The sequence below is a fragment of the Hibiscus syriacus genome, unplaced genomic scaffold, assembly GCF_006381635.1.
Source record: "Hibiscus syriacus cultivar Baekdansim isolate YM2019G1 unplaced genomic scaffold, ASM638163v2 tig00112305_pilon, whole genome shotgun sequence".
NCBI classification, from domain to species: domain Eukaryota; kingdom Viridiplantae; phylum Streptophyta; class Magnoliopsida; order Malvales; family Malvaceae; genus Hibiscus; species Hibiscus syriacus.
Genome location: NW_024063299.1, coordinates 929,865 through 1,001,953, shown reverse-complemented (window position 1 = coordinate 1,001,953; position 72,089 = coordinate 929,865). Strand labels below are relative to the sequence as shown.

The following is a 72,089-nucleotide window of genomic DNA, read 5'->3' as shown; positions in this document are numbered from 1 at the left end:
CCCATATGTTTGGAAGAAATCAATGAATGTCAGGATGAGGTAGAATGTGATGTTCCTAACGAACTATTAAGACTGGTAGAAAAGGAGGACAAACAGATCTTACCTCACCAGGAAGAAACTGAGGTTATAAACTTGGGAACTGATGATGACAAGAGAGAAGTTAAAATCGGCAGCACACTTTCTGTCGAGATAAGGCAAGAATTGATAGATCTGCTCCGAGAATTCAAGGATATCTTTGCATGGTCTTATCAAGATATGCCAGGACTGAGTACAGACATAGTGGTGCACAAGCTTCCGATAAAGCCTGAGTGTAAGCCAGTTCAGCAAAAGCTCAGAAGAATGAAGCCAGAAATGTTATTGAAAATTAAAGAGGAAGTGATGAAACAGATTGATGCAGGGTTTCTTCAAGCGGCAAAGTATCCAGAATGGGTTGCCAACATAGTCCCTGTGCCAAAGAAAAATGGTAAAGTTCGCATGTGTGTGGATTACAGAGATCTTAATAAAGCAAGCCCGAAGGACAATTTTCCATTGCCTCATATAGATACTTTAGTGGATAACACTGCTGGTCATTCGTGGTTTTCTTTTATGGATGGCTTCTCGGGGTATAACCAAATAAAAATGAACATTGAAGACATGGAAAAAACCACATTTGTGACTATGTGGGGCATATTTTGCTATAAAGTGATGCCATTTGGTTTGAAAAATGCTGGGGCAACTTACCAAAGAGCTATGGTGACTCTTTTCCATGACATGATGCACAAAGAAATTGAAGTGTATGTGGATGACATGATTGCCAAGTCCAGGACTGAAGGTGAACACATTCAAAACTTGAGGAAGCTTTTCCAAAGGTTGAGGAAATATCAATTGAAACTCAATCCAACTAAATGCACATTCGGGGTAACGTCAGGGAAACTCTTGGGTTTCGTGGTTAGTAAAAAAGGAATTGAGATTGATCCAGATAAAGTAAAGGCCATTCAAGATCTTCCGCCGCCTCGTACACAGAAAGAAGTTCGAGGATTCTTAGGAAGGTTAAATTATATATCTCGATTCATTTCACAATTAACTGAAAAATGTGACCCAGTTTTCAAATTGCTTCGAAAGAACAACCCCGAAGTTTGGAACAACGAGTGCCAAAAGGCTTTGGAGATAATCAAGGGATATTTGTCTAATACTCCAATTCTGGTATCACCAGTCCCTGGTAAACCATTGATCCTTTATCTAACGGTATTTGAAAATTCGATGGGATGTGTATTGGGGCAACATGACGAATCTGGAAAGAAAGAGAGAGCTATCTATTATCTAAGCAAAAAGTTCACTGATTGTGAGAGTCGATACCCGCCAATTCAAAAGCTATGTTGTGCTTTGGTATGGACTACTCGAAGGCTCAGACAATACATGTTATACCATACTACTTGGTTGATATCTAAGCTTGACCCTTTGAAATTTTTAATGGAATCACCAGCTTTAGCTGGTAGATTGGCTAGATGGCAGATGTTGTTATCAGAATTTGACATTGTATATGTGAACCAAAAAGCAATCAAAGGGAGTGCCATAGCAGATTTCCTTGCAAGTCGTGCCTCAAATGATTATGAGTCCTTAAATTTTAATTTTCCAGACGAGGATCTGATGTGCATCACAACCAAGGAGGAAACAAATTCAGATGATAAATCTTGGAGGTTGTATTTTGATGGAGCATCTAATGCTTTAGGACAAGGAATTGGAGCAGTACTGATTTCCCCAGAAAATGTCTATTATCCTTTTACAAGCAGATTGGAGTTCTTTTGCACCAATAATATGGCAGAGTATGAGGCTTGTGTCATGGGGTTAAGAGCAGCTATAGAAAGAAAAATCAAAGTGCTCCAAGTATATGGAGACTCCTCACTAGTGGTGTATCAATTGCGAGGAGAATGGGAGACGAAGGATCTAAAGTTAGTGGAATACCGAAGATTGATCCTTGAATTGGTAAAAGAATTTGAAGATGTCACTTTCAATTATCTCCCTAGAGAAGATAATCAAATGGCTGATGCTTTGGCCACACTTGCTGCAATGTTCCAAGCAAATAGAAGAGTTGACATGATGCCAATTAATATGCAAATGTATAATACCCCGGCACACTGTTATGATATCGAAGAAGAGGTAGATGGTCGTCCATGGTATTATGATATTTTGCAATATATCAAGCATCAAACTTACCCACAATGTGCGTCTGAGATCGATAAAAAGACAATAAGGAGAATGGCTGTCGGATATGTATTAGATGGGGAAGTTCTGTACAAAAAAGGTAGTGATCAAGTTTTGATGAGATGTGTGGATGCCCGAGAAGCAAAAGGTATACTTGAAGAAGTGCATGAAGGGATATGTGGAACACATGCAAATGGGCTTTCTATGGCCAGGAAGATCATGAGATATGGATACTATTGGGCCACTATGCATTCAGACTGTGTTGATTATGCAAGAAAATGTCACAAATGTCAAATCTATGGGGATAAGATCCATACATCTCCGTCACCTTTGCAAGTGATGACCACACCATGGCCGTTTTCTATGTGGGGCATGGATGTCATTGGGACAATTACACCAAAGGCTTCGAATGGACATCGTTTCATATTTGTGGCAATTGATTACTTTACTAAGTGGGTTGAGGCTGCCTCGTATGCAAATATCACGAGATCTACAGTTTGCAAATTCATAAAGAAAGAGATAATTTGTCGGTATGGATTGCCAGAAAGAATTGTCACAGATAATGCCACTAATTTGAATAACAAGATGATGGTAGAACTTTGTACTCAGTTCAAGATAAAACATTCTAATTCAGTGACCTATCGTCCAATGATGAATGGAGCAGTGGAAGCAGCAAATAAAAATATTAAAAGGATTATCACAAAGACCACTGATACTTACAGAGATTGGCATGATAAATTACCTTTTGCCTTGTATGCATATCGAACTACAGTGCGGACTTCGACAGGGGCAACACCTTTCTCTTTAGTATATGGGATGGAAGCAGTCTTGCCAGTGGAAGTAGAAATCCCATCACTTCGAATTTTGAAAGAGGTGAAATTGGATGAAGCTGAATGGGTTCAGGCTCGGTTTGACCAATTGAATCTCATTGAAGAAAAGAGATTAAAAGCTATTTGCCATGGTCAGATGTATCAGAAACGGATGATGAGAGCTCATGATAAGAAAGTTCATCCAAGAGAATTTCGAGAGGGTGATCTAGTGCTAAAAAAGATCCTGCCAATTCATAAAGATTTCCGAGGGAAATGGATGCCTAATTGGGAAGGTCCATATGTTGTCAATAAGGCCTTCTCTGGGGGAGCGTTGATCTTGGCAGAGATGGATGGAGAAAAATTGAGAAATCCAGTAAACTCAGACTCTGTCAAGAAGTACTATGCTTGAAGAAAAAAAAAGAACAGATAAAAAGATGAAAAATGAAAAAATGAAAAAGAAAAAAAATGAAAAATGAAAAAAAGAAATGAAAAAATAAAAAGAGAAAAAGGAGGGTTTGAGATGAAAATCCGCAAAGGACATTTTGAAACCAAAGGAAGACTTTGAGTTGAAAACCTGAAAAGGCGGCTCAAAAGCATTTTGAGATTAGGCATCAGACAACTAAATCTTCTTGAGGGTCTGATATTTTGAGAGAAGCTTCACATCTATAGACATTTTGGGAATTCTCGAAGTCCTCCAGACAGAAGCTCAACTCAATAGTTATATCAAGTGGATTGATTCAGGAACATTCGTGCTAATGATCCATAAGGACATTTGACTTATGGTTTTAAATTTCCATTATTCATGTGATTGCCATAACTTTGTAAATTCAATTTCTTGTCAGTAAATTCGAAGTTTGTTATTTTAAGTTCCAATTTTATTCATTCTTCTTATAAGTAGATTGACATGTCATTAAAAAAATAAAAGATTTTTGGTATTACTCTGAATTAATACTTCCATAGCAGAGATTCTAACCCTAATGATCGAAAAGATTAGGGTAAGACATGGCCAAAGAAAATGCATATGAGTTGAGAAAAGAAAGCACATTGAAAATACTGATATTTTGGTACGCTGATAAAGATGAGCAGTTAAAAAAGAAACATAAAAGGATTTGCATGGGAACAAGAGAAATGAGAATTTGCATAAAATAGCCCAAGCAAAATGTGGAGTGCAAACGAAAGGACAAATGACACATTTAAAATGAAGATTTGCAGGACCACAAAGTTCATAATATTAAAATGACATCATGCATACATCAGTAAGCATCTATGAATAGGAGCATGCTCATTCATTCATATTCATTGAAATGCTTTGAATGTTTTGACAGAAATTCAGAGAAAGTCAATAACAATTAAGATTCATCGCAGAAGGAGGTGAACCAGCATTTCCAATTGAGAGTTCATAATGAGAAGAACTCATCCGACAGAGGGAGAAGAAGTTCATAATGAGAAGAGCTTGTTCGACCTATCACTAGATTCATGACATTTTGAATCAGTGACACCTTGCTTGAAGGATCAGTATTTCCAATGGAGAGTTCATAATGAGAAGAACTCATCCGACAGAGGGAGAAGAAGTTCATAATGAGAAGAGCTTGTTCGACCTATCACTCGATTCATAACATTTCGAATCAGTGACACCTCGCTTGAGGGATCAACATTTCCAGTGAAGAGTTCATAATGAGAAGAACTCATCAAACGAAGAAGAAGAAGTTCATAATGAGAAGAACTTGTTCAACTTTGCATCAACATTTTCAATGGAGAGCTCATAATGAGAAGAACTCATCCTAAAGGATAAAGTTCATAATGAGAAGAACTTGTTCCTTTCAAATCCATCACAGAAAGAGATGGATCAACATTTTCAGTGAAGATTTCATAATGAGAAGAACTCATCCAAAGAGGAAGAAGAAGTTCATAATGAGAAGAACTTGTTCAACCTTGGTTCGATTTCATCACAGAAAGAGGTGGATCAACATTTTCAGTGAAGAGTTCATAATGAGAAGAACTCATCCAACAAGAGAGAAGAAGTTCATAATGAGAAGAACTTGTTCAATCCAACGCTTTACAACGAAGGATATCAAAATCAAACGCTAAATAAAAAAAAGAAGATCGGACAAAAACTGGTTGTCTTTTTCATCTTTGCCCTATTCTTGTTAACACAAGAATGTGCAAAGAGGGGCAGCTGTAGACACCCATTTTTTACCTGGCTTAAAAAAATATTATAAATATTATTATTATTATTATTATTATTATTATTATTATTATTATTATTAATTAATATTTTGATGCATGCCACATACAGACCCGAGACATCTCCCCAGCAGTTTCACGACATGTTCACCAACAAGCCGTATCACGTGCACCATACTAGTAGTGACAAGATTCAATGATATGGGCACCATCCTCAATTGGATTTATCTGCATGATGGAAGGCTAAAAAATTTGTTAGTGGAAGTTATAGACCCACGCAACTACATTCTACCTAAACTATCACCAAAGTCAGCAAATCCAACAAATCTCACCTAACCCATCAACATCTTACCAAAATGTAAGAAAAAAAAGGAAAGGAACAAGGGGATTCGGTGAGGATGGAAACCATAAAAGGGAGGAGGAGAGAACGGATTCAAAGGAGAGGGGGAAAATACGAACAGAAGGGGGGATTAGCAAGCAAGAAAGGAAAAACAATTGTAACAAAAGGGGTTTTTTTTTCTTCAACAAACAAAAGATGCCAAACAAATTGTAACGGGTGGAGAAATAATTTGTAGAGGAGAAATTTTCTGCTACCTTATTCAAAACAAGAAAACAGTGTACAAAGGAGGTTTTTTTCCTCTCATTCGAAGATCAATGAAAACACAGTAGCTCTCTCTTTTCAACGAGCCAAAGCAATACAAAGCCAAATCATTCATACAAGGTTTTCTCTTCATTAATATTTACAGTAGCATTTTGTTTATTCGTTTTAATGATTTTCAAATTAGATGCCAAATACAAGATAAAAATAAAGAATAAAAAGGGTTTAGAAATCTACATGGGTCGTGCGAAATCATATGGGGTCTTGTTAACTCTGTTTGGTCGTCTTTCGGATTCCATGTTTAAAAAAAGAATTTAGGTTGGCCAGTAAATAAAAATCTGAATCAAATCAGAAAAGGAAATCAAATTTACCTGCTATAAGATTTCACACCGTGTATAAAGCAAAGTCGGGGTCGCGTTCTTAGGTTTCCAAAAGCGTTTCATATTGTTCTCTTGTTTCGGTTTGGATCTAGGAGAGTAGATTCTTACCCATAGACCTTCTTCATCAGTGTTAGGATCAAAGCGACGAGAGTTTTAGGAAGACTAGGTTCTTAGTTTATTGATTCTAGGTCTCAATTTAGTGATTAGAGAGCAAAACGGAGAGAAAAATGAGATAGGGTTTGGGATCTCAGTCGATTGAGGAACAAAAAAAAAAATTAAAGAGAGCGGCGCTGATGTTTTTAGCCAAGGGTTGTATGCTATAAGTCAAATTTAACTTAATTTAGGCTTTAAGTTGGTTGGGTAAAATGGCAGTGTTTAGCCTTGGATGAATACACGTGGGGTGAGTGGAATGATTACATGTGAATCCATTAAATTAGGTTACTGGAAGTAGGTTTAGTTTTGTTTTTTTAAGTAATAAATTTTATATTATTTTAATATATGATGCATTTTTTTACATGTACATAATTTTCTATATTAAAAATTCATAATTGTCGTATAATTTTGTATATTATTTGTTAATTCGATGATTATTTTTATTTATTAATTTTGTATGTTATTCTTGTTTGCATAACTCGACATTATTACATAATTGAATTAAAGGTAATATTCTTTTAATTTAAAATCGTTTTAAGTGGGTTGTCTTAACTTATTCGAGATCCGCTTTTAACGAATTTAAAATAAAAGTGTATCACATTAGTGGTATCTAAAATATTAATTCATCACTTTAAAATTTGGTAATGTAAGAAAAAATGTTGGGCTATTTAAATTTATCAAGAAAAGGTTGTTATAACTATTTAAGATATGGTCTCGATATTTTTAAATAATCAAATATTTTTTATCTTTCTAAAGGCTGGATAATTTTAACTTAATCGATCTGTTTTTTTATGGTGAAATTTGTATGTTGTTATTTTGTTGGGGATCAAAAATTAAATTAAATTTGAATTTATAAATTTCATTGCAAAGACATTAATTAAGCGACACAGTACCAATTTTGGGCGTTGTGGGGGTGCTAATCCTTCCCCACGCGTAACCGACTCCCGAACTCGTTTTAAACGAATCTTTGGTAAACGCAGGCCAGCTTTTGTCTTAAAAAATGATTTTTCTTAAAATTGTTTTTAAAAGACATTTTTAGGTATTCGACCTACCTAACCCAAAGGTTGATGGCGACTCTTTTTAATTCTTTTTAATTTATTTCAAATTACTCCAAAATCACCCATTTTCCAAAATTAAAAGTCGTAACTATTTTTAAAACAATCAAACGATTGTTCTGAACCCGGAAAACGGTTACGACAAGCATGACATTAAAAATTTACTTTTGATATACTTTAATCACTTATTTTTACATTAATCTACATATCCAGTGTCTACTTCCGAAATTAAATCTGTTGCTAAGTGGGGAAAAAAGTTTCCTAAGGTGATAGCCATAGGAGGAGCTAAGCAAGATGATTGAAGTTACATTGGCAACCGGGGTTTTCCCCACTCCTTATCTACCCCCAAATCTGTTTCGTTCAATTTCAAGTGGAAAACCCAGAAACATGATGTCGCAATCGTTTTTCGGTTGGGCCCCGGAATTGGGTGTCGACTTGAAAAATGTGGATTGGAGTCGTCACCGACCATTTATTTTAAAAAATAAATAGGTTGATCGGATACCTTTATTTCTTACCTGATCTGCGGTTTTACCAGAAATATGTCGGGTTCGGGAGTCGGTTACGGTCAAGGAAGGATTAGCACCCTTGAACCTCCCTTTCCGTACCAATTAATTTGTCGGATGCCTTTAATTGCGAAAATTGAAATTGAAATTTAAAAAAACCTAATTCAAATTATTTACCTTCGATTGAAAAAAAATCCCCTAAAAATTCAACAATATTATTAGATTGTAAAATAAAAATAAATGAAAATAAATAATAAAAAATATTAATATAATGATAATAAAAAAATAAATAAAATTGAGTAAAAAACTAAAAAATAATAAAATATAATAAAAACGAAATAAAAAAATGTTAAAATGAAAATCGAACACAACCAACGAAAGAACGAAAAAAATAAAAAAAATAAAAATAAAAGGGACCAAAATGAATGATGTTCAAAATGGAATATCATAACAAGAATTAATCCTGAAAATTCAAAAGCATGTTAGTTGCACATTACCATATATAAACGTGATCCCCACATGAATATAATTTAAAGGGTTTTTTACCCAAAGCATTATAGGCACGTGAAGTCCATTTGGAACCCCACCAAATATGCTTGTATTTTAACACCTTCAAGACTTTGCTTCAGTCTTTGCAGATCTCATTAAGGCTTTGTCGCCGCCTTTGCCTTGGTAATTCTCTTGAGCCTCCTTTCGCCTGGTATGTAATTCGAGACCAAGAATTGATGTTTTCCCACGCGTATCTTCTTGGGTGAAAACCCTTTACTCCGACGAAGCAAGCAGTGGTCGAGCCTCCTCCAAAGGTCAGTTTTATTCTTCCTTTCGAACAGATTTCTTTCTGGGTTCGAATATGGTTGGAGATTTTTCTCTCTGGTTTTTTTTTCACACTGAATGGTTTGCCTTTCAAATGGGTTCGAATACCCTATTTTTATTTTTTCCTCTTGTTTCTTGTTCGAGAACCCCTAAAAATGATTCACTCCTCCGTATATTTCTTCCCCCGTATTTTTCAGTGTGATTTTTCGTGTGCCCCCTGTGTGTAATATGCGTGATCTCCCCCTGCTCTCGTGATTACATCGAATATTTATAGCCTATGATTTTAGTGTTTGATTCCTATTAGAACTCTAACTCCTTGCTTGTTGGTGGTTATCTTGCACCGGGGAATACATGGTTGTTGGAGGTGAGAAGCCCCATTGACGCATGATTCATTTGTTGAACCAAGATAATCGGTTGCGTGGAGCGTGAGACATGGCGACCGAGCGGCTGGGGTCTCCACATGGCGCTGAATGAGATACGAAAGTTAGGGTTTCCAGTTCAGGTGTTCTGTTGATTTGGGTGCGTGTGTTGGGTCAGTAGAGTGTGGGCCGTTTTTCTAGGCCATCTGGTCTTGGTCCTTCATTTGCATTCGGGCCCTGTCACAAATGTAAACAAATGGATATGTAAATATGTGTGCAATATGTGTAATAAAATATATAATATAAACTATAATGTAAAAATATTATATAATTTTAAAGGACGAAATTTAGTGTCTACAGCTGCCCCTCTTTGCTCATTATCGTGTAACGAAAATAGAGCAAAGATTAAAAGACACAAATTTCGTCTATATCGAATGTCCTCTGTTTGTCAAATTGAACTGAAATATGAAATGACTCCCTCGTCGTGAGGTCGAGTCAAAACTGGAAAATTCTGAGCACGAAATCCTTCGTCATGAAGTTGAAATCGAACTCAAAGCTTTGGCCAGTAGCTCCTAGATCGTCTTCTGGTTCAAGATACTTTGTCGTGAAGGTGAAACTTGTCTTGAAGACTTTGGTGGTGTTACAGATGACCCCTTCATCGTGAAGTTGTATATATATGTGGCTCTTTCGTCGTGAAGTTGAGCTTGAAAATTGGATATCCTTCGTCGGGAAGTTGAAATCCAATGTAAGTTACGCTGTTTCGAGGCCAATATCCTTCGCCGTGAAGTTGAAATTGACTCTGAAACTGGAAAATTTATTGACAGACACTCATTCTTCGAGTTGAATATCCTTCGTCGTGAAGTTGAAATCCAATCTAAAGATGGATGCTGCTTGTGTGCACGATTCCCTTCGTCGTGAAGTTGAAACCGCGGGTAGCCCCTTCGTCGTGAAGTTGAGCCTGGAATTGGATATCCTTCGTCGTGAAGTTGAAATCCAAGTAAGTTGTACTGTTCCGAGTCCAATATCCTCCGTCGTGAAGTTGAAATTGGTTCTGGAACTGAGAAATTGTTTGTTGACAACCAGCGGCCCCTTCGTTGTGAAGTTGAAATTGTGTTGTCTGGAGTCCAATATCCTTCGCTGTGAAGTTGAAATTGGCTCTGAAATTGGGAAATTATTTATTGACAACCAGCGGTCCCTTCGTCGTGAAGTTGAACTTGTGTTGTCTGGAGTCCAATATCCTTCGTTGTGAAGTTGAAATTGGCTCTGAAATTGAGAAGTTGTTTGTTGACAGTCAACCGCCCCTTCGCTGTGAAGTTGAGCTTGTGCTGTCTTGAGTCCAATATCCTTCGCTGTGAAGTTGAAATTGGCTCTGAAATTGGGAAGTTGTTTGTTGACAACCAGCGGTCCCTTCGTCGTGAAGTTGAACTTGCGTTGTCTAGAGTCCAATATCCTTCGTTGTGAAGTTGAAATTGACTCTGAAATTGAGAAGTTGTTTGTTGACAACCAACGGTCCCTTCGTCGTGAAGTTGAACTTGCGTTGTCTGGAGTCCAATATCCTTCGCTGTGAAGTTGAAATTGGCTCTGAAATTGAGAAGTTATTTGTTGACAACCAGCGGTCCCTTCGTCGTGAAGTTGAACTTGCGTTGTCTGGAGTCCAATATCCTTCGTTGTGAAGTTGAAATTGGCTCTGAAATTGAGAAGTTATTTGTTGACAACCAGCCATCCCTTCGTTGTGAAGTTGAACTTGTGTTTTATCTAGTGGCACGATATCCTCCGTCGTGGAGTTGAAATCGCGGATGGCCCCTTCGTTGTGAAGTTGAGCCTTGACTTGAATATCCTTCGTCGTGAAGTTGAAATCCAAGTATTGTATATTGCGGGTGGACACAATTCCCTTCGCCGTGAAGTTGAAACCGTGGAGACCCTTTATTGTGAAGTTTGGCTTCGAGCTAGATATCCTTCGTCGTGAAGTTGAAATCCACTCTCGAGCAAAATTATGTTGTTTCGAGAGAAACTTTCAATCTGTCAAGTTGGTCGAAGTGTAGCTTCTTGCTGCTGAGTTAAGCAACCAACATGAATCTTTAAAGGTGCTTTTGAATCGAGTATCTTTCGTCTTGAAGTCAAAACTTGACTCTAAAAGCTGCAAAAATTATGTATGTGGAAAATGATAAATATGATGCTCTAAAATGTATGCATAAGATGCATGTAATATGAATTGGTTCTGTTTTATCTCTTGAAAAAGGTTTGATAATTTGCATTAGGATGTTGAATCCCCAAAGATGCCCCAACATAAAAAAATGCCCCAATATTTGATGTTGAATCTTCAAAGATGCCCCAAATGTTCCTCATTTCTTGCTTCATCATTGATTCTGAGCATGAGTTTTGTGTCTAAGAGTCACATGTCATTTACCAAGATCCACTCTAGAGAGACTGTCTTGTTTGAAAAAATGTTTTTCTTCTCTTTTATTTTCAAAGCTATGAAATATCAATTAAAAGAGTTTTGAAAAATGTTTGATCCAAAGTTTTGAAAATATTGTCACTTTCACGGTTTTACAATTGAGACGAATCATAAAACTAGAGTTCATTGGATATCAAATGTTTAATTACAATGTTAATCCTTCAATAAATTATAGCTATTTGACACGTGCCAAGATCAAAGCTATCTTTGGGAAATGGTTAAGTAAGGAAAGGATAAAAAGTCTCAGGTTATTGTGTTTGGTCAAAGGTTGGCATTTGATGCTCAAAGGTTTGGTATTTGATGCTCAAAGGATTGATGAGGTAGCTTGCATGCTCCTCTGCTAGAAGTGTTCTCTGACTCCCAACCTTCGTTGTCACACTCGGATTGTGCGATGCCTTATCAAGGAATTTGCGTGATCGCCTCAGTTTGCACAATTTTATATTCGAGCCACCTTTTTAGGTTTTCAACTCGAACCTTCCTTTGGTTTCAAGACGTTATTTAGGATTTACGTCTTGAACCCCCTTTATTATTTTTCTCTACCATGCATTAATTACATTGTTTTTTGCAAACAAAGATTAATCCTGATGGGCGGGATGAAATCTGAAGATAGTCTCTTCTGTTTAGAAATCCATGTATGATTAGAAGGGACTTTTAAGGCACGTAATGTAGGCCAGGGTTCATGGTTATGAAAGAAAAGGATAAATAGGCCCAAACAAGTGTTTCAGGGTGTTGAACCAAGGATCAATTCATTCTGATGCCTTCAATCATGTCCTGCTCAAAATGTCTCTCTCTGCTCTATAATCTTCTTCAGTGATTCGGGAATGTTTGTGCTTGATCAATCTCATAATTTGAAGCTTGATGCGCCATTTGTCTTCAGGGAATCTTTGCATGTGTTTTTTTGTCCCTTTTTCTTTTTGATTTTTGTTCTTTCTTTTTTCTTTTTTTCTTCTTTTTTTTTTTGCTTCTTTTCTTTTCTTTTTTTCTTTTTGTTTTGATTGAATCTTCGTACTTGGCATTTGATTCACCTTTCGGTATCTCATCTGAATCAATGCATTCACTCATGCGAGCAGATTTGCTCCACCTTGCCCCCTAGTGTGGAGGGTGATCCTTGGTTAGGGTTGAATCAGAAGAAAAACACTATAGGCTCAAAAGGGGACACAAGGGATATATTTTTTTCTTCTGTTGTGAAGGGATAAAGAAAGAAAGCCGTTCATCATTTCATACATGGAAGTCCTCACAGAAGAGGTATCCCCAGGGGGGATAGATTTGCAGGATTAATTCTATTCACATGAAAACAATGTAATTAATGCATGATAGGATTATTTCGAATGAATTGTTTTTTGTTGCTCCTTGCTCCCAACATGTCTCAATGTTCAGTCCTAAATGCTGGTAAGGTTCCAAATGGTTGGAAGAGACTGATAAACCGACACATGCAAGTAGATCTAATTTTTTCAAATGGTTAAGTCCTAAATGCTGGTAAGGTTCCAATATTTACATGATTATATAGAAGACTAACCTGGAAATTAAATGATTTGGTGTATGCTGTACTGTGCACGTTCAAGGCAGTTTCTAATCTTCAATAATGCTTTTGGTGTCTTCAGAACTAGATCTCTAACCAAGCCATGCTCAAATAGTAAGAAACTCAAGTTTGAATTTGATTTGAAACTCATGGCTCGAAATTCAACTCAAGCTTGACCGGACACTATTATTTAAGCTTGAGCTCAGCTCGCTCGAAAAACATCGAACTTTGTTTTTTGAGCTTGGCTCGAATAATTTCATATACACTTTACATGAGCTCGAGTTTAGTTCATATACAATTTATATATATATATATATATATAATGATGTAATAATAAAAGATTTACAACGGAAGTAACTAAAGGAAGAAGAGGTGATTTTGGGGAGAGATGCGAGGGAGCTGAGAAGAAGAAATTAGAAAGAAATGAATTAGAGTTTGGGTTTAAGTTCATAATATATTAAGGTAAAGTAGTAATTTTATATTTAATTATATATTACAAACAAAAAGTTTGATTAGGCTGGGAAGTTGTTCGAATCGAGTATTAAGATAATTGAACTTGGCTTGCTTGATAGCTCGACCATGGCCTGGTAAGGCAAATCAAATTCAAGATTTTTCCGAGTTGAACTCAAATAGCATTTGAGCCCAAGTATCTGGTTACACCCCTATTCAGAATCATGAATTAATGATTCAATTTATTTACTTTTGAAATGCTTTGTTGTCTCTTAAAACCAACTGTTGATGATTGCTTCCTGTATCTGATGAGCCATATAGATTGAGACCAGAAAAAATACGTGCACAATTTTTTCTGCTCTTGTTTAGGGCCTGGGGTAGTTGCAGACTCCTTAAATACTTCAAAATTTCACTACTTCTACCAGACGATTACTAAAGATTGAGGCTAAAAAATTTAAACCAAACTGAAATTTGAAATTTAGATTGTTATCTGTTGCCCCTAGATCAGGAATAAGTAGCTTGAAGAAGCACGATTTTGGTGCTGTAAATTGAAACAACAGCTCAAGGCCACTGATACTTCCATCAGAGAGTTGGAGAAGCATTGTGTTTGAACTGAGAGGTGGCATTTGAGGCATGAATGCTCATCCTTTTATGATTTTGAAACACAAGTAGGACTCGTCAGTTTCTGCTATTGTAGATAAGGAAATTAACTCAAAAATCATTTTAAAAACTACCTTTGAATGATTATTTTATATTATTTAGTTTATGATTTAAATTTTATATATTAAAAATATACATTTAAATAAAATTTAATTGTTTTAATATTATAATATACCAATTTAAATTATGATAAAAATATATAAAAATATCTTTATTAAAAATAAATAAATTTATAATGACTATACATGTTTTATGAAGATATATAAAACTTCAAATTATTTTGTCAAAAAATTGTCATAATGAGATGAAATTTTCAAGTCTAAAAATTTTTTAATCATATAATTATGTATTGTTAAAAATTATGTGTTTATAAACTGTAAAATAAACAACCTTACCCGCTCTCCCTCCTTTAGAGTTTATACCTTTTTTATAGATCAAATTAAATTTTTTTTTGTTTAGCTGATGAGAACATTGATTTTGATATTAGTTTTCGATCGTCGATTCTCTTATCTTTTTGTTTCTTTTTTAATTTTTTAATAAGAATAATTATACTTTTGTGACACGTTTTTCTATGTCTTTGTGACACTTTTTTTGTTTTCTTTCTTGGTCGTTTGGTCATTCTTTTTTTTATGTTTCTCAGGGTCGGATTTAATAACGGTACGACTGATCAAGATGACGCTTATTTATAATCATGTTGATTTTCCTTGTTATGGACCATCAGACTGAATTTAGATACACAATTTTGTATTTGCGGATAGTTTCTCACGACGCTCAGCTTTGATTTGTTGTTCTCGGTGATATTTTAATAGCTTAATTATCTTTTGTGGTTCGTTTATGATGTAGTCATATTTGTTCGTATTTATTTTTTGTTCGAGTCTTTTGGTTGGTTTTCAATCTTTTCCATGTTTGACCCTTATATGATCTAAAGTGACTAGTTTCAATGTTAAAAAAAAATATCCAAATTATGTATTTAGTTTACGATGATAGTTGTAATCCTTATTATAATTTTGGATATTTTTATTTTTTGTTAAGACTAGCGACTTTTATTAAAAAAAATAAACTGTAAAATAAACACGATACAAGATAATAAAATAAAGGTTAAAATTGTAATTTTAGTTCTAAGAACAATTTTAAAATTTTAGTTTTTTAGTTTTTAACTTAAGTGTGTTTACCGAACACATTTTTTTAAAAAAATTGTTCAACATCAATTTTGTCTCTAAAAGTTTTTTTTTTGACTATCAAAACATTTTCTAAAAGCAATATTAAACGGAACCTAAATCATTTATGTAGAGAATGAGGTTTGTTCATCATAAAAAATTGGATAAATTATGGATTAAAAATTAAAAGGATATACTAATAACTAGTTGATCTAATAGGATAATACAATAACTCTCTAAAGTAAAGTCAGGAGTTCAAATTACGTTTGCGAATGGAATAATTTAGGTTGGGAAGGTCGCCTTTACCTCTATAATACCTGATTTGGATTAATCGATTAATAGATCGAATAGGTGGTTATAAAGAAAAAAAATTAGAAGGGTATGAAAAGTTCGGTGTTATCATAAAAATGTAAGAACTAAGAAATTATATGAATGAGATAGAAAAAAGAAAAGCAGTGGCATCATACACATTGCCATGCAGATGCAGCAAGCAAGCACCTATCTTGCCACCCTAAAGAAAGAGCCTTGGCTTCATCTCTTTCAAAAACTCTAAACCCACCATTAATCTCCTTTTCACACTGAAGTGGGCAATAGTGGATGGTGATTTTCAGCAGAAGTTTGGCCTGTATCAAACACTTTGAACTCAATTTCATCCCTTCAAATCCATGCCTCTCCATCCTGCTTTTCCATGTCTCCATCTTCTCATATCTCCGACACCATTAACTGTTTTCCTCATCCTCGTCGCAGTTGATCATACTTTTGATCTCTTTCCCTAGATGCTTTCTCTCCATGCTCAATCTCTCAGCGCTTTCCACCGGGAGACAATCATCCAGTGAATCAAACATGGCTGCAAAATAATGCAAAGACCCCATGAATCTCGATAGGAGGCTTCTTGGGCTTCGTCTACCTTCTTGTTCGACTAACACAACAATGGAAGGCCTAAGTGAATGCACTGATTCATCGTGTCTGACGCTTCCTCAAGTTATTCAATGTATTCAAATGGACACCAGATTCACAGCAACCGTTTCGTTTTTCTTTTACCAAGGTTAATCAGCTTGGATCCTCTTAGCAAGCCTTGAAACTCAAACACCAGATTGCGAAACCCTTTGGCAAAGCTCACTAATCTACTCTCGGTTTCTTGCAGTTGCGCTAAGCTTGTTGCGAAGCTGGTTAAACGGAACGATACACGGTTGCCATCGGTGGCCTTTTCGGAAAGGGATTGATGAGAGAAGGCCATTGAAAGCCATAAGAGACATCGAAGTCGATAACATGCAATGCTCGGTTTTGAGGTCTTCTTTCTCAAACGCTTCGATTATAGCTTGGTTAGCGGTGAAATGAGCGAATTGGTAATATGGTGACACCTTGTAAAGACAAGTGAAAGGTAGAATCTCTTCTTCAATGGTAGGCTCCTTCATGATCATCTCGTAGAAAGGCTATTTCCGAGTGAGAAGCCTCGCGAGTAAGCCGTCGGCGAAATAAGCGACGACCCTTTGAACCGAGCCCCGTTAACGACACCGTCCGGTAAAGTCGCGTGAGATTGTCCAAGGCAGAATTCACACTGTTCTCATCAACCGATGTCGCGGTGATGAGCAACAAATGGATCAAATGAAGGCCTTTACCGTCTTCGAGTACCGCTACTTTTCGCTTGTGGTGATCAAGCTTTAACATCTCCTCTCTCACTTGAAGAAGCTTGAATATCTTCCCTTCACAACATTCGTATGACGACGATGGGTCGGTTTTTAATGGCGGCTTGCAAGCAAGAAACTTTCTCTTCCTCTTCTTACCCTCAAAGTTTTCATCGCCGGGATCCGCCATAATTGTCAGGCTGAGATTCAATGTCTCCTCATGAATCTTCTTCCATGATCATGTTTCGACAGAAAGAGTTAATGATGGAAAAACATAGATCCGAGAGAAAAATCTGAACAAGTACTACACAAAATTTTATGACATGAACAAGGCTTAGTATTTAATGGGCAAGAATAGCATGAGAATAACCCCTGAAAATTCCCTTGTGTCGTTACATGTGAAAGGAACCAAAAGATTAAATATAAGAAGAAAGAGCGGTTGAAGATTTTTTTCCGCGGTTAAATTATGGTTTTGGTCCCTCAATCATGCTCAAATCCAAACTTTTTTCTTATATTTTGGTTAAACATAATTTGATTCTCTATTTTTATACTATTATTAGTTAGTCCTAATAGTAACACCTTATGAAAACACCCCTTCTAACAGAAAAATAATTATGCCAACATAATTAACTGATCTTCGTGCCATTATTTTAACCAAAATACTTAACAATTCATACTAATTAGTAATATTATAGAAGCAGATGATCAAATAATATACCAAATGAAAGTATGGAGGCTAAATCTCAAATTAAACAGGGTAGAAGGATTTTTACTTGTTTTCCTTAAATTTGTTTTTCAATTGAATTTTAGATAGAGATAAAAGAAGGAAATTCTTGTATTCTAATGAATCAATGTGTTAGGTGAAGATATCATTTAGATTTTTTCGGGAAAGCTACCTGAAATTTCAATCAAACGCATACATAATAAATAATCAAAATAAAATAAATTTTTGATATTTTTTTTACATTTTATTTTATATACATCATATTATTTTATAATAAGTATTAAAAATATGAAACTATTAAAAAAGAAATAAAATAGGTTTATACTCATATAATTATATATAAAATAAATGATCATTTTGAAATAACTATATTATTTTAGAGGTATTAGGGAAGGGAATTGTCTAATACTTGAAAAAGGAAGGGGATGACATTCTCGGGAAATGGCCCAAAAATTACTATAGTAGGGAATACTCCATTATCCCGAGAGGAAATACTCTTAAACCAAACATGAGTATATAAATTCTGAAAAAGATTATTCCCTCTAATAATGATATTTTTCGTGAATCAAACACCACCTTAGATTTTTTTCCTCAAATGAATTATGGTTTTGGAAAAGCTACGTGAAATGCAATTTCGGAGTTGGGGAAGGTAACATTAAAGATGTCAAATTGAAGTGGGAAAAACCAACCACCCTACCAACAAACTTGTCCTGTAACACCCCCAACCTGTATTTGACCCGGATACGAATCTGATGTCACATTGACTTTTCAAAGTATTTACTTTTAAAAACTAATCGAAATTTTAAACATTTATTTGTATCAAAATGGTGGAACCCTTAAATATAAGTAATTATAGAAAAACTCAACTCAAATTGAAAATAAATACTCAATATTCATAAATACAGTAAAGTAAGTTTACAAAATCTGATCAGAGCATATGCGATTTAAACATGAATTTACATGTCAACACATTAAGTACAACAAAATGACATATTGTGTAAATCGTTTCTGATATGATCATCTTGCAGAGATATGTTGTCTTAACTTATCCTAGCTCTGATCTTCCGTCTTCTTTGAACCTACGTGTGAAAACACTCATACACTAAGTCTTTGGCTTAGTGAGGCATATAATGCATAAATAAACATTTAAACTTACTCCTAGCTTTTATAATTAAAATCATAGAATAAAGAAACTATAGCCTAATTCATCAACAAAGACATATATTATCATACACTGTTCATTCATATTATTTCTTGTAATAGCCCATGGTACATCATTGAGAACTTAAGGTATGTGAGTGCATTGAGGTTGTGCACTAATGATGTCACCACTGCTCATATAAATTGCACCGAAGTACAGCATAGAATATGCATCGAAGTTCCACATAGAAATATCCCGAAGGACCACATAGTATTGTCCCGCAGGACCACGTAGAAATTGTCCCGAAGGACCACGTAGAATTGTCCCGAAGGACCGCTTAGAACCCTCGACTCTTGGCATGTGAATTATACCTTTAGCTCTCATATCACATACTTATGGGCTATACCATTTACACATTTCAAATAACTTGTATCACATTCATAATCACATAGATCAATAAACGTAGTATACACATAAACAATGCACGTAAGCGTATTAAAAGAATCAACACTATGCTTGTATTCATGTAAACATGTAATCATATCATTTCATAGACTTCCAAACATCGTTTTAATCAAAACATTGGAAATAGACTTATCGCAAGTCTTCTTTCCATAAAACAATATATATATATATATATATATTAGTATGCACTTACTTTGGCCTCACTTAGTCAAAGCAACACACTTATCACTCTTGGTCAATTTAATAACTTCGAGTCGTCTGATACTTTCCTTCGTTCAATATCTACACAATAATATGATAGGTATGAATTTCAGAGTTCATATTACTATTAATCAATCCTTAATAATATATGCTAAACGAAGCACTTAATTCACAATTTCAATCTGAATAGTATAGGTACCCTAGGCCCTGTACCGATACTTTCTCATTATGGTATCGATACAATCCTTCAGTATCGATACCCTTTCTATATTCTGGAATTCATCTTCTAAGAATGGTATCGATACTTGTCCATTAGTATCGATACCCTCGGTATCAATGCTACTTCTTTAGTATCGATACTGATTTAAGGATTCATATAATTTTACCTTATGGTATCGATACTGTTCTTACAGTATCGATACCCAAAACAATATTTCACCTATTTTTTCCTTGAAGTATCGGTACTGTTCATCCAGTACCGATACCCTTGCCCAAAAATTACCTACTTCATTTCAAAAATTTGCCAGAACTTACCTAAACCCCACTCTTTTAACTCCTTTCAAGCTTTTAAACTTAACTATACTTATTAAAACCTACTTATATCACTTTAACACACTTAAACATCTAAAATGCCACATAATCACTTGAAATCAAAAATCATACCTGTCGTAACCGGTTTTCGCCTGGGCACGAATTTTTTACTTGGCGGGAAAAATAATGTGGATAAAAAATGATTTTGATTTAAAAATGTTTTGGTAAGGCTTCTGGTATTTTTTTGTTTCGATATTTTGGTAGTTTGGTTGCTGTTGGATGTCTCATTTTTTCGTCTCTTTCGCAGGTTCAGTCGATTCTCCTCCCCTCTTCCTTTTTTTTTTGCAGGCTCGGTGGTGGCTTTTATAGCCACCACAAAGCTCTCCATGGACCAGGTAATAAGGGGGAGTTCGGTGAGTCACCAAACTATGGTGGTGACTCACCCTATAGCTTCAACGTGGAGGGGCAGCTGTCGTTGGAAGCTACTGGAAATGCTGTGTGGAGTGGCTGCTTTAGCTGCTGGAAATTGCTGGAAATGTAACGTGGAGCTGCTGGAATGGAGAGGTAAAAATGGTGATTACAGCTGCCCCTCTTTGCTCGTTGTTGTGGAACAGGAATGGAGCAAAGACATAAAAACACCATTTTTAGCTTGAAATGTTTAAACTTCTGAGCTATAAGTTCTTCTCATTATGAACTTTTTGCTCACTTCGGACGAGTTCTTCTCATTATGAACTCTTCTACTGGGAATGACGATCCACATCCTTCTGTGATGGATTTGACAAATGGTTGAACAATGTTGATGTTGATATATTTCCCTCTATGATGAGTTGAGCAAAAAGTTGAATAAGTTCTTCAGATTATGAATTTCTTCTTCTTTAGGACTAGTTCTTCTCATTATGAACTCTTCTACTGGGAATGATATTTCATATTCTTCTATGATGAAATCTAGCAAAAGGTTGAACAAGTTCTTCTCATTATGAACTTCTTCTTCCTCTTCAGATGAGTTCTTCTCATTATGAACTCCTTCTGGAAATGCTGATCCTCAAAAGAGGTGTTGTTGATTCAACTTCATATGTGATGAATTAAGGCAAGGTTGAACAAGTTCTTCTCATTATGAACTTCTTCTTCCTCTTCAGATGAATTCTTCTCATTATGAACTTCTTCTGAAAATGTTGATCCTCAAGTGAGGTTCTTCTTTCATTCAGCTCCATAGGTGATGAATCAAACTAAGGTCGAACAAATTCTTCTCATTATGAACTTCTTCTCCCTCTTCAGATGAGTTCTTCTCATTATGAACTCTTTCTGGAAATGGCTCTGCTGCTCTATCTCTTTCTGAAATGGTGTCAAACAAAAGGTTGAACAAGTTCTTCTCATTATGAACTTATTCTTCCTCCTTCAGATGAGTTCTTCTCATTATGAACTCTACCTGGCAATGCTGATCCATCGAATGGTGAATTCGAGCAAAAAGTTGAATAAGTTCTTCTCATTATGAACTTATTCTTCCTTCTTCAGATGAGTTCTCTCATTATGAACTCTTCTGGCAATGTTGATCCATCGAGTGATAAATTCAAGCAAAAAGTTGAACAAGTTCTTCTTATTATGAACTTCTTCTCATTCTTCAGATGAGTTCTTCTTATTATGAACTCGACCTGGCAATGCTGATCCATCGAGTGATGAATTCGAGCAAAAAGTTGAACAAGTTCTTCTCATTATGAACTTCTTCTTCTTTCTTCAGATGAGTTCTTCTCATTATGAACCCTTCTGGAAATGTTTTAAGAAAAAAACATTCTGCACTGTAGGGCTTACAGCTGACCCGAAGGTTTTGAAAACATCAAAAAGCTCCCGAAGGCTTTTTGGAAACATCATGCACTGTAGGACTTACAGATATGAGAAATAGTTTACTAAGTAAGAAACTATGAAAATCGTTTTCTTACTATTCAACAATTTCATTTTTAGAAAAGATTGAATGAGAAACTATGAAAATCATTTTCTCATTATTTTTCAAAATAACATGTTGATTGGGTAACATGCCCCAATCTCAAGATAATGCTCACTCTTGTGGATTGCGTCCATCTCTCCTTCAGATGTTTGCATGATTCCTACATTTGAGGTTTTGAATTCTATCTTCTTCTTGTAAGGTATTTTCCATCATGAATCTTCTTTTTCATACGAAAATCTGAAAAAACCTTATGTTTGAATGCAATAAAATGTATCAATGTAATGCATTTTCTATTGTGCAAATGATGTTCTTATGAATGGATGAATGTTGATGGAATCTTCATTTGACTTTTAAAGTATTGAACTCGGTCTTCCTTCACCTCATCATTTATTTACAGGGTTACCTCTGGAGTGTAGCAACTTATGCTATCAAGCTTTCATTTCTGAAGAATCATCTGATCAATCTGTATATTTGTATCTTCGTGTCTTCTTTTCTTCATGAAAGTCTCAGAAGAAATGTTTCATTTATGGAACTCTTGTCGTAGTCAGAATTATGACTTTGATGCCCCATTTTGTCTTGGATAAAACCAACTTTCTTTGCTTGGACTTGTGCAGAAATCCGATAAAGCTTTCATCTTTGAAAAGAGAATCTATCATCTTTAAAAAGAGAATCTATCATCTTTGAAGAGAGAATCTATCATCTTTGAAAAGAGAATCTATCATCTTTAAAAAGAGAATCTATCATCTTTGAAGAATGTAGATGTAGATATGTCTGACTCAGCAGAGATTAATTAGGAGAGTAGAGTCTGTTCTGATTTGACTCTTGAAATAGATCATAAGGAAGATTTATCCTAATTCCTTTCATGTCTCCACATCTAATTGGATCTCGAACAAAGCAACTCAAACCATATCATGTAGAGATGTTTAACAATAACCTATTATTTGATCTTAGTTGGCTCCAATAGTTTCTTGTTGTTAAAATTTCAGCTCTCCTTCTGTGGAAAGAAATCTTCATCATATCTCACTTCTAATCTTGGGGTTGAAGAAGACAGACTTCATCTTGGATCAATAAATGGAAACCGTATGATCGCAACATTGGTTTAGCACCATAATCGCTGGTTCATAAAACATTTGATAACACATTCATCCTTTCCTGTGGCTTCTGCCCGAATTTCTGGTCAATGAAGCTCTTTGCATAGTGTTCAAAATTTTTTTGTGTGACGTTACAAGACCACTTGAGAACAAAACTCAATGCGAATACAAGTGAGATGCTGGTGTGTTTCCTGACCAAAAAATTGGTCAAATTCACAAAATATGCTAGTGCCGAATTGAATAGGAGATACCAACTGATCTTGATATCATTTCGAGTAAGGGCAAGTGTGATACCGATCACATTTTTCATAACTAAGCATTGTAGGAAGTAAAAACTCATCAACTATAGGAGCCATGTACGGAAGGGAGTTCATGGAATTCTTGCTGTTGGGGATGAATTGCACGTGATAAAACCAAAATAGATGAAAACTTCAGTTCAGTCTGGCTGGCAATGATAACCCCAGTAACATCGGGAAAGAGCAATATACATAAGCCGAGCCTTTTTATTCAATGTCATCAAGTAAACAAAAACTGATGTGAAAAACAGCTGCATAACCTCAATAGTATGGTTGAAACTAACTACCAGGAATCTCAAAGAAATATTTTCAATCATCACTGATACAGAGAATGCAAAATTCAAAGCCTAGATTTTGAAGAACTGAACCTTGGATCGAATGGTCTACATGGGGACCATCTTTATCCATACAACCATGGTGTAGCTTAATAAAGAACACACTATCATGTGACACATGGTTAAGAAGATTGGGTATTAAACTAGTCGGAATTTTAAACATTTATTTTTATCAAAATGGTTGAACCCTTGAATATCAGTAATTATAGAAAAACTCAACTCAAATCAAAAATAAATATTCAATATTCATAAATACAATAAAGTAAGTTTACAAAATCTGATCATAGCATATGAAATTTAAATATGAATTTACATGCCAACATATTTAGTACAACAAAATGACATACTGTGTAAATCGTTTATGATTTGATCTTCTTGCAGAGATATATTGTCTTGACTTATCCTAGCTCTGATCTTCCGTCTTCTTTGAACCTACGTGTAAAAACACTTACACGCTATGTCCTTGACTTAGTGAGGCATATAATGCATAGATAAAACATTAAAACATTAAAACTTACTCCTAGCTTTTATAATTAAAATCATAGAATAACGAAACTATAACCTAATTCATTAACAAAGACATATATTATCATACACTGTTCATTCATATTATTTCTTGTAATAGCCCATGGTACATCATTAAGAACTTAAGGTATGTGAGTGCATTGAGGTTGTGCACTAATGTAGTCACCACTGCTCATATAAATTGTACTGAAGTGCCACGTAGAATATGCACCGAAGTGCCACGTAGAAATGTCCCGGAGGACCACATAGTATTATCCCGTAAGACCACGTAGAAATTGTCCTAAAGGACCACATAGAATTTTCCGAAAGGACCACGTAGAACCCTCGACTCTTGGCATGCCAATTATACCTTTAGCTCTCAAATCACATACTTATGGGCTATACCATTTACACATTTCAAATAGCTAGTATCACATATTCATATAATCACATAGATCAATAACACGTAGTATACAACAAAAACAATGCATGTAAGCCTATTAACAGAATCAACACTATGCTTGTATTCATGTAAACATGTAATCATATCATTTCATAGACGTCTAAACATTATTTTAATCAAAATATTGGAAATAGACTCATAACAAGTCTTCTTTCCATAAAACAATGTATATATAGTAGTATACACTTACCTTGGCCTCACTTAGTCAAAGCAACACACTTATTACTCTTGGTTAATTTAATTACTTCGAGTCGTTTGATACTTTCCTTCGTTCAATATCTACACAATAATACAATTGGTATGAATGTTGGAGTTCATATTACTATTAATCAATCCTTAAGAACATAAGTTAAACGAAGCACTTAATTCACAATTTCAATATGAATAGTATCGATACCCTATGCCTAGTATCGATACTTTCTCATTATGGTATCAATACTATCTTTCAGTATCGATACCCTTTCTACATTCTGGAATTCATCTTCTAAAATGGTACTACTTGTCCATTAGTATCGATACCATTGATATCGATGCTACTTCTTTAATATTGATACTGATTTAAGGATTCATACAATTTTGCCTTATGGTATCAATAGTGTTCTTACAATATCGATACCCAAACCCAGATTTCACCTATTTTTGCCTTCAAGTATCGGTATTGTTCATCCAGTACCGATACCTTTGCCTAGAAATTACCTACTTCATTTCGAAAATTTTCCAAAACATACCTAAACCCCACTCTTTTAACTCTTTTCAAGCTTCTAAACTCAACTATATTTATTAAAACCAACTTATATCACTTTAACACACTTAAACATCCAAAATCCCACATAATCACTTGAAACCAAAAATCATTCCAATTTATCAACATGCCCAAAATCCTATTCCAACACCTTAGATTTCTTATTCTTACTATTGACAGATCAAATTTTTCTTCAAAATCCATTTACTCATGATTTCTCATAAATTCTCTCAAAAACCCTTTTTACATAATCCCCCATAACTTATCCATCTTTTACTTTCTAATTCTCTTTAAGTTTTCTCAAGCTTTCCTAATACCCCAGGAATAAAAAATAATTTAAATTTATAAGAAATAACTAAGTTAAAGATTCCTTCCATTAGCTATGGAGTCACGATGGAGAGAAGGAGAAAAGGGTGAAGAAAAGAGAATTCTAGATTTTCTTGCTTTAACTCTTTCCTCCCAATTCCATGTGTATAAATTAAACCAAAGAATAAATTTTAAATTCATTTCCTTGACTAAAGACTATTATACCCTTCTATCTTTCAATCTTTGCTAAACAATCATACACAAATAAATTTTAAATTAAATCCCTAAACTTTTTAATTTTTCTAAATTGACCTCTAAGTTTCAAAATCTTACATTTTAGTCACTAACCCGATATTTGGGATGTTACATGTCCAAACTTGTAATACATAATATATGATAGATTCGATTTTAAATCTAGATAAACTTACGTATAAATTAAAATTTTTGAATTCGAGTCATCTAAAAAGAAAATTTCACTCGTTACTTAAATATAATAAAATGAAAAGTTGAGAGTTAAAGCATAAAACAGAAGTGATTCTATGTGGATCCCAAGGAATAATCCGAATTATACATAGGGAGAAATGTTTGAATGTGTCCCAACAAGAAAGCATTACCCCCCTAAAAGAACAAAACAAGACCACATGAAACCAAACTTTTGCTTCAATATTTACTGGCAAATTAAGCAACCACACAAAAAATTGTAAACGAAATTTTTTTACAGTATATTTAATCGCTTTTCATGATGAATTTTGATAAGATGATTTCTTAGTTCTCTCATAATAATTTGACAAATTAATATTTATTATAAAATGTTTAAGAGATGTGGTTTTAAAAAAGTAACACATGGTTTGCACATCATTTGAAATTGCTTGCTGATAGGTCAATATATGGCAACTTCCCACACAACCACTGCTAAATGAAGGAAGACAGAGGAGTCGTGTAGTCACTCATTTTCGTCCGGGGTTTTATTCAGTATATAATATATATAATATATAGTTTTGAAAACATTTTTGAATATATATATATATATATATATATAATATATAGTTTTGAAAACATTTTTTGAAAATATATAATATATAGTTTTGGAAACAATTTTTGAAAATATATATAATATATAGTTTTGAATTTTTTAAAATATATATATATAATATATAGTTTTGAAAAACAATTTTCGAAAATATATATAATATATAGTTTTGAAAACATTTTTCGAAAATATATATAATATATAGTTTTGAAAACATTTTTGAAAATATATATAATATATAGTTGTGAAAACATTTTTAAAAATATATATAATATACGGTTTTGAAAACATTTTCGAAAAAGTGGATAATATAACGTTTTAAAATGTTTTTGGAAAATATATATAATATATATTTTAGAAAACATGTTTGGGTTTTGAAAATGTTTTTTTAAATATATATTATAGTATACTTTTTTTATTTATTTTATTTCTTTATTTCTATTTATTTTTATAGGTCCAATAAAGTCCAACAGACCCGATTAGAGGGGGCCTGACCCAGCCCAAACACATTAGGGCTTTTGCACCAAGCAAAGGCACGCCACAAGAAAAAAATATCAGGCACATGATAGCCATGCGCAGACCTTAAGCCAGAAATGGAGCAAATCACGGGACTCAACATCCCCTATTTTTCCGGCAACGTCGTGCCGAGAGAATCAATCATGACCAATAAATCCCCATAGGATCGTGGTTTTAACAACCCGATTCAAAGGGTTTCCTATACTATAAATACCTCTGGAAAGGCACACCAAAGAGGATCGAAAAAAATACTGAGAAGGTATCACCGGAAAAGCCAAAATACCAACCGAGCAACAAAGAGAACAAGCAATACTAAGCAAAATACACCAAAAACTGAAACCCCAAAGTAAAACATCAAAGCAAATAATGTCAAAAATAAAGTTCGAAGCGAAAGAACAAAGATATCATCGGTTGCGTGGGATGGAGCACGATCGAGGGGGAAGGCAACGATCACCAAAGAAAAGAAGGTCGTCGCCAAAAAGGTAAAACCCAAAACTCATCTTTAGATCTACGTCGAGAAAAACATCTTTTCGAACTCTGGGTTTCGGATCTGTGTTCTTGGGGGAGAGGGGAGCATGTTGGTATAATTTGGGATTTTTCGGCCACCGGTGGTGGTGGCCGGAGCGACGGAGCGAGGCGGAGCTACGACGGTGGGAAGGTCGGAGAAGACGATGGGAGGAAGAGAGTGTTTTAAGTTGTTTTTTTTTGTTTTTTAGGTTTGGTGTTAAAATGAAATTATTTTGGGGTCTGGGAGTATTTATAACTGAGGGGCCACTATGTAATTAACTAATAGTTAAAGGGTAAACTACGCCAATGGTCACTGATGTTTGGGTAAGTTTTCGTTTTCACCACTAATGTTTTAAAAGTTACAAATCAGTCACTAACGTTATCGGTTGTGATAAAATGGTCACTGGCCGTTAACCGCCGTTAAGAGGCGTGACGAAAAATACAGTTGGACCGTTTTCTGGTGAGTTGGATCGTTGACCGCCATTTTGACTCGCTCTCATTTTTCTTCAGTCCATTCTCCATCTTCTTTTTCTTCTTCTTTCTTTCTCTTCACTTTTCTTCGCTTTTTTTTTTCTTTTTCTCTTATCACACACATGAAACCTCAATGACAAATAACCCAGCTCCGCCACTTACCACAACCACTTGGCCACCACATCACTCCTCAATCAGCCACCCAGCCGCCTCTTGCACCCACATATATTAGTTAATTATTACAATGACCAGTACCAGAAACGGTCTTTTCTACCTTTTCTTAGCGCATGACAGTGACGTTTTGATTCATGCTATAGTTGAACAAGTACATCAAACGCAGCTGATCCCAGTGTTATTTTTCTTTCAATTTTTGGGGATTGATTATTTTATCTGTAGTATGTCCAGTTGAATCTCTTGCTCATCATAGACATAGAATCAGCTGAATCAATCTAGAGGAGAGAAGATGGAGAGCACCATGAAAGAGATGAGAGGCGGGGAAACAGTGCTTGATTTGTCCCCCCAGAGCCACTGTAGGTGGCGGCGTTAAGGATGTTTACGGTGATGATTGCGCCACCGAGGACCAACTCGTCACCCCATGAACTTACTCTGTTGCAAGGTCACCCTTTTTCATTTTTTTTCTTGTGAAGCTTGTGTTTTTTTTATGGGTTTTTAAACTGTTCTTCCAGGGTTGCAGTGGATATTCATTGTTGAGGGATCCCCACCATAACAAAGGGCTTGCCTTCACTGAGAAAGAAAGAGATTCTCACTACTCGCGTGGTTTACTCCCTCCTGCTGTTGTCACTCAACAGCTTCAGGTTTCATACTATAATTTCAAACCCATTTTTGGCTATTCCCCAGATTTTAAGAAGTATTAATTCATGTTTTATGTTTGTTATAATTCCTAGGAGAAGAAATTGATGAACAATATCAGGAAATATCAAGTTCCCCTGCAAAAATACATGTCCATGATGAAACTTTAGGTCTCTCTTGTACCTCTCTTTACATTCACTTTAAGCTTTGGTTTTGTTCATTCTCTTTACATTCACCATTAACAGGAAAGGAATGAGAGACTGTTTTACAAGCTGCTGATCGATAATGTTGAGGAGCTGCTCCCAATTGTTTATACCCCAACCGTAGACGAAACTTGCCAGAAGTACGGGAGCATCTTCAGGCGTCCGTAGGGTCTTTATATAAAGAGAAGTATGAATGTTTGTCCTATGTAATTTGAATCCTCGAGTGGACTGGCTTGACTTAGTTCAATCATAACGTGCAGGGGAAAAGTTCTTGATGTCTTGAAGAACTGGCCGGAAAGAAGTATTCAAGTTATCGTCGTAACCGATGGTGAGCGTATTTTGGGCCTTGGGGATCTTGGCTGTCAGGTGAAATTGTTTAAAGTCCATTTCTTTCAGTTAGAAACATTTTTGTTGGTGCTTTGTTTAAATTGCAGTTTTGGGATTCTGTGAAATAAATGAATAACTAGTTTTGGCCATTGTTCGGTTGGAAATTCAGGGGATGGGAATTCTTGTTGGGAAATTGGCTTTGTCCACAGCACTCGGGGGGGGGGGGGGGGGGTTCGTCCTTCAGCAGTAAGCATCGTCGAGTTCTTCATTTGATGTTCTTGAGATATACATTTATGGTTCTTAAGCTGAAATTTTACATGGTTGGAGAACTAGAAGTGAACTTTGATATAAACAACAATTGTGATGATACTGTGTAGCTCTCATATTGATTGATTCTGCTTTATAGTGTTTACCGGTGTCCATCGATGTCGGAAAAAATAATGAGAAGTTGTTGAAGGATGAGTTCTACATTGGGCTTCGACAAAGGAGGGAAACTGGGCAGGTTGGTGGATTTTAACAGCATAATCATTACGAACATATTGATAAGAGGAAAAGTGAAGAAAAATGAAGAGAAAGAAAGAAGAAGAAGAAAAGTGAAGAAAAAGAAGATGGAAGAATAGATTGAAGAAGAAGAAGAGCCAGTCAAAATGGCGGTCAACGATCCAACTCAGCAGATAACAGTCCAGTTGTATTTTTCGTCACGTCTGTTAACGGAAAGTGACCATTTTGTTACAAACGATAACGTTAGTGACCTATTTGTAACTTTTTGTAACTTTTGAAACATTAGTGGTGAAAACGAAAACTTACCCAAACATCAGTGATCATTGGCGTAGTTTACCCATAGATAAATTATTTCCGTAGTCCCTGCACTTTTGAGGTGTAATTCATTTCAATGACCTGTTTCAATTTTGCCTTAGAATTTTCAATTATTTCAATTTAATCATTCGTTATATTTATTATATTTCACGATTTAATCCCCTAATTTTTTGTTTTCTTTGGCAAATCATTTTCTAATATTAATTAAAACCATAAATATATATTTAATTCAATTTGGTCACTTATTTTTTATTTGTTTATTTTTATTTTTTAGCATTTTTTTTTACATTTTACTTCTTTTTAACATTTTCTTTTTATCTTTTTTGTTCTTTTTAAAATTTAAATTTAAATTTTTTCGTTTTTAATATTTTCCTAATTTAATTTAATTTAATTTCTTTTCACTTTTAATATTTCCGTATTTAACTCTTTCATTTATTTTAATCCTTTTTTTCCATATTATTTCACGTTTTAATATATCTTCTGAACTTTTTGGGGGCACTTTTAACCAATCAAAGGTAAGTAATTTGAATCGAGTCTTTAAATTTAAATTTAAATTTTCGCAATTAAGACAATCGATAAATTAAAATGGTACCAAAAAGATTAGTTCAATGGTGCTAATCATTTCTTGACTGTAACTAACTCTAGAATCTAACATATTTATGGTAAAACGCAGATAAGATAAGATGATGTCCGATCAACCAAATTTGTTTTACAAAAAAAAAAAAACAAATGAACGGTGGCGGCTCTTACATGTTTTATTTAAGTCGAAGCCCAATTATGGGTCCACCAGAAGGACGGTTGAGACAGTTTGGTGACTCTGCTAGGGACCAGGTAAGTGAGTCAGGCTAAGGCTAATTTTCGGTTGTCTTCTTAAGTGAAAATTGTAAGTTTAAATTTTAATTTAAGTTTTCGATCCTTATTACTTACCTTTGATTATTTTTCAAATAAATAGTTGTACTGACGTTTTTTAATGATTTCATCTTATTAAACATTTTCATCTCAGACTCTATACCCGAGCTCCAAACCCTTTTTTTAAGTAGAGGTGAAAGTGACACCTTCGTGGGAATTTATTCTTCGTATAGGCCTAGCAAGTAACCTTCGGGATTCATATACCTTATGTCTTCGTGTGAATTTATTCTCTGTATAGACATAAGGGAATGTATCCTCTCGAGTTTAACTTGGTCCACATAAGCTTTTAATGGGCTTAGGACTGAGGGTCTGGCAAGCCTAAGGAGGCACCAACAAGGAGAACTCGGATACCTTCTTTAGAACTTAAACCAGGAGATAAGGAATTAGAGCCCACCCCGAAACTCCATTTCAAAACCTAGGATGTTTGAATTATTTTCTGTTTTACTTCATGTTCAAAGCATGCAATTTATGTGATCATTTTTTTACTTTTATTATTATTATTTCTATTTGACTAACAGGTTTTTCTTTCATGTTTGTTCTTTTTTTTATCGTTTGCATCATAAAAAGAGGTGATTGATCCACAAAAAAAGTGTTCGTTACACACAAATAATCTGTATTAATGGACAAAGGGGTTGTAATGCAAGAGGTGAAAAATGTCGAGGTCCGACTATGGTCTGAAAAGACTCAGAAAGAAAAGGGAGACAGTCTGCAAGGCAACTATATGTCAGATCCGATTGGTTATGCTTCTGTCAGCCTTAAGCAGAATGAAGTTCAGGAACTACGAAGCATTTAGAACAGTTAAAGACCTCCGAAAAACGGTTTTTAGACGACCAACACTAAAGAAAACGACTGAAGACTAAGGTAGCTGACTTGGAGAGGTCTTATAAAAAAACAACAAGAACATAATGGCAAAACCATAGTTGAGTTAAAAGATTGTGGATGGATTCAAGAAAAAAGCAAGTGAGCTTAAGATATTTCCCTTCGATGGAGGTTTCCAATAACGTTTTCGTTGGGAACATGCTCTGTAACACCCCAACCCATATCCGACCCAAATACGAGTTTGAGATGTCACATCAACCTTTCAAATCATTTTCTTATATAAAATAGAGGAAAATTCAGATTTAATTTAAACATAGGAAGTAATTTACATAAATAAATTCAAAACGTTTACAAAAACTGTTCAGAGCTTCTACACTTTAATTCTTTAAATACATGCCAACGTCATATAATACAACGAATAACATACTGATAAATTTCTTCTGAACTAATCTTCGATGATGCTATACTGCCCTCCGCTTCCTAACTTTTCTTTTAAAACTTTTGGGATCCTACGTGTGAAACAATCACACGCTAACTCATAGACTTAGTGAGACATGTAATAAATAATAGAAACTATAACTACTTAACAAATGCATGTACATTTTATACAACACAAGACTTATATGTACACTTATCATTATTATCATTATTAACATTCTTATCATTAATTCATACAATCATATACTCTTAAAACTAACAATGCATACAACATCATATAACTTTGGTAATTATTTTTACATTACAAAGCATATATCTCATACACAATGCACTTGTTTTTATCTTTCTTTATTAGCCCATGTATACTTCTGAGAACTTAAGGTATGTGAGTACATAGAGGTTGTGCACATATGCTGTCACCAGAGCTCGTATAATTCCCACTATGGGTACATAGGATTTGTCCCGAATGACCACATAGATGTCCCGAAGGACCATATATAACACATATGTTTCGAAGGACCACTCATTAAGGACCACATACATATTCCAATGGATAAAATAAGTGTACCAAAGTACCATATATATGTTCCAAATGAATACATATATGTCCCGAAGGACCACGTAGAATCCTCGACTCTTGGCATGCCAACTATACCCCTAGCTCTCATAACACATAACATGGGCATTATTATTTATGTTTATCACACATTCACACATTCATATCACACATGAATATAACTTATGGCTTCTTATCACATATCATTTAAAACTCTCATGGAGTCTCATATCTTCTTATCATATATCTCATATCATATGTTCTTGTATTCATATAACACATAATCACATAGCTTACTTTCATATCTCTCTTGTCATATATCTTATCTCTTATGATCATATAGTCATATAATTTATTATCACATGGCTCATAATTACCTAATTTATCACACATACATACTGATGTGAACACAACAACACAAATGGATCCTGAAGTCATGCCTCAAGAACCAATCACTTGTGCAAAGGCTAAACAATTCAGGGAAGTACTTTCTCATAAGTGCCTTAATGTTTTTAAATCTTTTAATGAGAAAGAACCCTTAGATAATAGGTTGTTTAATATTTACATATTGAATATTAAATGACCTATAGTTCACATTCTTATATTATACATTATATAAGTTCATTTACTTAGTTTATTTCTTTATGTTATATATGTAGGCACATTCGACCAATACTTGGGAGCTACATTGGAGTTAAATGGAGCATGCAAAAGCAAGGATATTCACATGGGAACGATTAAGAGAGCATAAGGAGCAAATTGGTGAAAAGTTATTTTGAGGTCGTGAGCTCATAGCTAGATTGAGCTGAAGATTTAAGCTACAAGATGACCTCATTTCAGCTGGGGAGCTGCACCATCATCATCACCACTTAGGACACTTCAAATATGTCCTAAGTCAAAATTTGTGAAATCGTACCTTTTCGCGAATAGCTGTCAACTCAAGAGGTACCTTTTCACAAGGAGCTACCATAATGTTCACCATGCTACAAGTCACCTATGGCCAGCTCACCTTTAGCTCATTCACACCATAAGTAGCTCAAACATTAAGGGACACATTTCTCAAACATTGTGACCTTTCATGAATGATGCTGCCCATGAAGATGCATTTACATCCAAGAGCATGATGATGAAGACATTGTAATCATTGGAGGTGTAAATCACTAAGGAACATGATATAAAGCTCCATGCCTATTCGACCACACACATGTTATGCACATGAGAGCATTTGGCGTCAACATGAGGAGGCACATCACCATTCGGCCAAAGAGAATCATTTGGCGCCAAGAAGAACAAGCATCACCATTCAGCCAAGGGAGATGCCTTCCCATCTTTAGCCGAATCATCAAGTCCCTTTATGAAGGGTTAACCGAACCAACACTAAGCCTATAGATATGTTCTTTTATTTTGAAGCATTATGTATCTTCCTAGAGACATGTATCTAGCAAAAACATCATGTAACCATTCAGCCAAGCCCTCTCATTTCCTATAAATAGAGTGGCTTGCCATCATTTGTACTCATCTCATCTCTTATATAAAATATACTCTTGTGAGTTATTTCTCTTCAAAGTTCTTTGTGAACTTTATCGATTAAACAAGTACAGTTCCTATACTTGTGGCGTCATTCATTCCATCTTGATTCATAAATTCCTAGATTAATATCTAGTGGGTTGAAGACACTAACACCACCCCTCAAGCAAGTTTGTGAAGACCGGGATTGTGCTTCATAGCATAGTTTCCTCTTTGGCGTGTTTGAGATACAACATCATCACCATCTCCATTTCATCATCAAAACCATCATCTTCATCCATCAAGACCCTTAATTTCCGCAACCATCTCTATCCCATCCTTATTTCATTTAATTTCTTATCTATATCATTTCATTTAATCTTCCTTTATTTAATCATTTTCGTTTCTTATCTATGTTGCAGCCAAGCTTATAATTCAAGGACATCAGTACTTGTCAATCCTAGATCGGTACACAATAAGGCTATCTACATCTCTTCCATCAAAGCGCGTAGATCACCTTACATCAAATGGTAATCAGAGAATAGTTGGATTGACAACAAAAGTGTCATTAGCGTGCAAAGCAAAAAGAAAAACAGAAGGAAAGACTCCTACATCAAAATTGGAGTACAAAAAGAAAAGAAAAATACAAAAAGAAGAAAAAATCAGAAAAGAAGAAAAGAAGAAAAGAAAAGAATTTCAAAAGAGAAAGCAAGCCAAGGAAAAGTGCTCTACCATTACAAGAACATCAAAGAGACCATGTACACTAAGAGAAGATAACCTTATTGTTTCTTGAGAAAGGTTGCAGTTAGTGTTGTTTCTTGTATTGGAAGTCACCTCTTCCTTTTATATCCTTTCATTTTCCTTGTCTTCAACAATTTCTTTCTTTTAATACCTTTAAATTCTTTCTTCTACCTTTCCATTTCTTCTATTCTTTCTACCCTAACCTATTTGCAGCCGATGCACACAAGGAAAGAATTAACTTATTCTAATCTTGAGTAAGTTCCTCAAAGGACTTAGCAAGATAAATTTGAGTGGAAAAAGGCTATTGAGAGAGTGAGATCAGAAGGGGAATTGTTAAAAGCCATAATTATGTTCCCGAGAGTAAACATGAGTGTTGAGTGGAGTAATCTTAACATTTTCTTTAGAGTGAACTTGAAAGGTTTTGTGAGTGTGATGGTAAGGTTTATTTTCATTTTTATTTACTAACAATGTCTCAAGTTTCAGGAAAACTTTTTGTAGTGAAAAGAGCCTTGAATATTCAGTCCATGGAGGATAACCAAAGAGAGAACATTTTTCACACTAGATGTTATGTAAACAACAAAGTGTGTTTCATGATTATCGATGGGGGAAGTTGCACCAATGTTGCAAGCACTTTAATGTTGGCTAAACTTGGACTCAAGACCATTAAATATCCTACACCATACAACCTACAATGGCTAAATGATGGAGGAGAAGTTAAAGTCACCAAACAAGTCAACATTTCCTTTTCAATTGGGAAATACCAAGACCAAGTCTTTTATGATGTAATTCCAATGAATGCGTGCCATATACTCCTAGGGAGGCCTTGGAAATTTGATAAGAAGGCTATCCATGATGGTTTCACCATCCGGTACTCTTTCTATCACCATGAAAAGAAATTCATTTTGACTCCTCTTTCACCAAATCAAGTTTCTGAAGATCAAGACGCTTTGAAGAAAAACATTGAAGTTTTCAAATCTATCAATGAGGAGAAGCCAATGAAGATGAACATATATGTTGGAGGAAAAGATATTAGGAAACATTTGTTATCCTACAAAGCTCTAATTGTACTTAGGTACAAGGAAAGCTTAATTTTGACTAACATTCCAGAAGGCTTGCCTTCCTTTATTTCATCTTTATTGCAGGAATTTTAAGAGTTATTTCTGGAAGATATCCCTAGTAGATTGCCACCTATTAGAGGGATCGAGCATCAAATTAATTTTATACCTGGTGCATCCATTCCAAACAGACCAACATATAGAAGTAACCCTGAAGAAACCAAGGAATTTAAAAAAACAAGTTGAAGAATTGATGGACAAGGGGTACATACGAGAGAGTTTGAGTCCATGTGCTGTTCTGATGTTACTTGTGCCCAAAAAGGATGGTTCATGGAGAATGTCTGTAGACTGCTGTGCTATCAATCAAATTAGCATCAAGTACAGACATTCTATACCAAGACTTGATGACATGTTAGACGAATTAAGTGGAGCCACTATGTTTTCTAAAATTGACTTAAAGAGTGGATATCATCAAATTAGAATGAGAGAAGGAGATGAATGGAATATCGCATTCAAAACAAAGCAAGGATTGTATGAGAGGTTGGTAATGCCTTTCGGTTTAACTAATGCTCCAAGCACCTTCATGAGGTTAATGAATCATGTACTCCGACCATTCATCGGTAAGTTTTGTGTTGTTTATTTTGATGATATTCTGGTTTATAGTCATAACTTGGAATCCCATGTACAACACTTGAGGTACGTTCTTGAAACCCTTCAAAAGGAAAAGCTTTATGCAAATATGAAGAAATGTGACTTTTGCACTAACAGTTTAACATTCTTAGGCTTTATTGTAAGTTCACAGAGACTTGAAGTTGATCCTGAAAAGATCAAAGCCATTCAAGAGTGGCCTACTCCTACTTCAATTAGTCAAGTCTGAAGTTTTCATGGTCTTGCAAGTTTTTATAGAAGGTTTGTGCCTAATTTTAGTTCTATTGCCGCCCCCTTAACAGGGATCATTAAAAAGAATTCTATCTTTTCATGGGGCAAAGAACAAGAAGATGCCTTCAACGAAATGAAGGAATGTTTAACCAAGACACCTTTACTTGCACTACCTAACTTTGATAAGACTTTTTAGGTGGAGTATGATGCTTCTGGAATCGGAATTGGGGCTGTTTTGACTCAAGAAGGACGACCCATTGCATATTTTAGTGAAAGGTTGAATGGTGCCTTGCTAAACTATCCAACTTATGACAAAGAGATGTATTCTCTCATACGGGCACTTGAAGTTTGGCAGCATTATCTTCTACCAAAGGAATTTTTCATACGCACCGACCATGAAGCCTTGAAGCATATCAAAGGTCAACACAAGTTAAACAAGCGACATGCCAAATGGGTGGAATTTTTGGAGTCATTTCCTTACGTTATTCATTACAAGAAAGGTAAAGAAAACATTGTAGCCGATGTTCTCTCCAGAAGGTATGTACTCCTTAATGCTCTTGATTCAAAGTTAATTGGGTTTTCATATATTAAGGATTGTTATGCTACTGACCATAACTTTGAAGAGAAGTATAAGTCTTGTGAGAAAGGTGCATATGAAAAGTTTTATAGGCACGAGGGATATCTATTCAAAGAAGGGCGTTTATGTATTCCTCAAGGGTCTCTTCGAGAAGTGCTTGTTCGAGAAACACATAAAGGAAGTCTCATGGGTCATTTTGGAGTCAACAAAATATTGGAGATTTTAAAACAACACCTCTATTGGCCTAAAATGAAGAGAGACGTTGAAAGGGTATGTGAAAGATGTGTCACTTGCAAAAAGGCAAAATCAAAAGTTATGCCTCATGGACTTTACATGCCTTTACCTATTCCTCAAGCACCATGGGTTGATATATCAATGGACTTTGTGATGGGACTACCAAGGATAAAGAATGGTTGAGACTCAATATTTTTTGTAGTAGATCATTTTTCCAAGATAGCACATTTCATACCATGCCACAAGACAGACGATGCAACACATGTGGCCAACTTGTTCTTTAGAGAAATTGTGAGATTACATGGTGTTCCAAGAACCATAATCTCCGATAGAGATTTCAAATTTCTTAGCCATTTCTGGAGGACATTATGGAGTAAGATTGGAACAAAGCTGCTATTCTCCACAACATGCCACCCTCAAACAGATGAGAAAACTGAAGTGGTGAATCGAGTATTATCAACATTATTGAGATCTATCATAAAAAAAACAACAAAGCTTGGGAGGAATGCTTAGCACACGTTGAGTTTGCATACAATCGAGAGGTCCATTCAACGACCAAGATGTCACCATTTGAGGTAGTGTATGGATTTAACCCCTTAACACCTCTAGATCTTCTTCATTTGCCTCAAGAACACATGATCAACAAATATGGCAAGAACAAAGCTGAGTTCGTTAAGAAACTTCATCAACAAGTTCGGATAATATAGAAAAACGAACAAGGCAATATGAATAGGAAGCAAATAAGGGACGTAAGCAACTAAAATTGGATGAAGGTGATTGGGTGTGGGTGCATTTCAGAAAAGAACGTTTTCCTTCCCAAAGGAAATCCAAGTTATTACCAAGAGGAGATGGACCATTCCAAATCATCAAAAAGATCATTGATAATGCCTACAAAATGAATTTACCTGGTGAATACAATGTAAGTGCAACTTTTAATATTTTAGATCTCTCTCTATTTGAAGACAACGACGATTTGAGGATAAATCGCTCAAAAGAAGGGGAGGATGATGTGAACACAACAACACAAATGGATCCTGAAGTCATGCCTCAAGGACCTATCACTCGTGCAAAGGCTAAACAATTCATGGAAATACTTTCTCATAAGTGCCTTAATGTTTTTAAATCTTTTAATGAGAAAGAACCCTTAGATAATAGGTTGTTTAATATGTTACATATTGAATATTAAATGACCTATAGTTCACATTCTTATATTATACATTATATAAGTTCATTTACTTAGTTTATTTCTTTATGTTATGCATGTAGGTACATTCGGCCAATACTTGGGAGCTACATTGGAGCTAAATGGAGCATGCAAAAGCAAGGATACTTACATGGGAACGATTAGGAGAGCATAAGGAGCAAATTGGTGAAAGGTTATATTTTGAGACCGTGAGCTCATAGCTGGATTGAGCTGAAGATTTAAGCTACAAGATGACCTCATTTCAGCTGGGGAGCTTCACCATCATCATCACCACTTAGGACACTTCAAATATGTCTTAAGTAAAAATTTGTGAAATCGTACCTTTTCGCGAATAGTTTCCAACTCAAGAGGTACCTTTTCACAAGGAGCTACCACAATGTTCACCATGCTACAAGTCACCTATGGCCAGCTCACCTTTAGCTCATTCACACCATAAGTAGCTCAAACATGAAGGGACACATTTCTCAAACATTGTGACCTTTCATGAATGATGCTGCCCATGAAGATGCCTTTACATCCAAGAGCATGATGATGAAGACATTGTAATCATTGGAGGTTTAAATCACCAAGGAACATGATATAAAGCTCCATGCCTATTCGACCACACACATGCTATGCACATGAGAGCATTTGGCGCCAACATGAGGAGGCACATCACCATTCGGCTAAAGAGAAGCATTTGGCACCAAGATGAACAAGCATCACCATTCGACCAAGGGAGATGCCTTCCCATCCTTAGCCAAATCATCAAGTCCCTTTATGAAGGGTTAGCCGAACCAACACTAAGTCTATAGACATGTTCTTTTATTTTGAAGCATTATGTATCTTCCTAGAGACATGTATCTAGCCGAAACCTCATGTAACCATTCGGCCAAGCCCTCTCATTTCCTATAAATAGAGTGGCTTGCCATCATTTGTACTAATCTCATCTCTTATATAAAATATAATCTTGTGAGTTATTTCTCTTCAAAGTTCTTTGTGAACTTTATCGATTAAACAAGTAGAGTTCCCTATACTTGTGGCGTCATTCCTTCCATCTTGATTCCTAAATTCCTAGATTAATATCTAGTGGGTTGAAGACACTAACACCACCCCTCAAGCAAGTTTATGAAGACCGGGATTGTGCTTCATAGCATAGTTTCCTCTTTGGCGTGTTTGAGATACAACATCATCACTATCTCAATTTCATCATCAAAACCATCATCTTCATCCATCAAGACCCTCAATTTCCGCAACCATCTCCATCCTATCCTTATTTCATTTCATTTCATTTCTTATCTATATCATTTCATTTAATCATCCTTTATTTAATCATTTTCCTTTCTTATCTATGTTGCAGCCAAGCTTATAATTCAAGGACATCAGTACTTGTCAATCCTAGATTGGGACACAATAAGGATATCTACATCTCTTCCATCAAAGCGTGTATATCACCTTACATCACATACATTCACCTAGATCACATATAAAGATGCACTTAAACTCTAGACATATGCATGTACTTGTATACACATGAACCTCATTTCACTACATGCTTGTATCCTTGTACTCATATAATCTAATATGAGAATTAGACTCATCGCAAGTCTTAATTCTCTATCCTAATTTACACTTAATATCATGTACTCACCTGGGTTTACTTTCTAATATCAATATCTTGTTTCCTTCTCGTAATTCTTACTTTGACGGTCTATCCAAACTTTAATTTCGATGATATCTACACGAATATAATCCAATGAATATCGGGATTTGAATTACTTGACAAGATTCATATCAAAGCAAACTAAATAAAACACTAATTGTCTCTTTCCAACTGAAGTAGTATCGGTACTACCAGCACAGTACCGATACTTCTATGCTATGGTACCGATACTCCCCTCCGTTATCGATACCAATATTAGATTCGATGTTGCATGGTATCGATACCTTTATCGTGGTATAAATACTACTATACTATGGTACCGATACGATACCCCTGGTATCGATACTATCACTTCAGTATCGATACCTCATGAAAATTTATTACTCTTTCCCTTATGCTATCGATACTGTTCATGTAGTATCGATACCCTACATAAAATTTTCCCATAATTTACCATGTAGTATCGATACTCACTCAACCAGAACCGATACTACTAATCCAGAATCTATTTCTTAAACCCAAAAATTCCAACACTTTACCCCAAACTCTACTTATTTGGATCTCTTGATGCTTTTAAACTCAACTATATATACTTAAACCATCATATATCACTATAACACATTATCATCATTAATAACTCACTTTAACTCTTGAATTTACGAATTTTACTAAACTTTCCATGTGTTCTAAATTCATTTCTAATGCTTTAAACTTCTTAATCGTTCTTATGACAAGTCAAATTTATCAATAGAACTTCAAATACCTCTTCATTCAAACAATTCATTTCTACACCCTTATTACAATTTCCTTTCTAATTCTCTCTTCTTGATATTTTAAGCTTATATAACACCCAAAGAATCAAAACCAACTTAGAAATTCAAGAAATCAACAATTATAATCTAACTAACCTTTGCAATGAAGCTTACGGGAAGAAGAAAGCAAGAAGAAAAGAGCTTTCAGATAACTCTCCCCAAAATACCACGTTTTTATCTCCTAATAAGGGGGAAAATATCCTTTAAGAGAAAAATGTCATAATACCCTTTCAATCTTTCCATAATTACCATTTAATCCAATACTAAGATATTTATATTTAAAACCTTAAACTTTTTAATTTTTCCTCAAATGGTCACCAAATTTCAAAAACTTTCATTTTAATCACTAACCCAGTTTTTGGGATGTTACAAATCTCCCCCCTTTTAAAAAAAATTCGTCCTCAAATTTTCACTTCACAACGATATGGAACAATCCTTTATATAATACTCAACAAATCTTGATTTACGTTTACTATTAACCTTATACTCATATACAGTCTTTATTCGAAACTCAATACATATAACCTCGATGATTGATATTACTTACACAAAATCTGGTCTTAAACTTATACTCATACTATATACAAACTCAACACAACTTATTCAATTGAAAACCATGCCCTACTAATTAATCTCTAACAGTTCATTACCTATCGCTTCAAATCAAATCTTTCAATTCTCCTTCTAATGGCTACTAGAATATAACTATATTAATTCCAAATCTATTAAAACCTAATTACTTTACCACTTTATTGAAATTTACCTGCAATAATCTATGGATCCTCGAAATCTTCATCTTCCCTTAAATTATAAACTCGTGCAGTTGGATGCATATCATGTTGAGTGGATGCCTCAGACTGATTTCTTCCACGACCTCTACCTCTATTTCTCTAAGATACCACAACAGGTCTCTCTCTCTGTACAGTCTCATCAATTATGAATGGATAGTCTCGAATAAAATATCCAATATCACCATATCTAAAACATGCTCCTAAAATCACTCGACATACTCATGTATGATTCTTTCCACAATATGAACATTGCCTGGATTGACTTAGATTTGATCTTTTAGCCGAAGAAGCACCTGATTCAAACATATCCTGAATTTGAGAATCCAAATCTCTACTTTTCTTTGATGGCAATGAACTCGACGAAGTACCCATTCTCTTAGACTTTTGAACTTTCTGCTCTTTAAATCTCTCATTCTGAGCTCTCTCTAGAGCTTTAGCTCGATTGACCACCTCTTAAAATGATGACAAATTCAAGGCTAGCAAAAAATCTTTTAGCCTAGGGTGCAAGCCCTCTACAAACCAATCACATGCATCATTTTCAGTTGGAATAAGCTCAGTAGAAAAATATCTAAACTTGTTAAACTCACATTCATTTTCATACACTGTATAATCTCCTTGTTTCAAATTCAGAAATTCTTGCTTTATTTGTGTAATAAACCATTCACCAATGTACTTATGCTTGAATTCTTCCAAAAAATAACCATGTTACTTAATCATTTCTCAATCTCATGGTGACATTTGTCCACCATATTCTAGCTTGTCCCCGCAACATCGAAACTATTTCATCCAATTTCTCCACTTCAGAGCAGTGAAGTCCATCTAACATTATCTTAATATCGTTTAACCAAAGGTCCGCAATAATAGGACCTTCCTCAGCTTCACCCTTAAACTCAGGTGCTCATAAACCTTTCAATTCCTTAGCTATATTCATTCGAGGAGCTAAGGAAGCAAGAGGTTGAAAACACGACAAAATAGCATTTAACGTCCCGAAAAACAACCCTTAATTTCTCACTGGTACTACTAGAGGTGTTCGCTCTTTACCCTGCCTGGCCAGGGTAGGTGAATTGCTACTACCTTCAGGTCTATCACTTCTCCTCTCACTTCGGGAACTCTCACGATCAGACATCTAAGACATAAACATATAGCTTTATTAGAATATATCATACTTGTGACTCTATAAAATTAGAAATTCACTTTTTTTGTTGGCATGTATACTTTTTAAAACACTTTTAACTTCGGTTTAAGCCTAAAATCGGCTAAACCTTGGCTTTGATATCATTAAATATAACACCCACAACCCGTACCGACCCGAATACAAGTTTAAGATTTCACATCAACCTTTTAAATCATTTTCTTATATAAAATAGAGGAAAATTCATATTTAATTTAAACATAGGAAGTAATTTACATAAATAAATTCAAAAAGTTTACAAAAACTGTTCAAAGCTTCTACACTTTAATTTTTTAAATACATGCCAATGTTATATAATACAACGAATAACATACTGATAAATTTCTTCTGATATGATCTTCGATGACGCTATGCTGTCTCTCGCTTCATAACTTCTCTTTAAAACTTCTTGAATCCTACGTGTGAAACACTGACACGCTAAGTTATAGACTTAGTGAGACATTTAATAAATAATTGAAACTATATCTACTTAACAAATACGTGTACATTTTATACAACACATGACTTATATGTACACTTATCATTATTATCATTTTTAACATTCTTATCATTAATTCATACAATCATATACTCTTAAAACTAACAATGCATACATCATCACATAACTCTGGTAATTCTTTTCACATTACAAAGCATATATCTCATACACAATGCACTTGTTTTTATCTTTCTTTATTAGCCCATGAATACTTCTAAGAACTTAAGGTATGTGAGTACATAGAGGATGTTCACATATGCTGTCACCACAGCTCATATAATTCCCATTATGGGCACATATGATTTGTCCCAAAGGACCACATATAACATATATATCCCGAAGGACCACTCCTTAAGAACCACATACATATTCTAATAGATCAAATAAGTGTACCGAAGTACCGTATATATGTTCCAAAGGATTACATATATGTCCCGAAAGACCACGTAGAACCCTCGATTCTTGGCATGCCAACTATACCCCTAGCTCTCATAACACATAACATGGGCATTATTATTTATGTTTATCATACATTCACATATTCATATCACATAGGCATATAAATCTTGGCTTCTTATCACATATCATGTAATACTCTCATGGAGTCTCATATCTTCTTATCATATATCTCATATCACATGTTCTTGTATTTATGTAACACATTATCACAAAGCTTACTTTCGCATCTCTCTTGTCATATGTCTTATCTCTTATGATCATATAGTCATATAATTTATTATCCCATGGCTCATAATTACCTAATTTATCACATATACATACATTCACCTAGATCACATATAAAGATGCACTTAAACTCTAGACATATGCATGTACTTGTATACATATGAACCTCATATCACTACATGCTTATATCCTTGTACTCATATAATCTAATATCAGAATTGGACTCATCACAAGTCTTAATTCTCTAACCTAACTTACACTTAATATCATGTACTTACCTGGGTTTACTTGTTAATACCAATCTTTGTTTCCTTCTCGTAATTCTTACTCTGATGGTCTATCCGAACTTTGCTTTAGATCGATATCTACACAAATATAATCCAATGAATATCAGGATTTGAATTACTTGACAAGATTCATATCAAAGGAAACTAAATAAAACACTAATTTTCTCTCTTTCCAACTAAAGTAATATCGATACTACCAACACAGTACCGATACTTCTATGCTATGGTACCGATACTCCCCTCTGTTATCGATACCAATATTAGATTCGATGTTGCATGGTATTGATACCCTTATCGTGGTATCGATAATACTATACTATGGTGCCGATACCTCCCCACTGGTATCGATACTATCACTTCAGTATTGATACCTCATGAAAATTTATTACTCTTTCCCTTATGGTATCGATACTGTTCATGCAGTATCGATACCCTACATAAAATATTCCGATAATTTATCTTGTAGTATCGGTACTCACTCATCCAGTACCGATACTATTAACCCATAATCTATTTCTTAAACTCGAAAATTCCAACACTTTACCCCAAACTCTACTTATTTGGCTCTCTTCATGCTTTTAAACTCAACTATACATACTTAAACCATCATATATCACTATAACACCTCATCATCATTAATAACTCACTTTAACTCTTGAATTTAAGAATTTTACTAAACTTTCCATGTGTTCTAAATTCATTTCTAATGCTTTAAACTTCTTAATCCTTCTTATGACAAGTCAAATTTATCAATAGAACTTTAAAAACCTCTTCATACAAATAATTCATTTATATACCCTTATTACAATTTCCTTTCTAATTCTCTGTTCTTTATGCTTTATGCTTATATAACACCCAAAGAATCAAAACCAACTTAGAAATTCAAGAAATCAACAATTATAATCTAACTCACCTTTGCAATGAAGCTTACGGGAAGAAGAAAGCATGAAGAAATGAGCTTCCAGATAACTCTCCCCAAAATCCCACATTTTTATCTCTTAATAAAGGGGAAAATATCCTTTAAGAGAAAAAACCATAATTCCCTTTCAATCTTTCCATAATTACCATTTAATCCAATACTAAGATATTCATATTTAAGTCCCTTGAACTTTTTCAAATTTTCCTCAATTGTTCACCAAATTTAAAAAACTTTCATTTTAGTCACTAACCCAGTTTTTGGGATGTTACAAGCTCAGCAGAGAGTGAAAGCCAGAGACGCAGTCATTTGAAACTTCTTGGAACAAGTACAGAAAATGGAACATCACCTGTATGGCTTGGCAAGAGAAGCCGAAGTGGACGATAATGTATACAGTCGGTGACAGATGAAGGAAGAAGATTTGTTGACCTGTTATAAGTTATTTGGGGTCTAGAGGACTTAATCAGAACATACCTTTAAGATTTGTTTCTCTTAAGAAATAATATTTTTGTCCCAATAAATATTATTTATAATAAAAAACGTGTTTTTGGATCAATGCCGCGAACATTCTATGGATCATGCATTTATACATATTTTGCATTTGTTAGTTTTTCTTCATTTCTTTACATTCAAATTAACTAACAAAAAATATCTCATAAAAAAGGAACAAACACTAGACATACCACCCTAAGAATTGGACATACCTTATCCTCATAACACTCGTAAAAAAAGAAGAAAATGGAAGCAAAGATAGTCCAACTCGAGGAGAACATGTTAAGGTTGCAAAAAGAGTTGGAGGAGAACATAAGTTTGAATAATCAAAATACTCTGGAGTCGATCACCAAAAACCAAGAGTCTTTGGTTGATCAAATTGTTGTAAAATTAGCTAGCCTGAATAAAGCAAGTGCACTTGGGGCAGGGACATCTGAAAGGGTAACTATGCCACATACCCCACAAATGGTTGTTCCACCTGGAATCTTACCAGGACTTCAAGGGGACTCATCCGCTGCAAAAATAAAGGCCTCGTCTGCTGTAAAAGTACAGATTTCTATATCCAACCCTGAGAATAATCCGAATGATTACCATATACCGGACTTTGATGAAGAGGACAAGGCAAAGAAAATGGAAGCGGAAATAAAGCAATTAAAAGACCAAATAAATGTGGTTAAAGGAGACCATGACTACTATGGAGTCGATGCCGCAAAACTAAGTCTAGTCCCAAATTTGGTTCTTCCTTCGAAATTCAAATCCCCGGAGTTTGAGAAGTTCGATGGGAATAACTGCCCGTCAGCCCACATTACCATGTTCTGTCAAAAGATGACAGGATACGTAGGAAACGACTAACTCCTGATTCACTACTTCCAGGAGAGTCTGTCTGGTTCACCCATCTCATACCAATACCTGAAAGGATTTAGCCAAGTCATTCTTGGAATAATACAAACATGTAAATGATATGAGACCAGATCGAGTTATGCTGCAGAGTATGGAGAATAAGCATAACGAAAGTTTAGGATAATATGCACAGAGATGGAGGGATTTAACTGTACAAGTTTATCCACCTTTGGATGAGAAGGAAACCAGGAAGCTCTTTGTGCAAACACTGAAGGTTCCTTACTTCGGGCACCTGGTTGCAATCACATATGTAAATTTTTATGACTTGGTTATGGTCGAAGAGATGATAGAAATGGCCATAAAATAAGGTAATATCCAGGGAGGGGAAGAAGAGGGATGAAGAGGTCAATAACATCAACACCTACAATAATAAAGGTATTATAATCTCTAACCCAAAATCAACATCAGTTGTACCGTAAGGTACTTCTAGACTAGATTCAAGGGAACCCATGAAAGAAAGAGAAAGAGAACATTTCGATCCTATTTCTATGACCTATAAAGATCTTTATCAACAACTCTTTGACACTCATATGGTGTCACTATACCCGATGGAACTCATGAAGCCCCCCATACCAGAAGGTATGATGAGAACGCTCATTGCGAATATCATAGTGGTGTTCCAGGGCACACTATTGAGAACTGCTTCACATTCAAGAGAATTGTACAGATAATGCGTAACAAAAATTAGATCCACTTTAACAACTTAGGGGCACCGAATGTTACACAGAACCCTTTGCCTAACCACCAAGAAGGTGGAGTTAATACAATTGTTAAGGAAAGGAACAAGAGAGTCAAAATAAGTGTCACTGAAATAACGTCTCCTCTAGCATGGTATGGAGACAGATGGTGAAAGTAGGGTTTCTTACGCCGCATCCTAGCACATCAGATCGTAAAGGTGGCAGTCATTGTTGTTATCACAATGAATATGGACATGATGTACAAGAATGTGTCAAATTTAGAACTTTGATCCAGCTAATGAATGATAGAAAATAGATGGAATTTTATGATGAAAACAAGGACACTCCCGAAGCGGATGTTTGTGAAACTGGAGATGGATCTGAAAAGTAAATGCCGCAATCAAGGGATATGGTATCTTGGGATGAGACAAGAAAAGATCATCATTATTACCACATAATTATGTTGCCTATGAAACAATGTCTTGTTTGAATTTATCTTTTATATGCTTGAACCTTTCTTTTAAAATAACATTTCTTTAAGTAATAAAGAATTGTTTGAAATTCAGTGAATATCAAGTATAATGAAATGCACATTTTGAGAAATGCAGTTATAGCCGTTTGACACATGCCGATATCAAATTCCTTAAAAAAAAGATCCATGTCTTTTACCTAAAAAAGAGAATGTTATTTTACTCATACAAGTATAGAAGTAGACAAGATGGGACATCTCCGATGCATGACATTGCAAGACTAATTTAGTTTGCTGTCTATTAAGGATGTTCCGTGATGATATACAATTTTCACGAATGGAATGGTGGAATAAACAAATTTAACTTAGATTAGTTGTTAGAAATTGAGCTTTAAAGACGAAATTTTCTGATTTTCACTAACACTCAGACTATAACAGATTCTTCCTGACAAACTTAGGAAATCTCAAAATCGAAGAATTAATGCGATATTAATGAACGATAATTTTAACAATGATGGGGGCACTCCGTTGAAAGTAGTAGGTTGTTAATCTTCGAAGGTAATGTCTGAAGCAACTACGGTGGTAATGTCCGAGCTTTATGAATTGAGTTTCGTTTGAGTTTGTCAAGTCGAAGACTTTCTGACACTTGAATCCTTTAACTAAGGGTAATCCGCTAAAGTAATAGGCAATATTAAGTTCACTAACTTTATGAATACGAGTATATTCAGATCATGACACTAGTCTCTAGGTGTCGAGATGAATCTCCCAGCAAAGCGAGGACATCAAGTTTAACAAAGTATAATAAACATGGATTTGAAATTAATTTTGATAAAAATAGACTAAGAGAGTCAAGAAACATCTATCATAGTTGACTACACAAAAGCACTTAGAGGTTTTGTTCTTAGATCGATATTTCGATGCTATATCTGCTTAAGGAGTCTGCGAAATTTGAACAAATGGAAGATTCCTGAGAACTGAAATAGAAATGCTCTTTAAAGAGCCTTACAGTGGAATGCATTAGTTGCGTTATTTTGTTTACATCATATTTGAAAATAATGAAAATCAAAACCAAATTGCATTGCCTTCTCCTATTGCCCATGGATCTTGACACTTGTCAAAGGGCTATAACTTTTGAAAATAACTTGTGTGATTCATTTATTTAATATTCAATGAACTGATACTTTTCTTCAATTGCTCTGACATCATTTTTATACCTAACCTTTTAAAAAAGGGAGATATATCTCAGACAAGACATAGTTTTTTGAAAAATCGGTTAAAAGACCTGAAAGGATGTGGGGAATCTCCAGGTTCCCAATCTCTTCTCTTTCCACCATCCATGCCTCCTGACGTGGTTCCTATCAAAATAGAGCTTGACATTGTGAAGGAAGGTAGTGTTGCAATCCATTGCCAGACGTGATACTAAATCAAAAGAACAAAAAATAACTACTCTAACCAATCATTTCAAAGTAAGTATGAGTAACATAGATGGTTGCTTTATCCAACACAATGTCTCTCTTTACTATGAAGATGATCGCCCAGTAATGTGCAAAAGACCTACAACAATCAGTTGGCCGTAAAGAGTCTAGCCCTTGATTACGAGAAATTTGTTCATTATCAGGTCCCTCCTAAAGCATTAGTTTATTTTTGTACTTGAGGATGCCATATCAAAGAAAAACAACATGAATGCAAGCTTTGATGATAATGACAGCCCAAATTAGTGTGAAAGAAAGAGATCAAGATGCTTATAACTTAACGACGTTTATAATAAAGACAAGATTTGTTGCCAAGATTCCCACGCAAGAAATTCAAAGTACTCTATGAGTATAAGAAGCAGAGAACTCACAATAAGCAATGAGGTTGCTTGATATAATTTCAAGGTAGCATGCCTTCTTGTTCGCTAGTCATTTTCCATGACAATCAAAATAATTTACGGACACTGGAAGAGGTAGCCTTGGCTGAAGAAGTTTTCATTTGAGCTTCCAAGCCACATAAGGAAACTTTTCACTGAATATTGATGATGATTCAACCAGTTCCAGTAGTTGATCATCAACCAAAATGCAAAATAGTCTTACTCCCTCGAGTAAACAAAGGCTAAAAGAACACTTAAGAAACACTGGATTAAAATTGATCCATTCAATCAAGGGGGCAAGATCACTAGATTGAGCTAACAAATGAGCAAATGTCAGATATTTTCCAGGAGGTAGTCAGTACTGGGGCATGATCGATTCCAAGGATAAGACCAGTAGACAAAAAATGAGGCTCTATCCAGGAAATAAAACAAGAACTAATTCATGTTGCATACATCCTAGACATACTTAAGAGCATCACATTTAACATTTTTCGCATACATAATTTTTGCAGCTTTAGAGTCAAGTTTCAACTTAATGACGAAAGATACTCAATTCAAAAGCGTCTTCAAAAAATCGGAGGTGGTTTCTTAACTTAGTAGTGAGGAGCTACACCTCAACCAACTTGACCAATAGAAAGATCGACAGATCTTAAAATCAACTTTAAATCGGGTTTGAGATCCAATTTAGACAGGATCGAGAGCCAATTTAGAAAGGATTCAGTTCAGCTTAACTCAACGATGAGTTGCTAGTTTCTAGTTAAAGTTTTCAAGCCAGATTTCAACTCCACGATGGATGATATCCGACTGACAGAATATACTCATTGGCTTTCTAGCGAATGGAGTAATCCGAAGAATCAAGGTCGACTTAAACTGTAAAAGGAAGTTGTCTCACTTGACTTTCACGTGAGGGGGAGTCATCTAAAGAATTATTACCAGCTTAGACCCGCAAAGGGGAGCCATCATTCATTTAGAGGAGCCATTTATATTATAGCGCAAAGCGAGAAGGGCTATCTGTCAATGAAAACTTTTGAGTTTGATTCCATTCAGCTCGAGGACGTATCAGCCGCATGGTAGCAGCAAGGAACTACTTTCCTATTGAAGTTTAAAATGAGGTTTTTAGGTTAAGAAGAATACCTATGTTGGCTGTGATTTAGCAACAAGGAACTATCTTCCAATCAAATTTACAGCATAACTTAAGTCAAGAAAAGCTATCTGTCAACAAAAACTTTCGAGTTCGATTCCATTCAGCTCGAGGGTATATCAACCACATGGTAGCAGCAAAGAACTACTTACCGGTTGAATTTTATACCTAGGTCTTTTAAGCCAAGAAGAAGACCTAGGTTGGTTGCGATTTAGTAACAGAGAGCTATATCCTAGCCTAGTTTACATCATATCTTAGGGTGAGAAGGGTTATCTGTCAACGAAAACTTTCGAGTTCAATTCCATTTAGCTTGAAGGCATATCAACCGCTTAGTAGCAGCGAGGAACCACTTTCCGATCTAATTTTCAAACCGAAGTCTTAAGTCGAGAAGAAGACCAAGGTTGACTACGATTTGGCAACAAGAAACCACCTTTGATTCAAATTTTGAACTACAATTTCAACTTCAAAACGAAGGATATCATGTTCAAGATTGACTCAACTTTATCTGCAATACGGCTCAGTAATAGCGAGTCGTCTTTTTTTCGAATCTCAGCTCCACGGCGGAGGGTAGTTGATAAAGATTCAACGACAACATTAAGTTGGATTTTAAACTCAGAAGTCAACAACTCTCACAGGAGCATGCTTATTTCCAAGCCCATATGCACTGAACCAAAATTTGTGTCTTTTTGTCTTTGCCCTATTTTCGTTGCACGATAATGGGCAAAGAGGGGCAGCTGTAGTCACTCATTTTCGTCCGGGGTTTTATTCAGTATATAATATATATAATATATATTTTTGAATATATATATATATATATAGTTTTGAAAACATTTTTGAAAATATATAATATATAGTTTTGAAAATATTTTTTGAAAATATATAATATATAGTTTTGAAAACATTTTTTGAAAATATAATATAGTTTTTGAAACATTTTTGAAAATATATATATATAGTTTTGAATATATTTTTGAAAAAAATTATATAATATATAGTTTTGAAAACATTTTTCGAAAATATATATAATATATAGTTTTGAAAACATTTTTGAAAATATATATAATATATAGTTGTGAAAACATTTTTCAAAATATATATAATATATGGTTTTGAAAACATTTTTGAAAATATATATAATATATAGTTGTGAAAACATTTTCAAAATATATATAATATATGGTTTTGAAAACATTTTCGAAAATGTGTATAATATAATTTTACATCGTTTTTGGAAAATATATATAATATATTTTAGAAAACATGTTTAGGTTTTGAAAATGTTTTTTTGAATATATTATAGTATACTTTTTTTTTATTTATTTTTATTTCTATTTATTTATTTATTTATTTTTATTTTTTCTAGGTCGAATAAAGTCCAACAGACCCGATTAGAGGGGGCCTGACCCAGCCCAAACATATTAGGGTTTTTGCACAAAACAAAGGCACGCTGTAAGAAAAAATTATCGGCCACATGAGGGCCACGCTTTAACCTGAAGCTAGAAACGGAGCAAATCACGGAACTCAACGTCCTTTATTTTTTCGGCAACGTCGTGCCGAGAGAATCAATCATGACCAACAAATACCCATAGGATCGTGGTTTTAACAACCCGATTCAAAGGGTTTCCTCTACTATAAATACCTCCGGCGAGGCACACCAAAGAGGATCGAAAAAAATACCGAGAAGGCATCACCGAAAAAGCCAAAATACCAACTGAGCAACAAAGAGAACAAGCAATACCAAACAAAATACACCAAAAACTAAAACCCCAAAGCAAATAGTATCAAAAATAAGGTTTGAAGCGAAAGAACAAGGATATCATCGGTTGCGTGGGAAGGAGCACGATCGAGGGGGAAGCCAACGATCACCGGAGAAAAGAAGGTCGCTGCCAAAAAGGTCAAACTCAAAACTCATCTTTAGATCTACGCCGAGAAAAACATCTTTTCGAACTCTGGGTTTCAGATCTGTGTTCTTGGGGGTGAGGGGAGCATGTTGGTATAATTTGGGGGTTTTTTAGCCATCGGTAGTGGTGGCTGGAGCGACGGAGGTGGCGGAGCCACGACGGTGGGAAGGCCGGAGAAGACGATGTGAGGAAGATAGTTTTTAAGTTTTTTCTGTTTTTTTAGGTTTTGTGTTAAAATGAAATTATTTTGGCGTTTATGGTATTTATAATCGAGGGACCACTGTGTAATTAGCTAATAGTTAAATTATTTTCGCAGTCCTTGCACTTTTGAAGTGTAATTCATTTCGGTCATCTATTTCAATTTTGCCTCTGAATTTTTAATTATTTCAATTTAATCATTCGTTATATTTATTATATATTAAGATTTAATCCCTAATTTTTTTTGTTTTCTTTGGCAAATCATTTTCTAATATTAATTAAAATCATAAATATATATTTAATTCAATTTGGTCCCTTATTTTTTCATTTGTTTATTTTTATTCTTTTTTAGCATTTTTTACATTTACTTCTTTTTAACATTTTCTTTTATCTTTTTTGTTCTTTTTAAAATTTAAATTTATATTTTTTTCGTTTTTAATAATTTCCTAATTTTATTTTATTTCGTTTTATTTCTTTTCACTTTTAATATTGTCGTATTTAACTATTTCATTTATTTTAACTATTTTCCCTATTATTTCACGATTTAATATGTCTTTTGACCTGTTTGGGGGCACTTTTAACCAATCAAAGGTAAGCAATTTGAATCAAGTCTTTAAATTTTAATTTAAATTTCAATTTTTTCAATTAAGACAACCGATAAATTAAAATGGTACGCAGTTGAAGGGTGATAATCCTTCCTTGACTGTAACCGACTCCAGAATCCGACATATTTCTGGTAAAACGCAGATCAGGTAAGATGGTGTCCGATCAAGCAAATTTTTATTTACAAAAAAAAAACCAAATGATCGGTTGCAGCTCTAACATGTTTTATTTAAGTCGAAGCCCAATTCCGGACCCACCCGAAGGACAGTTGCGACAAGTCGTACAAATTTGGGATACTAAATATCAATCTAATAAAACACATTTATTGTATTTTCAATGATCTAATGGTTGAGATTTATTAATCAGGAGGGTAATATGAAATCAAGTTATGGTTTTCAACTAATGTCTGAACTGGAGTTTTATTATTGTAATGAAATAAAATAAGGAGATGGGTAGAGGAGTCTAAATCGAATAAAGAAAAAAGGTACCTGAGAATACAAGGTGATCCCTACTTTGGCTTTTACTTTGTCCTTGCCTTGCCACCAATGGTTTGAATAATGTTGATATAGTTGCACATTAGAAATTAGAGAGGAAAGGATCTCGGGCAGTGGTTTCGATGGTAAAATGAAATGTTATTTTTCTTAGAGATTATAAGTTCGAGTAGTTATATCTACATATGTGTTAAAATTGATTAAAAAAATCTAAACAACTACTACTTTATAATTTCTCCAGACTATTTAAAAAAGAGTTAATTGCATCATAAGTCCCCAAACTATGATCCTCATTAAACTTTTAAACATTCCAACTTTAGTCCCAAACTATGATCATTCTAAATTATTCATTAAACTTTGAACATTCCAATTTCATCCTCAAACTATGACTCATTCTAAATTAGTCATTAAACTTTTGAACATTCTAACTTCATCCCAAACTATGACTCTCATTCTAAATTGGTCCCAAACTTTTTAATCTTCCAATTTCATCCTCAAATTCATCCAAATATGTAATCAATTTTAACCATAGTTTAACCTAAGTTTTATTTGGTCTATAAACCATCTATTTTGTTAATGCAAGATCATTTGGTGTGTATGGAAAAAGTGGTGCTCTCACTGGCAGGTACATCTTGTATCCCTAAAAATATTAAATCCCTTTTGCTAGTTTGGAATAATCAATCGATTCGGACAGGGTCTAGACCAATTTGGATCTTGGGTTTCTTTGCATTTCTTTGTTCAATATGGCTCTTTAGTAACGAGGTTTTATTTAAGAAGGTTAGTTTGAATGTGGATTATAGCTATGACTCGGCTTTAGCAAGGACTGGCACGGGTTAAGCATAAGTGACCTCTATCTATCCCGTAAATTCTAGACTTAATATGTTGCCTTAATGTTTCTGCTATTAATGTGGTGTGAAAGTATGCAGGTTTAATATTTTTCCAGTGACTTGTAGATGGTTTTAAAATTTGACAAGTTGCATTGCTATGGTGTTGTCTGATTCTGTGTGAAGTTTAAATTGAGAGCAGTACTTTGCCTAGTTGGTTGAGTTGATATGGTCGAGAATTGCACAATATGGTTCTTGCTTTCTATTATGTCCATACTGCAGTCCTGCATTGCTGTCTGTCGAACGTTACTTGTTTTTATTGCTTGAGTTCTGTGTTGTGGCAGGATTTGGATGTTACCAGTGTGGTTTGGTTTATGTCCTGCAGATCTGTATGTGGTTCGGTGATTGTACTGGAGTATGATTTTCCTTGTGTCTTTCGAGGATTCATCGTAGTTATATTGATGTTTGTGACAGATTGAATCAGATATTAGTATGTATTGTTTCATCGTTATGGTACACTCATTTTCCTCAACCTAGGCTTAAGTAGGTTTTTTAACGAGGCCTATAGTCGATGCTATGTTTTGCATGCTTCGGATTAAGAAATCATACAAAACTTCTTTTCAAAAACCTAATTTTTTTTCAAACTTACAATAATATAACTTAACTTAACAATTTTATTAACAATGAATGTGATTAGTATATCCATATAATTTGGGATGAATTGATATGTTCAAAAAGTTTGGGAACCAATTTAGAATGAAGATCATAATTTGGAGATGAACCAAGGGGTAAGTGGGAAAAGTCATCCCCTAAAAATTTTAATTCGTCTTATATTTTAGATTTTTTTGAGTGAAAAAGAAAGTGTATTTTATATATTTTATTTGTATTTTCTATTAATAATATATGTTCGCCCCTAAAACTGATGTAAGGTGATCTACACGCTTTGGGAGAATAGAGTAAATAGCCTTATTGTGTCCCAATCTAGGGTTGACAAGTACTGATGTCCTTGAATTATAAGCTTGGCTGCAACATAGATAAGAAAAGGAAAATGATTAATAAAGGAAGATTAATGAAATGATAAAGATAAGGAATGAAATGAAATAAATAAAGGATCAAGATGGTTGCGGAATTGATGGTCTTGATGAATGAAGATGATGGTGTTGATGATAAAATGGAGATGGAGTTGTTTTTGTATCTCAAACACGCCAAAGAAGAAATACTGCTAAGGAGAACAATCCCAGTCTTCACAAACTTGTTTGAGGGGTGGTGATAGTGTCTTCAACCCACTAGATATTAATCTAGGAATTTAGGAATCAGGATGGAAGGAATGATGCCACAAGTATAGGAATTATACTTGTTTAATCGATAAAGGTCACAAAGAACTTTGAAGAGAAATAACTCACAAGAGTAATTTTTATATATGAGATGAGATAAGAACAAATGATGGAAAGCCACTCTATTTATAGGAAATGAGAGGGCTTGGCCGAATGGTTATATGACGTTTCAGCTAGATACATGACTTTATGAAGATACATAATGTTTTAAAATGAAAGAACATGTATATAGGTTTGGTGTTGGTTCGGCTATCCCTTCATAAAGGGTCTTGATGATTTGGCTAAGGATGGGAAGGCATCTCCCTTGGCCGAATGGGCATGCTTGTTCATCTTGGCGCCATTTGCTTTTCTTTGACCGAATGGTGATGTGCCTCCTCATGTTAGCGCCAAATGCTATCATGTGCATAGCATGTGTTGTGGCCGAATATGTATGAAGCTTTATATCATGTCCCATGGTGATTTAAGCCTCCAATGATTACATGGTCTTCACCAGCATGCACTTAGATGTAAAGGCATCTTCATGGGCATCAACATTCATGAAAGGTCACAATGTTTGAGAAAGGTAACCCTTCATGTTTGAGATACTTATGGTGTGAATGAGCTAAAGGTGAGTTGGCCATAGGTGACTTGTAGCATGGTGAACATTATGGCAGCTCCTTGTGAAAAGGTGCCTCTTGAGGTGGCAATTATTCACGAAAAGGTATAATTTCACAAATTTTAACTTAGGACATATTTGAAGTGTCCTAAGTGGTGATGATTATGGTGAAGCTCCCCAGCTGAAATGAGGTCATCTTGTAGCTCAAATCTTCAGCTCAATCCAACTATGAGCTCACGGCTTCTAGACCACTTTTCACCAATTTGCTCCTTATGCTCTCTTAATCGTTCCCATATAAGTATCCCATCTGTTGCATGCTCCATTTAGCTCCAATGTAGCTCCCAAGTATTGGCCGAATGTGCCTACATGCATAACATAAAGAAATAAACTAAGTATATGAACTTATATAATGTATAATATAAGAATGTGAAATATAGTATATAATAACTTATATCTCATATATTAATGATTAAGTTATTATAATAACCATAGATATTATATGTATGAAAATAACTATATTATAATATTTGAAATAAACATATATATATATGTGTGAAGTTAGAAAGTTTCTTCCCTTGTAAGGGTGGAATAGCCATGGCTAACATGATGCTGAATTGGATCACATCATCATCTCCTTCTTTTAATCAATTTGTCCTCAAATCGAAAGATCTTCCTTTCCTTTGAAAGTTCTTGATCTGAAAAGAAAGAAAACTTTCATTAGTAAAAATGGGATCAAACAACATTAAAGTTGATAAATACCTCCTGAAAAATGTAGGTTCAAAGTTCATGTCTATTGAAGACATTTGGCTTTGAATGTTGGTGCCCTTTTGTATTCCAAAAATCATGCCCCTTTGTTCTTCCATAGATATATGCATTGATTCATGAAAGGTGATGACTCTTGGAATGGTGATGTCCTCATAAGTCACGTCCTTTTGATGAAGAATAACTTCCTTTTGGTTTTCATTAGGCATAACTCTTGATTCTTGAAAAGTCACTTCCTTTAGTTCACCAAATTGATGGATTGTGTCGTTTGGATCATCCTGCAAATCAAAGGAAACTCCTGAATTGTTAAGGTTAGAAAAATCATCATTAACTTTGCATCTTGTCAATAGACATCTTTGTAACAAACACTTAGATGTATAAGCACTTATTTTTGGGATGGTTTCCTTCTTGATTAACTTCAATTTTCCTTTCCTCATGGCCTCAATACTTTGTTTCATCTTGATTTGATCAATTTGGACTTGTTTAGGCGTCAAGGGTATTAGGATGATCTTCTTCCCTCCATGGTTGAATGAATACTGATTGGTAAAACAATCATGAATGGTCCTCTTATCATATTGCCATGGTCTTCCAAGGAGTAAATGGCTAGCATGCATAGGAACAACATCACACATAACCTCGTTCTTGTACTTACCAATGGAGAAAAGAACTGTCACCTGTTTGTTGACATTAAGTTCTCCTCGTTCATTTAGCCATTGTAATTTGTAGGGATTTGGATGCTTCAACATTTTTAATCCCAATTTCTCCACCATAATGGTACTTGCCACATTGGTACAACTTCCACTGTCTATGATCATGAAACACACCTATTCATTCACATGGCAACGGGTATAAAAGATGTTTTCCCATTGTGCATTGTCCTCTACCACTTGAGCACTTAGACTTCTTTTGACCACTAGGGCTTCGCCTTCCACCAAAGCACCAATTTCCGCTTCTTCTTCAACTTCTGTTGGTGGCGGGGGCGTTTCTTCTTCTTTATGGTCTGATTCAATCTCACCATTTCCAAGTAGTAGCATGGTGTTTTGGTTGGGACATTGTGTGGATACATGCCCCCTTCCAAGATATTTAAAGCAACAGATGTCACTTGATCGTTCAGAGATCTTTTTTCCTCGATTATCCTTGCTGAGTTGGGAAACATTTGAGGATTCGACCTTTTTCTTTATAGAAGTAGGAGTAGACTTCTTCAAATTGTTAGGACTCCATCTCGAAGGAATGGTAGTGCGAGATATAGATATTCTCCATAATTGCCTCTCTATTTTCATAGCCATTTGCACCATTTCATCAAGTTCTGTGTAATGGTACAACTCTAGTGTGTTGGCAATTTCGGGATTGAGTCCAGCAAGAAATCTGGCCATGGTCGCTTCACTATCCTCCTCAATATTAACTCGGTTCATTGCTACTTCCATTTCCTTATAATAATCCTCTACACTCCGTTGGCCTTTTTTCAAGTTCTGCAATTTCTTAAACATGTCTCGGTGATAATGAGTAGGAATAAAACGTTTACGCATTATACCTTTCATTTCGAGCCATGTTGCGATTGGTCTCTCTCTATTCCTCCTCCGGGTAATAGTAAGTTGATCCCACCATATCAAAGCATAATCGACAAACTCCATGGCTACCAATCTTACTTTCTTGAGTTCGGAATAGTTATGGCAACTGAAAACATGTTCCACCTTGCTTTCCCATTCAAGATATGCTTCCGGATCAGTTTTTCCTTGAAATTGGGGAATCTTGATTTTTATGTTGCTCATGTTATCATCAACATTGGCACGCCTAGGTCCATGTATCAATGCTAGTTTTTCTTCATCATAATTGTTTAGGACATCAACTTCTGGAAGAGGTTGTTGCCTCTGAGGATTATCATTGTTTTGAGTTTGTGGTTGATCTTGTCTTTGGTCTAGTTTCTCATGGAGAGCATCAAATTCGGTTCGAAACATTCTTATCATTTCTCCAATCAATGCTTGCTTTTGCAAATTGGGTTGACCTGTATTTCCTTTAGGACTTTGAGACATGGTTAGTAGATAAACAAAAAAAAAACCTTACCAGCACACTCACAAAGCCTCTCAAATTTCACTCCAAAGAAATGATAAGATCACTTCACTCACACACTCGTGTTTACTCTCAGGAATATTATGGCTTTAATCTCATCTCACTCTCAGCCTTTTTCCACTCAATTTCTCTTGCTAAGTCCTTTAAGGAACTTACTCAATATTATAACAAGTTAATTCTTTCCTTGTGTGCGTCGGCAGCAAATAAGGTTAGGGTAGGAAGAATAGAAGAAATGGAAAGGTAGAAGAAAAGGAATTCAAGGTATTAAAACAAAGAAATGGTTGAAGAAAAGGAAAATGAAAGGATAGAAAAGGAAGAGGTAACTTACAATTCAAGAAATAACACTTACTGCAACCTTTCTCAAGAAACAATAAGGTTATATTCTCTTAGTGTAGATGGCCTCTTTGATGTTCTTGTAATGGTAGAGCATTTTTCCTTGGCTTGCTTTCTCTTTCTGAATTTCTTTTTCATTTCTTTTTTTTTTCTTCTGATTTTTTCTGATTTTTGTCTTTTCTTTTCTTTTTGCACTCCAATTTTGTTGAATGAGTATTTTCTCTTTTGAACCTTCTTTTTTCTTTGCACACCAATGAAACTTTTGTTGTCAATCCAGCTATGCTCTGATTAGCACTTGATGTAAGGTGATCTACACGCTTTGGGAGAAGAGAGTAGATAGCCTTATTGTGTCTCGATCTAGGATTGACAAGTACTGATGTCCTTTAATTATAAGCTTGGCTGCAACATAGATAAGAAAAGGAAAATGATTAATAAAGGAAGATTAATGAAATGATAAAGATAAGGAATGAAATGAAATAAATAAAGAATAGAGATGGCTACGGAATTGATGGTCTTGATGAATGAAGATGATGGTGTTGATGATGAAATAGAGATGATGTTGTTGTTGTATCTCAAACACGACAAAGAAGAAATAATGCCAAGGAGAACAATCCCGGTCTTCACAAACTTGTTTGAGGGGTGGTGATAGTGTCTCCAACCCACTAGATATTAATCTAGGAATTTAGGAATCAGGATGGAAAGAATGACGCCACAAGTATAGGAATTATACTTGTTTAATCGATAAAGGTCAAAAAGAACTTTGAAGAGAAATAACTCACAAGAGTAATTTTTATATATGAGATGAGATGAGAACAAATGATGGAAAGCCACTCTATTTATAGGAAATGAGAGGGCTTGGCCGAATGGTTACATGATGTTTTGGCTAGATACATGACATTATGAAGATACATAATGTTTTAAAATGAAAGAACATGTCTATAGGCTTGGTGTTGGTTCGACTATCCCTTCATAAAGGGTCAGGATGATTCGACTAAGGATGGGAAGGCATCTCCCTTGGCCGAATGGGCATGCTTGTTCATCTTGGCGCCATTTGCTTCTCTTTAGCCAAATGGTGATGTGCCTCCTCATGTTGGCGCCAAATGCTCTCATATGCATAGCATGTGTTGTGGCCGAATATGTATAAAGCTTTATATCATGTCCCATGGTGATTTAAGCCTCCAATGATTACAAGGTTTTTACCAGCATGCTCTTAGATGTAAAGGCATCTTCATGGGCAGCAACATTCATGAAAGGTCACAATGTTTGAGAAAGGTAACCCTTCATGTTTGAGCTACTTATGGTGTGAATGAGCTAAAGGTGAGCTGGCTATAAGTGACTTGTAGCATGGTGAACATTATGGCAGCTCCTTGTGAAAAGGTACCTCTTGAGGTGGCAATTATTCGCGAAAAGGTACGACTTCACAAATTTTGACTTAGGACATATTTGAAGTGTCCTAAGTGGTGATGATGATGGTGCAGCTCCCCAGCTGAAATGAGGTCATCTTGTAGTTCAAATCTTCAGCTCAATCCAGCTATGAGCTCACGGCTTCTAGACCACTTTTCACCATTTGCTCCTTATGCTCTCTTAATCGTTCCCATGTAAGTATCCTTGCTGTTGCATGCTCCATTTAGCTCCAATATAGCTCCCCAAGTATTGGTTGAATGTGCCTACATGCATAACATAAAGAAATAAACTAAGTATATGAACTTATATAATGTATAATATAAGAATGTGAACTATAGTATATAATAACTTATGTCTCATATATTAATGATTAAGTTATTATAATAACCATAGATATTATATGTATGAAAATAACTATATTGTAACATTTGAAATAAACATATATATTTGTAAAGTTAGAAAGTTTCTTCCCTTGTAAGGGTGGAATAGCCATGGTAAACATGATGTTGAATTAGATCACATCAAAAACTTTTATAAGTTTATCTATCTTAAAATTTATAAATTCATTTCTTCTAACGTAATAAAACTTAAATGACAAATTATATAATCTATTGTTCAAATCCTTTGAATCATTAGTTATGTTTTTTATAGACGCCACTAATTTTATTAAAAATAAAAAATATCTAAATTACAATAAAAGTTTACAACTGTCGTAAATTAAACATATAATAAGAATATTTTCCTAAACACAAGAAAACTAATCACTTAAGATCACACAAGAACTATAAGGAAAAGGTTAAAAAATCTAACCTAATAAGCTCGAACAAGAGATAAATACGAATAGATCTGACTGCATCGACAAACGAACCACAAAAGAGAACAAAACTATTGAAAGACCACCGACATACCGCAAATCAGAATCGAACGATGTGAAAATACTGTCCATGAGCGCAAATCGCATATCCAAATTTAATTCAAGGGTCTAAAGAAAAGAAGATCATCATGATAACAAATAAGCGTCATCTTGATCATTTGTGGCGATGTCAAATCCAACCCTACAAAATTATACGAAAACAATGGGCAAGCAACCGAAAACGTGCCATAGAGGTAGAGAAAAATATGCCACGAAGGTAAAAGAATACATGCAAAAAAGGTAGAATTATTAAGAATAAAAAATAAGATAAAAAATACGACGTAATAAAGCAAAGAAAAATAATGAATAACGGTGGTTGGCAACTAGTACTAAGATGGGTGTCGTCACTAATCATAAAATTAAAGAAGAAAAGAGACTAACATAGACAATGAAAAAAAGAGAAAAAATCATTAGTTATGTTAATAAAACTTGTGAATTAATAAAAACATAATACACGTTAGGTTTTATTGAATTAAATATTTAGATGATGATGAAGAAGAGGATGGAAATAGTTTAATAGAATTCAGAGTCCTTAATTTTATTTAGCTTTATTTAATTAAACTTATCTTTTTAAAAGAGATTAATGTTTTGATTGATTTGGATAATCAGAGAATACAATATAGTACATCTGGTAAAAAAAATAAATATTAAATTAAAATAATATAGTTTAAGGAGCAATTTGTAAATTAAACTTATCAGATTATTATAAAGAATGGACGAAAGAGACGAGGAGAAGATATTTTCGTTTCTGGGATTGTGTTTGAATTAATAGCCAAAAGGAAAGAAGAAATCTAACGAGATCGGAGATTACTGTAATTGAAGCTGCAAATCATCAAACTCTCTAAGAAGAATTAGGGTTTTTTGTTCTGGTTATCCATCTATGTTGTATTTCGTTAATGGAAGCTGATGTATCCATTTACTTCGCAATCCCAACAGAATCATCTTTCTTTCTTTCCACTAAGTTTTAGGATTTTTTTTGGGATTTTATTTGAAAAATATTTTTTCCGATGAAGATGAATTGTGTGGTGGCATTATTGTTACGGCTCCTCTGTTTCTTGGGTGTTTGTTGGATGGCACCATCTAGTGTGGTGCTTATTGGGAACAACGTTACTCTCTCTTTCGACGACGTTGAAGCTAATTTTGGTAAGATCTTTGTGTTCTTTATTTAAATTTCTTTTTGAAGATATGCTTTAAACTTTTCCTGTTTGGTTTCTGAGAAAGTGCGGGAAATTCAAGAAATAAATGGATCTTTTAGTATTCTGAGAGCTCCAAGTTGAATATATATGTATTTTGTCTTCCTTGTGCTTAACTTATTTAATCTGAAGGAATATGTGATTTATTGTTTTGCTTATATAAATTGTACATGACTGACAAACTGAAGCAACTTATGTTTGATTGAACTGAAAAATTGAAGTCCATTGGTGTTGACAATATAATTGAATTCTTGCATGATGTTTCATTTTGTTGTTGATAATTTTCAGCTCCGCCAGTTAAAGGGTCAGGGAAATGTGGGGTATTATACTTGGCAAATCCTGTTGATGCTTGTTCGGATTTGAGTAATAATGTTGAAAAGGTTTCCAATATTACTTCCCCCTTTGCGCTGGTTATTAGAGGAGGTTGCAGTTTTGATGAGAAAGTAAGGAGAGTGCAAAAGGCAGGGTTCGAAGCCGCTATTGTCTACGACAATAATGATAGTTTCTTGGTTGCAAGTAATTCCCTAATCCTTTAAAAACACCTTTTCATTTTGAATGATTGAAATTTTATATTGTACTTTGCTAAACTTGGTTTTGTAGAAAGATACTTGCGCCAGTCGGGCAATTTAGTTTAAGTAATCCTTTTTAAGTGCATAAAACATACTTTTGTTTTTCTTGTTGTGAATGGATTCCAAAAGATCTTTTTAACAGGATATGCTGATAGAAATAGAATTGTATATCCTATATAATCTGTTTGTCTTCTTGAAACCCTTTGAATTGCCATTTGACATTAATTTCTACCAAGTCTTGATTGCATCAGTTCCAGTGCTCATCTTTCGTAACCCTTTTGGACACTTTGACCATAAGCAGTTCTCCGAAGTTCATATTGGATGGATGATAGTTTGGTGTAATTGGTAGTCATTATGTGATATTTTTGTTTTCTTATAGATCCAAACTATTTCATCTTGCACTCTGAAATTTATCTGGTCTCCGTGATAACATTCCATTCTTGGTTTTGTTTCCAGGCATACAATTCTGTGAATGAATTTTTATTTTCATTTTAAGTCTACACTTGCAACATCCAAGTATAACTCAGTTGTGTATTATGTGATTCTTTAAAGCAGTACTCATATTACACTTAATCAGTTTATTATGGTAACTCTTCATGTTATATATTCACTTCTAGCTGAGTAAATATATTGCACCAATCGAGCTATAATAGATTTCATCACTCACACCTGTAACTGCAAAAATCATCTTCATAAGTAACTTTTCGGATGTTGGAATTTGCTGTCGTGAAGATACTGTTTTGCTAAAGTATATTAAAAATTACAGAGGGAGCGTGCTTGAAATTAAAGATATGTTGTATAGTACAGTGGTGTATTATTGCTTGATAACGGAAGGCTTTGAAGAAGTGTGAGATTAGGACCAAATCCTTTACCAGAATTTCTTTCTACATTTATAAATATGCTTCCATTTTTCATTTATATATCTTTTTCCATTCCAAATTTATTTATTACCTTGGTATTCCTTGAGTGGAAGATGTTAATTTCTGTCAGTCTGTCATCATTATTGTCCTCGAATATGTATAATTTTTTATATGGTTCCTCTAAGTTTACCTCGTCATATATTTTTTTACAGTGGCAGGGAATGCTTCTGGAATAAGAACATGCTGTCTTTGTTTCCAAAGCTTCTGGTGAAATACTCAAAAGTATGCCGGGTCTACTGATATCGAGCTATGGCTAAGCCCTGCTTTTGAAAACTCTGCATGGTCAATCATGGCCATCTCCTTTATTTCTTTACTTTCCATGTCGGCAGTGCTCGGGACTTGTTTCTTTGTTCGCAGGCATCACATCAGACGAGAACGTCCTCGATCTTCTCGAGTTCGTGAGTTCCATGGAATGAGCAAGCGTTAGTAAAAGCAATGCCTAGCTTGATATTCACTGCTGTCTTAGATGATAATTCTACTTCAAGAACGTGTGCAGTATGTCTTGAAGATACTGTTGGAGAGAAGCTCAGAATTCTTCCATGTGTCACAGAAGTCATTTGCATGTATGTTGCTTAGTGATTAAGGTGCCAATTCATGAGACATTTTTTGGTGGCTATCCTATTTCTGTTCTTGCCCAATGATATTTTGCTGTTTACATATGACAATTCTAGATTTAAACTGAAATGATTGGTTCTTGGTTATTTTAAATTAGAAGCATCAGATGCTAACAGCTCTAGTTTGTTTGTTTTTTCTTCTTTTTGTCCAAATTAAAACTCAAAGAAGGGAATTTAGTGGGTAAAAAGATTTTTCTTTTATCTGAGATTTGGTACTATTTGCAATATCAAATGCTCTGAGAATATATAAAGCCCCGATCTGTTTTTCTGTTGGACTAATCCTAATTCCTACTCACTCATAACTTTCCTTCTAGTCTAGTTATCTCTAAGAAACAAAAACTGTTTGATAGGGAATTTAGTGGGTAAAAGATTTTCTTTTATCTGGATTTGGTACTATTTGCAATATCAAATGCTCTGAGAATATAAAGCCCCGATTGTTTTTCTGTTGGACTAATCCTAATTCCTACTCACTCATAACTTTCCTTCTAGTCTAGTTATCTCTAAGAAACAAAAACTGTTTGATTTGGGAGGAAGATCTTAATATTTGATGTGATTTTTATTAGGAAAAGAACATGAAGCAATACCAATCAAAGGAATCCAGGGTTCTTGATTTCCACCTGCTATCAAATTAATATAGAATGTACCTTGCTTGCAGATCCCTAGGGTTATTTATACTAGGTTCATTAGCATATTACTAAACCTTAGCTCAATCTTTCAAGGCTCATGTATCTCAAGTCTAAGCCTCAATAAAAGTCCCATGGTTTTCGTGTGATTACCTGTTAGAAAGAAACACTTTAAACTAAGAACAAAACAGTATGAAACAAAGAACAATAAAGATACTGCTCTTGCATAACTATGGTAAGTTCAAGTCCTTGAATTCTTGTCCTCATAAGTAGTTCAAGTCCTTGAATGCTTGTCCTCAGAAGTAGTAAATAAGTTAATTGATTACCTAAATTTAGGATTCAAATTTCTTCTGTTAATTTTCAAATTTTCTGGAAATTTCAGTGTGCAGTCCAAGAGGTGTATCATTTTGGGATTTTATTTAGACTTCGAAGTGTAGGATTTTCTTTGAGTTTGTTTGACCAAGTTGCCTCATGATGGAAAGTCCTCACGGATTTATCTCGAAGTCTTCTTCCAATTAATAGTATGAGTATCTAGAAATCTTGATGTCAAGCTCAGATTTCTTTCTTCTTATATTTCAGTTTCCCATTCGTTTTAGGTTTCAAACCAACCCTTCTCTATCATGTATTCTATATTGCGGTTTACTGGGATAACAATGCTTCACTGCCAAAAATATCATAAGGTTAATAAAATGCAGTGTCTATGTTCATTTTCTTTATGGGCTGCTTTACAAAACCAACTCTTTAACACTTGTTTTGTTTACCTTATTTTATTTAAGTTGTGTACATCTTAATGTTTCCGGCATTTTTTTTCAGAGTTCCATGCTTTCTGCATTGATTCTTGGCTGACAACATGGAGACATTTTGCCCCGTCTGCAAGCGTGATGCAAGAACCACAGCAGGTGGTTTACTGGCATCAGAAAGTACACCATTGCTTTCAACAACCCCAAGCTCCGTGTCCTCTTCATTATTATCCGCTCGATCATTAGCGTCATCGTCATCCATACAAATTGCCCCAGCAGCACGGGCATCCACCGGCTTCTCAGACTCATTCTCTTGCCAGCCTTCCATATATTCAGCAATCAGTTAGGTCCTGCCATCAATCTCCTTCGATGAGCATCCATAGCCCGTGGTTCAGTGGAGAATGCATCTTCTTATAGATCTCGTGGATCTCATTTGGTTTCGCCTACCTCATTGAATTACCCATCCGTGTCACCATTTAACGCAAGATACATGTCCCAATATATTACGAGCCCAAGCAATGCGTCGCCCAGTTTAATCAGTTCTTCGGGTCACTAGCTGCATCCTCTGCGTCATAGTGGGTCAACTGCTAGTTTTTCACCTTTTGCTTCTGCTCACTCTCTTCCGGATTGTTAGTAAGTATATTTATGGGGTGAATTTGGAAGAATGCAATGTCCTACATCATAATTCAGTTCTTAGTACGGTGAATTTAACTTGCCAAATTTGTACATTGTAGCATAAGATTTTTCATTTGTTTTGGTTTCCCCAAATGATCAGAGGGTATGTGTGTACTGTAAACAAAGGTTTGTCAGTCTCGTTAATAGAGTATAATCGCATGGCTTATGCTTTGTCATGTTGATGTTTGTTTTGTATGTTTGCTCATTTTTTTTTCATGTGTTTCTCCTTTGATCTTTCTTTTTAAAGTTTGATTTATGTTTTGGAAGCCAACATTTGAATTGTCATTAAAGAATTAAATATCTTAAAATTTATTTTATATTTATAATTAGATTTAAATGAAAGTGTGTTATTTATGAAAGGATAATGAAAATTGGATTGGGCTGACTAAAATGGAAAGATAGATGCTACTTGTATCAATCTGGTCAACTTGAAAAGAATATCATATCTTCTAATCTCATAACGGCAGTTAGTATTATTGAATCAAAGAATAAATATTTAAAAACTTACAAAAATAAATTAATCACATTGGTAGGTTTAAAATCATTAAAGTGTATAGACAACCAACTTAGAAATGAAACAAAAATAAAAGAGTTAAAATTTAATCAAATAACTTGAATAATTGAATAAATAAACAAATATCATGGTAGCTAGTGAATGACGAATACTAACATAAATATAAAAATGCATATAATAGTAATAATTAGTTAATAAATTATTTTTATCATAATTCAATTATGGTTTATTTTCGATGATTGTGTATATGTAGTACAAGAGTTCAAAGAATGGAGAACCAATAAAATAACTTAATGAATATTAAATGGAGAGTCAACCTTGAGAAAAAGAAATATGTGCTATAAAAACAGAAAAATATCAACATTGAAATCACGAGGGAGGCAGCCACTACAAGGAAATATCAACATTCTTCAAAGCGGAAAGAAAAATATTAATGTTGGTTTGGATTAGACATTTTAAGATAGGACACTGAAATCTGCCTCGATCTAATCTTCTTTCTTCTCAATTCCATACAGACTGCTTCCGGCCTCAGAGTTCTCGGCATGATCAACCTCGTCAAGACCACCAACTGTGGGAGGTTCATCGTCTTTACGAATAATAATCATAAGTACAATCATGATCATGATAGCGACAACAATGTAAATATGAACAACACTCCAATTCCAACTACTGAGTTGAAGAGCCCCATAAATAATGGTACTTAACCCTTTCTTTTCTGTTCTCCCTGTCTATATCCTTCAAGGAATTGTGAGATTTGAGACCCCTGATCCTCACCGTCAAGGCTTTCAATACCAAAAACGTACCATATCCACAAACACAAAACTCTCAAATCTTTAAATGATTAAACACGAAACAGCTAGCAGCTAAAAAATGTTATGAACAAGTCTACCTAGCGCCGGTCCTGATTATTTGTAGGCTCGGGGCGAAAATAAAAAAAATGGGTCCCTAATATAAAAAAATTAAGAAATATGTAATATAAAAATTTTATTAGATTTTTTATTAAATTAAAAATAGTAATTCATTACAATATAAAAGATGTCAAAAAATATATTTAAGAATACAAATACTTATAAAAATATTACATTCGATCATTTTTATGCAAAACCATTGATGATAGTCTCAACATCAATGCTTTCCAATATATTTTTCTCAATACATAACATAACATTTGAAAATAAAAAGAACGATCTTATCTAAAATTTGAAAATATATAAAATTAAAAGAAACAATTTGAAAATGTGGTCTACCTCAAATTTTAAGAAAAATCTTCAATATGATTCAAGCACCATAATTGATAATAAACAATTTTGATTTATAAGCTTATATTATGTAAGGCGAATCTACACGCTTTGGTGAAAAGAGTAGATAGCCTTATTGTGTCCCGATCTAGGATTGACAAGTACTAATGTCCTTGAATTAATAAGCTTGGGCTGCAAAATAATATAAGAAAGAAATGATATTAATAATGGTCTTAAGAAATGAATATATAATAAAGGAAATGAAATAGAAAGAAATGAAAGAGAGATGGTGCGGAATTATGGGATGATGATGGTCTTGATGAAGGATGTTGATGATGTTGATGATGAAATGAAGATGGTGATGTGTATCTCAAACTCGCCAAAGGAGGAAACATATATGAAGCACAATCCGGTCTTCACAAACTTGCTTGAGGGGTGGTGATAGTGTCTTCAACCCACTAGATTAATCTAGGAATTTAGGAATCAATTTGGAAGGAATGACGCCACAAGTTATGAATTATACTTGCTTAATCGATAAAGTTCACAAAGAACTTTGAAGAGAAATTAACTCACAAGAGTATGTTTTATATATGAGATGAGATGGGTACAAATGAAGGCAAGCCACTCTATTTATAGGAAATGAGAGGGCTTGGCCGAATGGTTACAAGTTGTTTCGGCTAGATACATAACTTTATGAAGATACATAATGTTTTAAATGAAAAATTAAGTCATTTGGGCTTGTGATGGTTCGGCTAACTCTTCATGAAGGGCCTTAATGATTCGGTCAAAGGATGGAGAGACATCTCCCTTGGCCGAATGGTTCATGCTTGTTCATCTTGGCGCCAATTCCTCTCCTTGGCCGAATAGTCATGTGCCTTATCATGTTTGGCACCAAAGGCTCATGTGCATGCCATGTGATGTGGCCGAATATGCATGGCATTCTTCCTCATGATGATTTAAGCTTCCAATGGTTGCAATTTCTTCACCAACGTGCTTCTAGATGAAAAGGCATCTTCATGGACAGCATCTTCATGAAAAGGCATCTTCATGTAGCTCCCAAGTGTTGGCCGAATGTGCCTACATGCGTAACATAAAAATAAACTAAGTATATAAACTTGTATATTATAAAAAATGTGACTATAGTATATGATAATAACTTGTATCTCATATATAAATGGATAACTTATTATCATAATAACTATAGGTATAATATATATATATATAATATATATATATATATATATGAAAATAAGTATCTTATAACATATGAAATAAGTATCTATAGGTATAAAGATAGAAAGTTCTTCCTGGAGAGGTTGGAATAGCCATGGTAAATATGATGCTGAATTGGATCACATCTCCTCCCCTCTTTTAATCGATTGTCTCAAATCAAATCGATGATCGTCTTTTCTTAGTGTCCTTCCATTCAATCTTTACAAAAAGGTTCATATCCGTTGAAAGATGCTTTGGAAGTTCTTAACCTGAAAAGAAAGAAAACTTTCATTAGTATGAATGTGATCAAACAAATTAATGTTAAGAAATACTTCCTGAAAAATGTAGGTTCAAAGTTCATGTCTATTGAAGACATTGGCTTTGAACGTTAGTGCCCTTTTGTATTCCAAAAATCATGCTCCTTTCCATAGATAGAGGCATTGATTCATGAAAGGTGGTGACTCTTGGAATGGTGATGTCCCATAAGTCACGCCCTTTGGATGAAAAAATCATTTCCCTTTGGGTTTCAATAGGCATGACTCTTGATTCTTGATAGATCACGTCCTTTGGATGAAGAGTTACCATTCTTTGCTCTTCAATAGTCGCACCTCTTGGCTCTTGAAAGGTCACATCCTTTAATTTCCCAAATTGATAGATTGTGTCACTTGGATCATCCTGAAAATCAAAGGAAATTCCTGATTGTCAAAGTTAGAAAAAATATTCATTGACCTTGCGCCTCGTCAGTAAACATCTTTGTAACAAGCACTTAGATGTATAAGCACTTGTTTTTGGAATGTTT

At 34.6% G+C, this 72,089-nt stretch overlaps 1 long non-coding RNA gene and 2 pseudogenes across 1 annotated transcript; 2 read left to right on the top strand and 1 right to left on the bottom strand.

Annotated features, from left to right (window-relative positions):
- Window positions 1–15,688: 15,688 nt before the first annotated feature.
- Window positions 15,689–18,102, bottom strand: LOC120177713 (annotated as a pseudogene).
- Window positions 18,103–28,509: 10,407 nt separating this feature from the next.
- On the top strand, window positions 28,510–30,057 carry LOC120177724. Its single transcript, XR_005521459.1, has 5 exons — window positions 28,510–28,779; window positions 28,858–28,978; window positions 29,069–29,143; window positions 29,219–29,363; window positions 29,437–30,057. It is a non-coding gene; the product is annotated as an uncharacterized LOC120177724 (long non-coding RNA).
- Window positions 30,058–63,726: 33,669 nt separating this feature from the next.
- On the top strand, window positions 63,727–68,438 carry LOC120177703 (annotated as a pseudogene).
- Window positions 68,439–72,089: the final 3,651 nt, after the last annotated feature.